The following is a 72,089-nucleotide window of genomic DNA, read 5'->3' on the forward strand; positions in this document are numbered from 1 at the left end:
TAGAGAATATGCTTCTGATTACTACCAGTGTAACAGAGTTGGAGACAGTTGCAAACAGTCTTTTGTAGAGTGAAAAAAAAAATCAGTATCACAAGACATGTCACTGCAAATTCATACCATCTGTCTAATGATGAATGACACCAGTGTGGATGGTATCAAGGCAGCCTACAGACTGGCTATTTTTACTTAGTAACCTGCAAATACATCACATAAAATGGCCCTGCACACACTGTGCATCAAAACAGCACATAATGCTTTGTCACAGGGTAAACTGGTCTATTAAAATGGTCATGTGTTCAGAAATGAAGAAGGCGGTTGCTGATTTCAGCCCATTCCATTTCTTTTTTTGACATTTTTTCTCCTGAAGTCTCATTTCGTGATTCAGGTTCCATTTTGCTGCTATCTGAATGCTACGAATTCTATTATTTTTTTATACCTTTTATTCTCTGATACATGGGAATGCCACGGGGTCCATTTTTATAGTGATTTCAAACAGCACACTCTATACTTCTTCAGCAAAGTGCAGTCTTTTCTTCTTAATACATTTCTAGATACCTTTTAAAATATTTTGCCACAGTTTAATGTTATTGATTTGCAGTTCTTTCCTGAGGTGAAGCTGGCTGGTTGTGCTCCAAACTTAGTGAAATGGAACACCTAGGACAGATTCTCTACTTGTGTAAGCTGTGGAAATTGAAGTATGCATATGTATGATGAACTCTGACTGCAAGATTTACCTATATATTAAAGAAATTACATCAGAGTTTCAAATGAGATTAGTTTCCTTCTATTCTCTTCTGCTCTTTTCCTTCCTGATACTGCTGAAACAGTCTCGCTTGGCATAATGTAATTGCTGCTTTAGCTTAGTTTTTTCATTATAAAAGTATTAAAGGCTTTGCCTCACTTGACCTAATATCAGTGATTTAAGAGGTAAATATTGAGACTAAGTTTATTATCTAGACTTGCCTACTTTGTCATAGATAAAAGATGTGGTGAGTTGCCTCTGCAGGTACATTATTTCATGGAATGTGAATTCTCAGATATCAGTCTCAGGGTAGATGTTTGTCTTTCAGTTTGCCATCAGTCCCCTACTCTTCATCCAGTACTGGTATCTTAGTTCTATGTCAAGACGAAGGATCAGAAATCAACAACTAGCAGAAGCATAATTTTCTTTGTTCCTTTCAACTTAGTGATGTATTGAAAGTGATAAAATCTGTGAATTTTATTGGCAGCCATATTATTTGTCACACCATCAGGTTAATGGGTTGGTCCAGGTCCTTGTGAAATGAAACAAAGTCACATAAAAAGCAAAGGATGAAATAGCCTATTTACAAATGTTTGCTCTTCTCTCTATTCAAGTGAGATCTCTCTAGAGACGCTTTATTTCCTCTGTGCTTTCACTTTACGATTTCTGGACCCTTGGCCTCAAATTAATTAGCGGCAGAACATTAGAACCAAACTAAGCAGAAACAAAAATCTAACAATAGCCAAATGATTAATTAAGAGTAATAATTATGGACAAGAAATATCTCACTACTGCAAATCCCTGCCACATTAGTTTTAGGTAGATACTGCTCATTAAATGAGATAAGCCTTTGAATGAAAAGAAGTGTGTATAAGAAAGATAAATATGATAAGCAGAAATACATGTTGGTAGGGTGCAGAATCAAAATGTACAAATGGACTTAGTTTAAGCATTTAATTCAGTTTTTGTCTACAGGAGGAACAGGGATGTTTAGTCAATTTTTATCCTTTCTGCTGTTGTGGAGAACATGCAGGGAACTCAGGCAGATGGTACAAATATGTGCATCTCAGGTTTTTGAACTCTCAAATTTCTTATGCTGTGAATACAACCTGTTTAGTTCGAGAGGCACACTCCATTTTGCTATTTTTTTTTATTTTTAAATTTTTAAAAATTTATTTTATTTTATTTTCAGAGAAAATTGTGCATACAGTTTCCTACTTGTCATAATCAGACACAAAAATATTTCCCAGTGAATAATGTAAATGCCATAAAACTAAACAATGAACTAATTTCCTACTAACAGAGAACAAGATGTGAACAGTGTTTGCAGGGTTTTTAAAATGTGGTACTGTTTAATTCTGCATTTATTCAACACTACATTAACTTTTTAAGTCACTCAGGTAGCATCAAATTCTTTGCACTCCAGACAGTACAAGCCTCCTCATTGCCTGCAAGAGCAGTAAAATGGTTAATGTTAAGGGATATATAGTGCCAAGTGGAGAAGATAAAAATATTACAAAATTTTTGTGCAAAATATTTCTGTTATAGAAGCTCTGATTTTTTAAAGTGTGGCAATTAATTGAAAAACATTTGGGTTGTATTATTTAAATAAAAATTAATCTGAACAAAGTTAATTACTACAAGTATCCAAGACACTCAAATTACCATGGGAATGCTACGATAGAGTTAACTTTGGCATAGGTAGCAGGCTAAAAAATTTCTCCAGGTATCTTGCAGTCCTGTTTGGATAATTCCATGAAAGATACTTTGTAATATTTGTTCTTCTACAGAATGTTCTTTGTTCTGAGTCATATTTTAGTAATAATGGGCTATATTTCTTGTCAAAACTCTTGTGGGTAAGTAGCTATGACACAATCAGTGTGATTCAGCAGCCTCCTCCTCAAATGAATTTTACAAAGATTCTTATAACTGTATTCAATATTAGTACAGACTTTGATACTAGATGTTTCTCTCCTTTGAAAGATAAGTAACAATGTATTTTAACTCTTGCAACTTATTATTTTTACCTATTTTTCTGCATTGATTATAGTAGTTAATAATACATCAAATCATCTTATTTAGAAAGAAGTGTGGCAAACACTGGTGCTGTGAAATACCACTAATAATTTTGTTTCCATTCTGTGGATGGGAAACAAAATTTGAACCTGCATTTCTGAAATCTTGGCCAGAAAGTCTCAGATGCTTGAAGCTCTGCAGGTGCCTGTGAGTGCAGACATTACCATTCTGGGTTGGCTGAGCATCTAGGGACACATTTCATGTCTGCATCTGTTGGGGGCCACAGCCTTCAGGAAGCAATTCAGTATTCATGAGTCTAGAGAGAAAATGAAGCTGTAGAGAGTGTCTAGGGAATGTTTGCCAGGAAAGAGAGAAGGGGATTGAGTTCTCAATGCTGCATTTTTCTTGAAATGAAGAAAACACAGAAATAGCACTGTAAGTAGGAATCATCATGCAAACTCAGAAGCAGCTTGGGGGTTTAAGGTGCTACTACATGATATTGAGTAGACACAGACAGAAACCTCAAGTGTGGGTTGGATATTTTTATATCTAGAGCTGGGTGTTAAACACTGTGTCAACCACTACTTGTGATTTGCTTGGATAAGGGAATGTGATTCCCTGTGGATGAATCCATGTTACCCTATTTATTGTTTATCCTTGTCGCCTCAATTAATTAGCTTTCTCCTACTCCTTGTTCAGATTCCCAGTCCCTGGAAAAACAGAACATATGCTGTGGTTGTTGTGTGGTACTAGCTACGGCTCAGTTTTATTTAATAACATTGTGTTACTCCGTGCCACAAATTCTGACTAATTGCTTCTCCACTGCTCTGCCAGTCTGTGAAAAGGTCAGCACTGAAAACCATCGAGTCAGAGCTCCCTGCTGAATCTGTGTAAGGCTGTGCAAAATGAAGACTTTGGCAAATGAGGTTTGGCTGGTAGGCAAATTAAGTGTTTTGACGGAAAAAGTGTGCTCATCCTTGATTCAGGTGCTGAAGTTTTTCATTTCCCCCCCAGGTGCAATGAACATAAACAGTTTTGACTTTATACTTTATAGATCTTGTGATAAACTCTTTGTCTTTGCCATTTTTAGCAAATTAAACTGCTTTCATATAAACTTGTGTAATTGCAGTTATTTGGTTTATTACAGAATCGCAAAATCAGAGAATATTATGAGTTGAAAGTGACCTGTAAGGATCATCAAAGTCCAACTCTTGGCCCTGTGTAGGACTCTCCAAAGGTCACACCTTGTGCCTTAGAGCATTTTCAAAATTTTCCTTCCCTTCCCTTCCCTTCCCTTCCCTTCCCTTCCCTTCCCTTCCCTTCCCTTCCCTTCCCTTCCCTTCCCTTCCCTTCCCTTCCCTTCCCTTCCCTTCCCTTCCCTTCCCTTCCCTTCCCTTCCCTTCCCTTCCCTTCCCTTCCCTTCCCTTCCCTTCCCTTCCCTTCCCTTCCCTTTTTTTTTTTTTTTTTAAATCAATGAATATAATTTCTCCCTTTCTTGCTTTCTTCCTTAGTGCTAAAAAGTACACAATGTCTCGTTAATATTTCATGAATGAGATCACTTTTCGGGTTTTAGTTTAAAGGTAACCATAGCACAAACGCATCCATTATTAACTGCAGGAGGGCAGCGGCTTCTCGGGATCCCTCTGTGGCTTGCTATGAGAGCCGGCGCCGGCAGGACCAGCGCTGGCATTGTTGTGGAGTGTGACAAGCTGGCAGATGCCATGGGCAGCACGCTGGAACAATGCAAGCTGCTGCTGTCCATGGAGGAGGCGATGCTCAAGGGCCAGGCCCAGGCGGAGGGCGAGCGGCTGCTCAGGAAGGTTCGGTTCCGCGTGGCGTCGTCGCACAGCGGCCGCGTGCTGAGGGAGGTGTACGCCGACGACTCGCTGGACTCGGAGTGCGCCAGCAGCTCCGAGACCGAGCACACCAGCCGGCTGAGCGAGCTGGACGGGCAGCACAGCGGGCACGGCGGCTCCGAGTGCGACGAGAACGACTGCGAGCAGGACGACCTGCTGGTGTTGGTCAGGGCCGCCAAAGAGAAGGGCTTCGGCACAAAGAGGGTCAACATCCTCAGCAAAAATGGCACAGTCAGGGGAGTCAAGCACAAAGTCAGCGCTGGTCAAGCCCTTTTTGACAATTTCGCAAACGTATTTCAGGTAGGTGGTGCAGATCTGCTGGCTGTAAGCTGTCACTCTATCTTAACACATTATTCTTCTCTTTGCTCAAACTGCTCTCATTTAGGATTTCTTAATATCCTGTCTCATTCCCATTGCTATCCACTTGCACAAGAGAGACTCATTGGCCCTTATAATATAAAACAGTTCCACACTCCATATTGACTGTGAACTTTGCTTTTCAAAATTGGCCTAATGTTTGCTATGTATGTTGTGTTTCCCATATCTGGATTAGGAAAGAAATGTAACAAAGAATTTAATGGGGGCTTTGCTGAAGGTCTATACAGGTCTCCTCTACAGGGATGGGTCATGTTTCCACTCCTATTATAGTAATTCTAATGAGTTTAGGATGTTATCTACTAGTAAATATGTATACTTGCAAATTCCATTCTGTTTAATCTGCAAAGAAGATCAAACTAGATGCAGGGTGGCAGCAATGACGGTTTTCCCACATGAAAATTTCAGGGGAATGAAATCTTAGTCGGAGGTCTCTTTTATTAATGGCTGTTTTCTGTCTATTTTGTAGAAGGAGCAGAATATTTGTATTTGAAACAGTATATGCCACACTAATGCCTTAGTCAGAGAAACACAGGCCTTCAGAAAAATCAAGATAAAAGTTCTAAAATATTTATCTCATATCTATAATTTATATGTAAATGCTATTCAAGCCTTTCAGTCATTAATATTCACACATATAGCAACAAGTATGCAGCCAGACTCTTTCTGAAGTTTTCAGAATCCAGAATTATGCTTTTCAATTAAATGATCCTGTGATGGTTTCAGGGCATTATTTTAAAACTTTTATACAGTTTTAAATCATGGAGAATTTGATATTAATAATGACTCTTTTTAAATTTTGAAATTACTTTGAAATGAGATAATTTCATATTACATTAATAAATGGCAATAGATTAACATTCTCTTGCTGCTGGATATGAATTTATCCTCTATGTTGTACCTTAATTATCAGTCTTTTTGTCAATATGAATGTTCCTGTAGAAGCTGAAGTTTCAGAGAAAAATTTCCTGTTCATATTTGTTCTTTATGTCATATCCCACAGTGCTCAAGTAGTTAGCTTTCTTTCAAGCTGCTCATGGAAGGGTTTGTCCTTAATTCCTTATTTTGATAAAATTTGTAACAAACTTACTTTTTAAAGTAGATCTTTAAAATAGATTATCGAAATTCAATTCCACTGTTCTATGTTATTTCTCTACACAGAGTGCCCAATTTCACCCCATTAGCCCCATTCCTTTCTAAAAGCTGTCTTTTACTACATTAGCAACACTAAACTAAGAAATTTGAACTAGCTAAATAAACAGACCCAATTTAAGATATATGCATCTTAATTAGTGTCTCAGCCTTATTGCTTTGTCTAGCCCCAGTTTTAGGTTAGAAGTTCTTCAGGAAAGGTCCATGGGCTGAAATCAATGTCCTTTTATTGGAAAGCTTCATGTATTCCTAGCAGAATTAGTGGTGGGTCCAGTGCTATTTCCATGAGATGTTTTGCCAGAAGAAAGTATTTTCTTGAAAGAAGGCATATCCATCTTATAACTTCAGAAAATTACATGCCTACCATAGAATTCCTTAATGAAAAACGTAAAATAAAGACTGGTTTAAAAGGTGGTAAGGCTTTTTCTTATCATCAATATTTTACTGTAAAAGAAAGGAGAAAAATTAAATTATCAGATGAAAACAAGCCAAGCAGTTTTTCATACAGCATGTAATTACAATGGAGAACTCTCTTGCAAAGTCCAAAAGAAAAGGCAGGTTTTCAAAGTGGATGAGGAAAATATATGTGTAACTGAGAAGATTCTTCCTAGGCAGGTCTATAAGAGTGGTTTCCAGAAAAACCTATATATTCCTACATTAAGCACCTACTGGATCAAAGACATATATTCAACAATCAGACAAAATAATTATTTGGAGTTTCTACATTTCCCATTTCCCCAGAGATAGATTTCTAAGTCTAGTGAAAAAGAATGATGGTTTGCATATCTTTTATGTCATACTCAGCCAATTCTGTATGGCCCATGGTGAGCACAGAGGAGAGCAAAACACCAAGATTAGCTTTGAGATGGATTTGAAACTGCTGGATCCTAATGAGAAATATGATTGAAATACATCTAATCACAAATGAAATAATGGCCTTTAGAATGTGATTAGAGGATGATTTCTAGTTTTTTGTAAGCATGTCTCAGACAATTAATTGAGCTGTAATACCAATTAGAGAACAAGAGATCTTTGAAAGATTTAGCTTACTAAATAAGATAGAAAGATGTCTTTGTTAGCGGGTACAACACAAAATCTCTTGATCTGGGCATTTTTCTAAGTTACCCCCTTGATTCTGTGAGGTCATCTCCAGTCACACATTTATCTTAGATAAGCAGCAGCAAATGTATAACAACAGTTAAGAGGACAGTGCCCCTACCTGAGGAGAGTCCATATCTGCCCCTTTGATGATTCAGCATCAGGAACTTGAATGGGATGAATTCACAAGTTAGTGTCAAGTTAGTATTTTTGATCTCAGAGTATGCACATGAACTCTTGACTGTATTGTAAGCACTGATAAATTCTTGTATGCAAACGTTTCTTGTTTAGTATTTACTAGATCACTTCCTAACTAAAATGTGAATGTAAAAAAGCCAAATACTGAGTGTGTGTGAGTGTCCTGTGACCCTGAAAGTAGGGGGTATTTTTTACTGCAGCATCAGCATGTAATATCTGCATGTATATCTGCAAACTACTTTAATATGAACTTTTCCCAAATCCCTAAAGGCTCCCTGTGACAGAGATTCTTTAAGCCAAATCACTTTGCTCAGATATTTTAGGGACAAGGAGGGATTCATTAACTGGGCTTCATTATGTTGTGTGGTCAAGACCTTTGATTTTGACTGTTCAAATACCTGTGCTAAAAGCACTTGTGCATTTTAATGTTCTGTGGAAATATTTGGATTTGCAATTATTTTTTTTCACACTTTCTTACTACAGCCTTTCTACAGAATTGGTTCAGACACTTTCTTCCCACAACAAACTTATCTGAAAAAAACATCACACCTCTGGAGCTTTTTTCAATTTTAAGAGAGTGATGTAATGCAGGAAGTACTTCTAGATGAAAAGGTCTTTTTGGTTGCTGTTGATATGATACATGAGAATGTATATCTAGTAGAAGCGTGTCCCCTGCTACCTCTTCCCACAGGCACGCACTCAGCGCTTCCCTCACCTGTTCAGTCCATAACCTCTATTTTCCACTGTTCCCTGGGGAGCTGAGTCCTTCACACCACCCTGTCAGGTCTGTCTGTGTCCCCAGATGGAGCTGTGCTGTGACAGTGGAGGGTCTCCCTTTAGTGGTCCCTGCACCCCCGGTGAAGCTGCTGCCAGCTGAGTGGGAGCAAGGGGCAGCAACACCAACACAGCCATGGGGATGGAATTTGGGATAGAGCAGGACACATCCAGGGAAGAAAGGGGGAAGAAAGGTGGGGAAGGGACCAGCTCTATGGATGCTTCAGGACAGCATGGTTTCCATGGCAACCCCTCCAGCCTTTTCCTCCTTGGGGTGGATGCCACAAAGAGACTGTTCACATGGCAACCAGATCCTGGCAGGGTGAGGGAGTGCGGGGTGGGGTGTGATGGGTGCTGACATAACAACACTCTGGGAGGGGAAGGTGGGAGGGAGCCCACTCTGGTCATCTGTGCAGGGCAGGGACAGTCACAGGTGTCACCAGCCCCCCCAGCACCCAGCCTGGGCCTGGGGGCAGCCTCCCACAGTGCTGGAAATACAGGTGTCAGACAGCTGGGAAGAGTTTATTGTGAGGAACACACACTACTGAAAATCCTGAAAAGCAGGAGGGAGCTGGAGCTCCCAGTCTCCCTGTTCATGAACCTCCTTGGTATAAATTTTCTCCTGCTGAGGTTCCAGAACTGACAGTGTTGGCAGCTCTGAAGCTGAGTACATGACTTGCCAATTGTGTCGGAAGCATAAGCCCCTTCTCTGCATATCTGAAGTAACTGTGGCTTTATTTCAGTATACTACCAGAAATTTTGCATTCTAATGTTAAAATACTATTTAAATTCAAACAGATATGAATATTTCCTGTAACTTTCTGTAAAAACTAGTAGAGAAATAGTTCTTTTTTCCTTGAAGTAAATATAATTCTCTTCACAACCAATTTTTATGACTAAGCCATTCCTATTGCTTGGCCAAGCCATATAGAACAAAAATCCTTGAGTTGTCTAATATATTACTAGGTAGTGCAATGGTCATTTTAGGCCAAACTGGGTTTCCATCCCAATGTGCAATGTAATGGAGCTCAGCCAAAGGTTTTACACAGGTCCCTCCTAATTTTCTATATTTCAGCATAGGTATTTTTCCTCCATTCCCATACTTACACACTCCACTGGCCTTCCAGCCTCCTCTGAAAGGTCAGGTTCTGCTGAATTAGCCACAGAACTCATTCTCAGGCAAAGCTTGCTGACGTCTATTGCAGAAGAGCAGGTCTGGTTAGCAAACCTGATGAATGCCTTTGTGAGCACTGCATCAGAGAGGACATGGGTGAGGAGTCAGCCATAACACACTCAGTCTTTACAGTGTTTCCAAGCACAGTTTCTCAGGTAGAGCTCACATTTAGGGTTGTGAAGTGCAAGTCATTATTTAGCCTGATGAAGAATGAGCTTAATAATGTTTAGAGAGAAAGGTGGGAAAGAATAAAGAATCACGTGCAAGTTTGCTAAGAGGAGAGCTTTTGGGGTGGTCAAGAGCACTTTCTTCTTTCTTTACTTGTAGGTGACCTGGAAAAGTGAATACACAGCAGGACATGCAGAGCTTACAAACTGATAGGGCTAGATAGTACCACAAACAAAATAAAGTGAAATGCATCTCCCAAAGAACTCAGAGGCTGCAAAGTGATGTTAAGGAATGGCTCTTGTGTAGTAGTACAAGCCAAGGTTTTTAGGGTGGGTGCTCTATGTCACTGCAGCCTCTGGAGGATATCACTGCAATCCCCAAAAGTCTTGGACATGAGAAAAAGAGATTTGAACTTTCACTGGAAAAGTCTTGATAAGACTTGAAAACTTGATAAAGAGAAGTCTCTTTCTCAATGATCAGCTGATGATCAGTGCTGACATTCCAGAAATCATTGGACTGATTGAATTCAAAATCATCTTTTAGGACTGGACAAAGATTGTAAAAACTCTCTTGAACTTTGCCTTCATGTTCTCCTCCATTCACATTATTGTGACTCACAAATAGACATAGCTTACAAAAGAAAACAATGGACTGGATTGCTTGTGTAGAACATTTGTTGTAGTAATGTGCCTTATATGGCCAGAGATAAGTACCAGTGAGCTGCAGGTATCCGAGTTACAAATTTCCAGTGTATTTTCCTAATGTTAGCAAGTCTGGAAAATGAATTATTGAACAGTGTTGCACTGAAATCCGTTGGGGAGCAGGAAAAATTGCAATGACATGGAAGATCAAGGGATTATGAAAAGCAGGTTTTTGCTTGTTACAGAAAATTCAGAGTTAGAAGGACAACTGGATCACTACTGGAATGGGCACAGCATTGCTTCACCACTTGCTTTGTACCTTCAGAAGGGCTTTGATCTGTGGCCTCACTGCAAGGGACAGTGATTCAGCTGATGCTGTTGATCACTGTTGTCACAGTTATTAAAAGTGGTTTCCAGAGGGGATGTCTGAAGAGACACACTGAATTAAAAAAAAGAGATGGTCAGGTCTGTGAGCTCTTAACTGGAACCTGGATTTGGTCAGTACTTAGGATATTGGTTTTCTATTGTTCCCATGTTGTAGAAATCAGTTGTAAAGCACTGAGGTCAGACAAGTCTATTACTAGACGATTCAGGACATTTTAGCATTTGCTTCTGTTGGACTTGAAATACCTATTTGACATATACTTGATGGGATCAGTAAATAGATTTTTAACTAGCTAAACCTCTGAAAGTGATTTAAGACTTGGCCGTCTCATGTCCAAAATGTTTAGATATGTGATGTCTTGAGTTCTCAATACACTCAACAAAACTGTGATTAAATGTATCAGATTTTTAAGGCTGAATCAATAACTGAATAAAAAATAAATTATAGGCTTTTATGCTGGCAGCCTGACCAATATGTACCAGACATCTGTCTAATCTTCCAGTACACTGCATGGCCACAAAATTATTCTTGTCCTGATGTGTGTTGGTCGCTGTCAAAAATGATGAAAAAAGGATCCATAAATGAGGTCAGTGTTCTTGAGATGATGGCCTTGTCCCTTGCATGTGAAAGAGCATAGCAAAGAGGGAGTGGTGTTACTGCAGTAAATATGTATATACAGAATATGTAGTACTAGAATGAATCAAGACTGTAGGTTTAGATTCAACAAACTCACAGACCTCTGAGGAAGGACTTAGACATGCAGCTCCAAAACTAAGATTCTCCAAATCTCTCTTGGTGCCACCTTGCCTCAAAGGCACCAAGAGCCTTTCCTTAAAGAAAATTTTCACTAACCCTCTGCCTTGGACACATACCTCAGACATGTCAGCATTGAGAGAACCTGACAGTTACTTCCTACTTGTGTCCTATGGGATCCATAAAATAAGGGTTCCATTGTCTGTCCCACCTGCATGGCTTTGTGCAGTAGGTGTTCATGACCATTCCTGGTGGATCAGCTCCTACACAAACTGCACATAAGCAGATGATGCTTTTTTACAAATTGTGTCTGCAGGAGGCAGCAGTGGGAGATGTACTTTGAAATAGATAGTCACAAGATAGCAAAAAACCCTTCCTTCCTTCCTTCCTTCCTTCCTTCCTGCCTTCCTTCCTTCCTTCCTTCCTTCCTTCCTTCCTTCCTTCCTTCCTTCCTTCCTTCCTTCCTTCCTTCCTTCCTTCCTTCCTTCCTTCCTTCCTTCCTTCCTTCCTTCCTTCCTTCCTTCCTTTCCTTCCTTCCTTCTTCCTTCCTTCCTTCCTTCCTTCCTTCCTTCCTTCCTTCCTTCCTTCCTTTCGCTTCCTTCCTTCCTTCCCTTCCTTGCCCTTCCTTCCTTCCTTTCCTTCCGATCCTTCCTTCCTTCCTTCCTTCCTCTTCCTTCCTTCCTTTCCATTCCTTCTTCTTCCTTCTCGTCTCCTGCCTCTTCCTTCCTTCCTTTCCTTCCTTCCTTCCTTCCTGTGTCCCTTCCTTCATTTCCTTCCCTTTCCTCTCCTTCCTTCCTTACTCCTTCCTCACTTCCTTCCCTTCTTCCTTCCTTCTCCTTCCTCCTTCCTCCTTCCTTCCTTCCTTCCTTCCTTCCTTCCTTCCTTGCCTTCCTTCCTTACGTCTTCCTTCCTTCTCTTCCTTCTTCCTTCCTTCCTTCCTTCCTTCCCTTCCCTTCCTTCCCTTTCCTTCCTTCTTCCTTCCCTTCCTTCCTTCCTTCCTTCTCCGTTCCTTCCTTCCCTTCCTTCCTTCCTTCCTTCCTTCTCCTTCCTTCCTTCCTTCCTTCCATTCCTTCCTTTGCCTTCCTTCCTTCCTTCCTTTCCTTCCTATCCTTCCCTTCCTTCCTTCCTTCCTTCCTTATCCTTCCTTCCTTCCTTCCTTCCTTCCTTCCTTTCTTCCTTCCTTCCTTCCTTTCCTTCCCTCGCTTTCCTTCCTTCTTCCTTCCTCTCCTTCACTTCCTTTCCTTCCTTCGCCGTTCCCTTCCTTACCTTCCTTCCTTCCTTCCTTCTTCCTTCCTTCCCTTCCTTCCTTCCTTCCTTCCTTCCTTCCTTCCTTCCTTCCTTCCTTCCTTCCTTCCTTCCTTCCTTCCTTCCTTCCTTTCCTTCCTTCCTTCCTTCCTTTCCTTCCTTCCTTCCTTCCTTCCTTCCCTTCCTTCCTTCCTTCCCTCTCCTTCCTTCCTTCCTTCCTTCCTTCCTTCCTTCCTTCCTTCCTTCCTTCCCTCCTTCCTTCCCTCCTTCCCTCCTTCCCTCCTTCCTCCCTCCCTTCCTCCCTCCCTCCCTCCCTCCCTCCCTCTCTTTATCTCTTAAGCACTATAATGATCACATGGAGGTATCCTAGAAAAACTTGCAGCATGTGACTTGATTGTTAGGGAAAAGAGTAGAAGGGAAGAGAGGAGATTGAATCAGGTAATCAAGACACGAGAGATTGCAAATAATCATGTTCTGATGCCTTGTTTCTTCCTCTCTATTTAAATCTAAAAATAGGTTTGCTTTCTTTTTGAAAGAATGAGTGCAAATGCCAAATGGAAGAAAATACTGCCTGGTTGTACTAAGGGGGATTCCTAAGTCACACTGGCCTCAGGAAATTCTCTGAGCTGAAAATAGTCATAAAATGAAGTAGTATTAGTAGAAAATGATATATATATATGCTTTCCAGACTCTCACTTTTAATTATCTGTCTGGTAGATGACCTGGAATACAAGATGAGCACTGGTTCTGACTCTGTGTACTGCTCTGGGACTCTTACATAATGTCCCTTTGTGGGACTGCTCAATATGGTGCTCAGCCTTTGAATTAACATGGAAAATGCTTCATCTTACCTCAAACTAACTTGAAAAAAGATCATGTTACACAAGAAGCCTATCAAAAAGCTCTTAGGATGCTAGCAAATAATTTTTTTCCCTGAATAGGCCTCTTAGAACAGAGATGAAAAAGATTAACTGATTAGTCTTAATCATTAATTAGTAGCAGTAACTCTTGTCTTTTGCTATCTCTGAAGCTTAACTTGGTAACTCAGCAGGAAAATAAGGAGAAAATGTGTTTTGAAGTATTTTTTTAACTAGGACTATCAAGAAAATCTATTCACTTTCTGTTTGACATGACAGGATGTCTGCTCATTCATTGACCCTGAATCTTTGCATGCTTTCAATACAGCAAATACAGATTTTGTAGAACACATAACGATGAAATAATTTACCTATGTGCTTAATTCCTAGCATCATACTTGGTCATTGACCCTTGATTTTGTGTACAAACAAATTACTCTGCAACCAAATATTCTGCAGCTCTCACTACACTTGAATGTCTTAGGCTATGTTTTACTTAAAACTTTACAAACACAGAAGCAAATATTTGGCTACATTGGGCCAATTTGTTGCCAGAGTTCACAGCTGTGCAATAGCAAAAATATGGTAATAATGAAGATGAAAACTAGTTTCTTTATAAAATTTAAAAAAAAAAAAATTCTAACAGGTGCATTAAAATCTCATTATTGAGTTTAGAGATCTCAAAACTGTTACAGTTCTGAACTAGGATTGGAAAATACACTAAGCTAGAAAATATAAATTTATATGTGCCACAGGTATTGTGTTGCTAGAGTGCTCCAGTCTGTCAACAGCTTGCTATGATATTTGTCTACAAGGGTTGGCAGTTTAATACATACTGCACCAAAACAAGGTACATGATTAACAGCTTGGCAGAAAGAAATGGTCAAACAGACAATTTTTTCCTTGGCTAAAACTTTAGCCTGTAACTGCCATGTCTGGTGGCATCATAATTTTGTAGCTGTAATATAATAAAACATTCTTTAGAATGGTATTTGCAACCAGAGGGAAAAGGGTATGGCTTTCATTCATGAACACCTTTCTAATTGCTGCAACATCCATTGCAAAGTAGTATAAAACATTAATATCAAACCTCAATGAATTTTTCCAAAGCTTGTAAGAGGAATAATAGATAGGACAGCATCCTCAGCCTGTTGATTTTGAAAAGAATCTGTAAAGTTACAGCTGCCCATCCAAACAGGCAATTTAGTGGTTTTGCTTGATGCAGTGGTTGTATTGTGGAGGAGCTGCCACAGCACGACTCTTTATAGCCTCCATCATAGAAAGCAACAGAAATGGTCACAGATGAGCAGCTGGAGTCTCTGAGCTAGAGACTCATTTCACGCATGGCGAGAAAGAAGACAGAAAAAGCTTCATTCATTGCTAGTATGAATTGTGGAAAGCATTTTAACAACCTTAGTACCATTTTGCTTTGGAACTTTATCTAGAGACATCATCCATCAATGTCAGACGAGCATATCTTCTATATTGCAGTAAAACCACACACAGACTCATTCTTTCTCCATTTCTCAACAAGAAATATAAAAAACCTTGCTGGCCAATATTTGCACACGTTTATAAAACCATGCAGTGTTATGAGCTGCACTGACAAATCAGCCAGTGCTAGTACGAATGCAAAGAACAGTTTCTTTGGAATTCACCCTTGTTTCAAATACTACTGATTGCTAATTATTTAACAAGCTTTAAAGCTATTAGGAATTGTAAGGAGTCATACATTGTTATATAAGAAAAACTAGTTTCTGCTTGAAAATTCTGTAAGACAGAAGGAACTCAGTCTCTAAAGAACTTACAGCTTTTTTAAGAAAACACTATTTTTCTACCCAGCTGCTCATGTCTTGCTATTTGTTTACTACATCTGAATGCAAAGCACTCTCTCTCCTAGCCCTGCAGGCAACTGTGAAACATTTCATTGCTTTTCAAGTGGAGAATGTCCTAAGAGGCAGACTGACAGACACAGTGAAAAATGAGAACTTTAAGCATTATTACTCCTTTCCACCTGTCACAGGTGCACCTTGAGAACTTGCCTTTCCAGGTGTTGGCCAATGAGGTCTCTGGTGAGAACCTGCCTGTGGTGCTGCATCCAGACTGGGGATTCTTAACACCAAGTTGATCAGACTCTCTTATAAAAAAGGTTGAGAAAATAGGGTTTGTTCAGCCCAGAAAAGAGATAGCTTTGGGGCAATCTGATTGTGGACTTCCTGTACTTGAAGGGAACTTCGAGGAAAGATGGGGCAAGGCTCATACAAGAGCATGCAGAGACAGACAGGGGGGAATTCTTCTAATTCAAAGGCAATAGATTAGATATTAGGAAAAGATTCTTTACTGTGGGGGTAGTGAGGCATTAGAAGAGCTTGCCCAGGGGAGTTGTGGATGCCCATCCCCTGGAAGTGCTCAAGACCAGTCTGGATAAGTCTCTGAATAACCTGGTCTAGTTGAGAGCATCCTGCAAATGAATTCTATGATTCTATGATGCTTTCAATCAGATTCACTCACATGCAGTGGGTAAATCTGGTTGGTCTTCCAAATCCCACAATGATCCCGAATATATGCACCTACTCAGACCCTTCAAGTTAAAACTTAAACTGTCATAAGGATTTAAAAAGCTCCATTTCTATAGGACTTGTTCAGGAAATAGATTCTCTTTATCTAACTGGAAAATATTGCTATGGCAGCTGTTGTATCTGCTGTGTGGTCAAGCCTTTGGCAAACTTGTCTGCTGGTGGATGATGCTCTTTCACACTGTGTGGAAGATGTGGGGTGGAAGGACACTTTTACTGGCCAATTTTTAAGCTGAATGCAGATAATTAATACTATAGGGATTTTTTAGCTGCTCCTGTCTGGGAGAAGTCTTGAATCATGCAGTTCCTTGAGAGAGGTAGTTTCATAATGTCAAGAGGTTTCAAAAATGGAGAGCAGTCTAGTGAAGTTTCTGACCTGTTTCTTATGCTGTCTTAAATCTCATTTTGGAAGAAGGTTATGCAGCTGGCAGAAATGTAATCAAGTATGGAGTTTCAGCATTGTTTGAAGACATGATATGAAATTAGAATACATGTTGTTATTGATTTTTCTTGCTGCATGGTATTAAATAATATCTATGCAAAGAAACCATTGAAATGTAATTCCAAAAGAAAAGTAGAAAAATGATTTAATAAACTCAGCTTTTTAATTTGTAGTCTTATTCCTGGAACAGAACACATTCAATTCTATAACACGGTATAGATTCTAGCCCCACTGTAAGAACATTATTATATGAAAAGTATGATTATAAGAACATTTTACTTAAAAAATACACCTCTGACCAAAATCCTGAATCAGACTAGAAGATAAAGTTGCTTACAATGGCCTTGATAAAGCATTAGTCCAGCTGCTGGTGTGATATATACAGAATAACTAACTTGGTAGCTCTTTTCACCAACAGGTTTAGGAGCTTGTATAAAGCATGCAATGTGCTATATTCTGATTTTCAGATATCATACCTATTATGGTTAAAAACCAAAAGAAAACAAAAGCTTACACCTTAGAGTCTTTCCAGCAATGAAGTCTATAATTCTGCTCCATTAAGCTGTCTTGTAATTTGCTCACAAAGAACTGGTGGATGAGTCATCTGTCTTCTTTCATACATCAAGGCCAGCAGCCACAGCATGGGCTATTCTAGGGCAGAGCTGGTTTATGTATGCTGTCTAGGAGTTGTATCTGCATAATAACCTCATGCTGCTTGCCATTTAAAAAATCTATTGCTTAAAAAAGAAACAAAGCACTTTAAGTGTGCAGTGTAGATGGATCTTTAATTTAAAAAATGGATATTGAGTATATAAGTAATAATTAACTGCACAGGGTTTGAAGATGAAGGTACCAAATTTCTAGGTATTATTAAGTAATGAGATAGATGAGAGCATAGTTCCAATTAGGTTAAGTAATATAGAGGGGAAACAAGGTCCTTCATCAGTCAGTGCTAGTGCAGGACAAAGTGGTGCTATAAGTACAAAATACTCCTGCATTTAGTCATAGGGCTTTCTGAGAGGTAAGGATTGCACCAGCACTTTGGTGCACTCATCACACCATAGCTTTGGCCTCACTCAAGGACCCGTGCAGAATTCATGACCAGCAGCAGAGTGCTTTGTAACCCCAGGTGAGATAATGCTCTGTGCCCACCTGACAAATAGTTGTCCTTTTCCTTAACTTCAGTGTAGTGCAAATGACAACTCCAACCTTTATACAATAGCCTCTTGTTATCTCCAAGTTATCTTCAAGTTGTATAAAGTGTCAGGAAAGAAAAATTACATTATATGTGGGGTTTTTGGAACTGAAAACTGAGGGAGAGGTGTGGTTTCCCTGATTTGCTCACCATTCCCTGGGAATTTTAGGATTTTAGTGCATCTCATTTCAGCTTCCATTTGTAGGAATACAATAAAAGATAAAATAACTTTTAACTAAAAGCTTGTTGTTGGCTGAGCTTGAAACTCCAGGGTGTAACCCAAATCAAAACTAGAATTTGATTAACCCTTTCCTCTTGTTTTATTGCTTAGGAAGGTAAATTGTGAAGAATGTTAGCGATTTTAAAATATTCTCTGCTGATGATTGCAGTTGAGAATGATACTTCATTTATGCTATTACCTTCTTTAGTTGTTTTTTGAGTGAATAGTTCTGTTGTATATGACAGACTGACTCTAGGCTGTAATTAATCCATGAAAGTCTGAAACATTTTTCAATGGATTAATTAAATTTTTGACTGAGCTAAGTGTGACTGATTAGGGCTTTCCTTAACAGCAGTTTTCCCCTGCTGATCCTCTCTATCACTAGGAAAAGCACCAGTTGCAGCACTGCTGCAAATATAAAGAAGTAGTGGACTATTGTGTTGTTTCCTATGATATACTGAAAGTATATCTGGCATACTGAAAGTAAGTCTTGGGAAAACAGGCCCACTTACCACACAAAGCATAGCTGACAAAGAAGGAAGAGCCATGTAATATCATGAGCAGGACCTCACCAGCTAACTCTTTTATTGTCCAGTCAGATATGTGATAAATGGCATTTGTAAGAAGCTCAACAGACTAGAATAGTTTTCATAGACCTCTAATGCCTATTAATTAACCAAACTCACTGACATTTGGGAACTATAAAGGGGATCACTGCATGCATTAACTGCACCTGGCAATGTTTAAATGTAGAATGAGCCAAAGATGTATGTGTTATTATGTATGTATGTGTTATTATTATGTTATTGTTAGCATTTATCAGTCTGTACAGCAGTCTAAGGACAACAAGGGAGTATTTTAGAAAGAACAGGGAATTAGTGAAAGAGAAAGAGGGAAGGGATAGAAATCTTCTTTTAAATTTCATCTGCCTGCCAGAAAACACTATACAGAGTATTCCAAAGCTGCTGCCAAGTTAAAAATAAATGGGCCAGAGCAGACATTGTAATTTTCATGAAAGACATTTGCTGCTGGTTGCACAAGTCTGTGTCTCTGCATTCTGAAGTGTTGTATTGAGCAAAGTAGCAGTGCTTACAGACAGATGGGGTCAGGGTTCACAAACCAGGGCTTACTCAGTCATGCTGTTTGCTAACTTTTCCACATGTTCTGAGATATCAAACATTTTCATCTTTATCTATCTATCCTCAGCAAGTCCTGTTCTAGCTCACTTCTGATTAAATCCATCCTTACTTACAGAATATTCTCAATGAGGACTTGAGGTGGCCAATAATTGTCCCCAAAGAGACAATGCAGTTTCAAACACCTAGAACATTGTGATGAATAACAAGCAAAATGAAAATCTTCTCATGACAAAAGAAAATAGGATTTGAGCTCCACGACTGCTGTTTCAGACAAATGCATTTTGTTTCTTTTTTTAGCAATTCATGGTGTCATCATGGGAAATGATACATAAGTAAACAGCAGAATTATTGCCAAAGTCTGAGTATGTAGTAGGATTAAAAATTCTCTTCCAAGAGAAGTAAGAATATTTGAAAAATATTACTTACATTATTAGAGGGAAATCCTCAAATAGCTTAAAATATCAATGGACAGTATGAAAAATAACTATGCCAGAAATCTAGTTAGTAATTTATTCAAATATTTCATACATACATCCAAATATAAGCAAGTCTAGAGATGCTTAAATGTTCATTTTAGTCAAATGACTAAATACTAAGTAATAAACAGAGCACTTTCAAGTGGACCTACATGCTTCCTCCTTTTATTTCCAACTTCCCTTGTTTTGAGGAGAACAAGAAAACAGAAAGACCCAGAAGAAAAAAAGAAAAACAATTGAACAATGTTCTTTAAACTTGAGAAGAAGTTCAATTTTATCAAAGTTCAAATTTCATTTCACTCAGTCTAATAATAATTATTTTCATACTCCTACATATAACTGTTATCACTAAGTGGTAACTCAACTGTTAAGCAGTAGGAAATTAAATGATGCAATCTAGGACAAATCTTCTAAGAATGGAGACTTATTCTCAGATTCCTGGGGACTGTAATTTTTTTAGAATTGTGTAATTAATACTAACATTCTTCTCATGACCCACCTGGGATCCATTGTTTCAATTCTTTGGTCTTCCACACTATTTACAGGCACAGCTTCAGGCAGGCAGATGCTATGCAGCTCAAGCCATACATTTTTAATTTACTGATTTCCTTAGGTGACATGCTGTAGACTTTTCCCCCCTCTTTTACATTAATTAGTTTCTGTTTGCAAGGCACACTGAAATAACAGTGACCTTCCAGTTTGCCTGTCCTCTGTGTTGTCTGTTAGTAGATACAGAAAACATATAGGAATTGTAAAGTGTGAAGGATTTTTACTTTTACATTTAATTTGACTTCCCAATTTCCATCCACTTTAAAATGCCTGTATCTTACTCAATGTCCAGGGCACACTGCATAGACTGTTATGCTGCTGTTCTGTGAGCATGGAAGCAAAGGTCCTCTCCTCTCCTCTCCTCTCCTCTCCTCTCCTCTCCTCTCCTCTCCTCTCCTCTCCTCTCCTCTCCTCTCCTCTCCTCTCCTCTCCTCTCCTCTCCTCTCCTCTCCTCTCCTCTCCTCTCCTCTCCTCTCCTCTCCTCTCCTCTCCTCCTCCTCTCCTCTCCTCTCCTCCTCTCCTCTCCTCTCCTCTCCTCCTCCTCTCCTCTCCTCTCCTCTCCTCTCCTCTCCTCTCCTCTCCCTCCTCTCCTCTCCTCTCCGCTCCTCTCCTCTCCTCCTCCTCCTCCTCTCCTCCTCTCCTCCCTCTCTCCTCTCCTCTCCTCTCCTCTCCTCTCCTCTCCTCTCCTCTCCTCTCCTCTCCTCTCCTCTCCTCTCCTCTCCTCTCCTCTCCTCTCCTCTCCTCTCCTCTCCTCTCCTCTCCTCGTTGGGAGATACTGAGTTAAAGTAATTAGTTTCCAGAAAATCTTGAACAATGAGTACACAAAGTCTGTGACTGTGAATACAGAGGATTGGCAGGAGGGAAATAAAATAGAAACACTGATATTGTAGAGGAGATAAATCAAAGGCTTGTGGAGAAAATGGAATTTGCCTGTGAGATGCTGGAGAAAGCTCTCTCTGGTATCTGAATTCATAGACATATCTTGGAGGGAAATGGAAGACCTGTGATTCCAGTTCTAGAAATATTGTTTTGGAGCCTGAGAAGCTGATGTGTTGGTTGTGGAGAGACCAAAATAATTTTAAGTGCTCTGTATTTTCATTTTTAAGATGATTAGGTAAATGTGTTCACTTGGACTCAGAAAATTCCTCAACAAACCTAACAGAGAGAGAGGCAATACTTTGAATTCAACACATTTTAGACATAAACTGCAGCCAACAGAAAGTCCCAAAAAGGCAGAGTTCACCTGAAATGATGGCATTGCACATGCTCTATGGAAATGCATGGTGATGACATCCATACAAAAGGACAAGATATTTGTGACACTCAGTGAATATAGTTGTCCTGAAGCCAGGAAACTGTTTTCACCACAAATGCCCCTAGCTCTATCTGGGGACATCTATCTGCTTAGTGCTGTGGGACCTATGGTGGGCTGCTGTCCCATTTTGGCTGATTCTTGGTGTGCTCAGCCCTACTGGAACAGAAAAAGAAGGTGCCATCTACTCCTGAGCTGGCACCATGGAATTTGGCTCTCCTGCAGCCCACCTGCAGCACAGGCTTGTAATTTTGACCTTATGCAAGTTTCATGAAAAGGCACTTCAATCAGTCCCTTAACAGTTGTCAGAAAACTAAAGTGTGGAAGTGAAGGACTCTGTCTTGAGAGAATAAAGCCAAAAGTGAGAGGCAGCAGAAAAAACAGCTTCCACATGCTGGCAGTGTTAGAGGAAATATGAACACTCCTGGAGGCCTGGCAAAAAATTGAGTGTTCATTTTAAAACTTATTTTAAAATTAATGACTTTGACATGGAAGAGGGATGAAGAGCAATCAGGATTTTTAGGGGGAAAGGAAAGCTTACTCTGCAATCTGGTCAGATCTTTGAAGTAAAGAAAGAAAAAGGGATGAGGGAAATGAGTTTTCAATTACAACTTGAATTCAGAAGTTTTGGCAAAGACAGTTGAATGGGAGTATGTAGGAATTTTTTAACACTGTACTTCAACCACACTTGTTGGTGACCAACATTGATTTAATCCTTTTGTTCATTCTCCTGATTACAGCTTAAAAATGCCTATATTTTAACCTCATCTTATGGTGAATTTTCTTTGTAACATTTTGTTTTTTAGCTAAAAGAATAAACTGTAGTGTAATTCCACCAGAAATTCAGTTCTGACCACAAGGTAATTTGAAGTTTTGCAAAATTTGTGCAGTTTTACCATTTAATTTTCCTAAATTTTGCTCTTCATCTGTTTCTGACTGGCACGGTCTAGTTTTTAAGAGGTGGTAATAAAATTTAATAAGCACTTCCAATCAGCATTTATTTTATGCAGTCAAAGACCCAAGAAGCAAATCAGAGAGTTAATATATAACACTGTAACACAATTGTGCAGAAGTATGAGTTTCAATTTCCTGATCCAATGATTACATCAAACAAAGGAAAAAATGTTTATATTGCCACTCAGAATGCTCAGCTGAAATCCATTTATCAAACATAGCAGATAATCAAACATCAGGAACACCAGCTTATAAATCTCCTACTAGCACTGCACCTGTGGAAAGCAAATGTTTCCCTGGTTGGATGCCAGGTTACAGCATGGTACAATCAACCTTGCAATACAGAGTAGGCACAGAGGCGAAATATGGCATAACCCCATGCCAAAGAAAGTTCATTTTTGGGACAAGTGCTGACTGCAGTTTGTACATTTACAGAATCATAGAATGGTTTGTGTTGGAAGTGACCTTAAAGATTACCTGGATCCAGCTCCCTTGCCATGGGCAGGGATGCCACTTGCTAGATGAGGTTGCCCAGAGTCTCCATTTAACTCTGACCACTTCCATTGAAGAAGTATTCACAACTTCCCTAGGCAATGTTGTATTCTGTATAGGTTAAAGTAGATATGAAGCAATTTCATATTAAATATACTGTAAAACAGCAATGAAAAGCAAAAACTACTTATCAGAAACAGCAGCATTTTCCTGCTGAAAAACAGACCTTGTTTTGTTGGAAAGAAAAAGTTAGATGGTCTAGTGTTGTTTTCAGTCTCAAAGGAGCCATTTTGAAAACACTGTGTTTCTAAATGAAGTAATCCCAGCAGCTTTTCTCTTGTATAGCAAATCTTGTTACTCTTAAATGAATTGATGAGGGATGAAGAGGTTAATATAAGAACAGGCTGTTTGATTAACTGCATCAGAGCAATAATTAACTTTACTCTCTCCTTTTCCAATGCGCTTGTTTCAGAGATGACAACGTACAGTTACTAAACTAAGAGATGAAAAAATAAGGCTGGAATGTGTCGTGCCCCTGTCACTGAAGGCTGAGAAACACTCAAGCTCTCAGTGAAAATGAAGATCTATGTCAGAAAAAGCAAGTGTACTTCCCACATGGTCTGAGCCCATTTTGCTCACCTGACAAGAAAACATTGTATTTGGTAGAATGCATATTCTACCTTCATTGGAACTTTATGCAGATGAATAATCATTAAGATGTATTACAAGAATTGTGCTCCAAGAGGTAGAAAATAATTTTATGAAGTGTAACTCTTAATGGCAAATACATTTGCCTAGTGTATTCAAGGAAATACTGCTGTTTCATTCACTTTATTTAGTGATGCTTTGTGAATGACAGAGCATTCTCTCTGTCACATTTACTTTTACAGGCCTGAGTCTTGGTTACCAATTAGAATTGGTTAAAGGCCTCAAAACATATGTGTATTGTAAGCCAAACAAATAGATGTAAAATAATCATCCAAGTGTAATTCTTTCCATGGCTTACAATGTTTGATAAACTCAAAGGAAGCAAAGCAATGGGACAACACCAAATTCCTGATTTAAAGTGCTACTTAATCCAGGAAATATTTGGCTACAGAGATATATTTTCTAGGAGAGATCATAATGAGTCTGAAAGGTTGTATATGAGGTTTTAATTGTCTATTTTGGTGTGAGATCCCACAGAACACTTTGAAAATGAAGGGGAATGTAATCATATGCTTTGCAGAAACTTGGCTTAGATATTTTCTGACTGCTGCCTTAATGTTGCACTGGGAGGTTCCTGGTGTAAATGGCAAAGAACTGAACCTCTCTGTCCTCAGAAAATTATTGCATAATATTTTTGCATGGTCATTGTTATGGTTGATGAAAATATTCTGAAATAATTTTCTCTGGTTAATGCTGTTAAGAAAATTGTACTATACTGAATTTTGTATTGGATTTTTCTGATGTGGAAGGAGTCATAAAGATGTAGAGATAGAACTAGGGGGAATAGCTTCCAACAGAAAAATAGTAGATCTAGATTAGATATTAGGAAGAAATTCTTACTTTGGGCATTGTGAACAAGTTGCCCAGGAAAGTTGTGGATGCCCCATTCCTGGAAATGTTCAAGGCCAGGCTGGATGGGGCTTTGAGTGACCTGATTCAGTGGAAGGTGACCCTGCCCATAACATGAGGGCTGCAACTAGGTTGCTTAAAGGTCTTAAAGGTCTGTTTTCAACCCAAACCATTTTATGATTTTCTTTGGTAGTGGAAATTTCAAAGTTATTGGCAGTCCAATTTTTACAGGCAAAAATATTGCCTGTGAGACCTTGTGGCTGGCTCTAATATTATATTGATATTTTTTTTTGTGCTCCATAGTATTGCATTTTACTTTATAAGGCTAATGAGAGGGGAAGAGGACATCAGCAAATTGAATCACACAAATCTCTGCAACAATTGAGGAATATTCAAATAATAGTCTATTATTCAAATAATAGCCTCTCTTAGCCTTTTCCCCAGACAGGAGGCTCTACCTGAAGGGATTTAATATAAATGTCACAGGACAGTCTAGGAACATATTGTCTGGCTTCTGTTGAATACAGGAATGGTTCAAATAACTGCACAATGTGAAAGGAGGTTGTTGGACCCTCCTTGTTTCGGCTTCTAGTGTCTCACGTAAACTTCTGAGAACAAAACTATTTTTAGCAGCTCATGCCTTTCCCCCTTCAATCTTTGTGAGGAGTTTCCTTGCAGAACAAAGAAAAGCCTCTTCTTTCTTATCAACCAGAGGAACAATTCGGAGAGTCTTCCCAGAGACTCTCTCTTTTTTTTTTTTTTTTTTTTTTTTTTTTTTTTTTTTTTTTTTTTTTAATTTCAGAAGAATTTCTTGGAGATGTCAAATTGGTAAATATGGGGTGAGAGACAAAAAAGAACTGAGCAAGCAAAAGAGAAACAAGCATTATATTACAGTGTTTCTTCCCAGGAGAAGTGGACTAGGTTAGAGTTAATCACAGATTTGCTTCTGATTTTAAAATGTTTCATTTTATCCTATCATATGCTGAATGGCATAAATACATTAATAAGAAAATACTGATAGAACTTTCAGCACTTGATAAATAAAATCCAATTAGATGTGGGCAGATAGTGATCTTCTTTTAACTAATTTGAACATATTTTTCATTTATAGGAAAAAAAAATTTTCCTGGCTGACTTGACAGCATTGCTGTGCCGTGTTGAACAGGAGCTGCTTTTACCCCAGAGTCAGAGCTAGATGTGTATGGCACACTTTGTCTCTAGAGGCTACAGAGGCAGAGGAAACAGGGTGTAGCAGAGCCCATGAGCCCTGGGGAGATAACCTGTCTCTTATCAGAGCTCAGGTCACTGTGAGCAGGCTGTACCCTGGTTGTGAGTGTGTGCTGGATGAGCAGCAGTAAGGACACTGGCAGGTGAGCTCTGCTGTGGTCTTTGTACCCTCTGAGCCTGCCCATAGCTGAAACATTCATTATAAAGAGCAGGGAGAGGCCAGGTCATGCCCTGTACTCCTTTGCTGTGGTATTACAAGTAATTTTCTGCTTTGAAGTGAAAACACTTTGCTATCCCTTGAAAAGCCATCTGTGCAGAAGATATGTGGAAAAGCTTGCAGTGGCAGGGAAAGAGACATGATCTTATATTGTAATATTGGAGGAACAGAAAGGGTAGCATCACATACACATGAAGTCAGAGGATAGATGGTTTTTCATATATTAGTATACTGCCAAGTGATTTTAAGATAAAAGGAACAGTATAAATATCACATGCAGTATTATTATTATTACTTTTGTTATTTTTCCTCTGACATCCCTAACATTGATGTACAGTCTGAAAAGTAGAAATGAATTACAGACATATATAAATGTGCTGTAACAATATCTGAGGTATAATTGCATTCTGCATCTATTTCACACTGAGCAATTTTGAGGATGTCAACCTTCAGGAGGTAAAACTGTGCTACTTTACAATCAGCAGTATATGTTATATTGTAGATAAGAAAGACAAGAATAGTGTAGGAGTTAGAAGATCAAAGAATTCAGGTTCTTGCTGGATCACTGCCCCTCTCTGTAACTGTGCCCAGCTCCTAGGAGTTATCCAGCCCTATGAAATACAAATAGGAACAGAAGAGATCTCTCTGTTACAGGCAGAGCAGCCTGGGCTCCTACACAGCTTTTGCAATTTTTTTTTTTTGTTTTTTTTTCAGAAACAAAACTAGAATTTGTTTGGGAGTGTCCCAGGCTCTCTATCTTGTTTAGGAGTGCAGCTCTTGATGGCCTCACTTGTAAATTGGTGTCAGTGGACCTTCTGAGCTTGCTGATGGTCATAGGGTGGCTACTGGTGATATCATTCCACTGCCCTAGGGGGTCAAAGATGACAAGTCCTTCAGTTTATAGTCCCTGCAACTGCCAAAACTGCATAAGAAAAGGTATAGTGTTATTTTAAGAGAAGGCCAGTGCATGCTTTGACTTGAGCGTTCCAGTGAACTAGATTTCAATCTGTTGAGCTTTTCTAATATATATGGCTTCCTCAATTTAATAAAGTTCTGAATTTTACTGAATATTGATGTTGTGCTGGGTCCTTGAAGGCAATGCAAACAAGACTGAAGTCTTAAAGTACTTAAAAGACAGTGTAGATTCAAATTTACATGTGCTCTGTGCTTTGTTGTATGAGAGCCCATGAAGGGTTGGACTGCAAATAGTGAAGTGGATGGGAATGGGATTTCATGTGAAGGATGCACACCAAGGTTGGGGACTGCTTGAAACAGCTCCAGCATGTGTAAACAGATCTTACTTGCCAAAGGAAAATATTTTACTTTGGTAAAGGAAATCTATCAAATCAATTCTTCCTGAAAAGTGGCATTAAAGCTTTGATTTGAAACAGGCAATCAACAAGCAGAGTGGTTCACAGCACCATTGTCATTTTTCTGTGTGGTTATGATGGCAAATATTGTGGGCTTTTCTTGAACATAGACCTTCAATCTGCATCCATCTCATTAAATGTTGCATGTTTTCATATAAACAGCAACTTCATGGAAAGCATGTTTTTCATAAAATACTATTCATTTTTGAAAAAGATGTTCTTATGTTGAATCATGTAGAAAAAAATTGAAATACTTTGGTCATAGCTTTTGACTTTTATCAAAATATCCTCCAGAAAGTATTCACTACATTTATTATATATTTTAGAAGTCTTTTAAAATGCAGAAGCTAGTAAAAGCTTTTGAATCTTGCAGAAATTAAATGCTTAAATTTTTGCACTTTTTTCCTGCAGAACTTCTTTGACAAGAAACTCATAGATATTTTCTTCTTTTCATTTTATGAGTGTAAAATAAAAATAGAAAGTTCGAACCAGATTGTGATCAGATTATTGTTAAATCACAATTCTTCTTGCCACACAGTTATTGATTCAAATTCAAGCTATAAATGATGCAATTCCAATTATGAAATAAGCAGCTTAATTAAAAGTTTTTAGACATGCATACATACAAAATGTATATGTGTGTGTGCATAACTTGTTTTCTTCTGCTCAACATTTTTGTTAGATGATGAGTGTTGCATTTACTCACTGAATCATCTCTGGCACAGGGTTAGTAATGTGCTCTAGATTCCTGCCTCAGCCTAGCAAGTGAAGCAGATACTTCTGCCAGCCTGATAGTATCTAATTACAGAGCCAAGGGGTGCATAATTCAGCAGAACACTCTGAGATGCTGAAAGATGATACTGTGAGACAGAGAAGGGTATATCAGCCCTTGATTTAGGTCACACAAGCAATTCAGTACAGCATGAACAACATGCTGTGTGTTATACCTGAGCATTGTAAAAACCTTTAAAAATATCCTACATGATAAAGAATTTCGCCTTTTATCAAAGTACTATATGAGAAATTTTGTTTTCATTTATTATTTTGTTCTCTAAAACAATCAAATGCAAATTTGTGGGTGATGGTTCCATTGAAATGAATGATCTATGTATATGTATGTTAATAGCTATTCTTTTCAACTGATGGGGTTAAAATACGTGTTTTTACTTTTTTTCTAGGGAGAGGATAAAAAAATGCTATGACTACTTTGATAGTGTTGCTGTCATGGTTTTCATTTGCAGCCAAATAACAATGAGGTTAATGTCATGAGTATAGTATTCCTCTCACTGATGGATTTGTCTGTTTGTTTGCAGACATGGTTGTATACAAAGGTTTTCAAAAAGCAAATTTCACCACTGTTTTAGGAGCAATCACTTTATGCCCCAAGGGATAGCAGTGGTCCTTACACTGCAAGCTGAAAAGCACTGGCTTGGTCTACTAGCTATTAGTAATGCTGCACAAATATCCTTGTTAAGGGTTTTGGTCCAAACATAAAAAGCCACTCAAAGTCAGTGAGGCAGACAAAAATGGAGTAAAATATATTAAAGAAAATCTATAGTGTTTTAGAGAGTGATTCATTGTGAATATGCTGAAGAATTAATTTAGTATTGTTATTCAACAGTTAATTTTATAAATTCCCCACACAAACAGAAGTGAAATATCTGCTTAGACTGGCAGGACTGATCAGGGCCAAGGTAATTATGAGACCAATAGAAAAACATGGACATTTCTACTGCTCTTCAGCTGCAGCTGGGACAAAAAGTCAGGGATAAGATATACTGGGGAAATCTAAACCCAGAGATATTTGTGAGAGATTTGTGGTGTTTATCTGGCTTTCAGAAGAACCATGGAAGCCCCTGACTGTTGTACTGTTTTTTAAGAGCTACTGAGAGGTCTGTTATTATTGTCGAGGCAACTGTTACAAAGAAAAGGTAAATTCCCAAAGACATGTTTTAGGAGTGTGGTTCTCAAATATTTAATATTTTTTAAGCTCTAGTGATATACAACAATTTGTTTTGTTTTTTTTAAAAACTATCCAAAATTTTCAAACAACTTGGATATTCACATATTCTGTAATATATTTGTTGTAGTTATATTGACTACTGGGATTTCTTTAAAAAAAGGCACAAGATGTCTTATTTCAGTGGCCTTCTCTCTGTTTTATCATTTACTTAGTTTTGTTTTACTGACTGTCTCTTTTTTGGGGGGGAGGGGTTCATGTTTTTCATGTTTTTGTTTATAAATTTTGTTTCTACTACTCTTGCTCTCTCAGTATCCTGACATTTTAGGCTTTGATTTATCATCTGGTTTTGGCTAGTTCTGTATTTTCAGCCATTTTTCAGTCCCCAGCATCCTTTCATTTTGTTGCTCATCTGTTTGCTCATCATCTTGCCTTTTCTTTTTCACCAGCAATTTCTTCCTTTCTCTTGTGGTGCCACTTGATAATGAGCTCATAAATTTAGGCTCATGGATGACATCCCTCAAGATTTGCCCAGTAAGGATTATATTTAGTTGCAGCCATGTCAAATGGATGCCAGTGGGATGGCAGAGGGATGGATTTCTCCCAGTTTTACATCAGGACCAGGATGGGCAGAGCTTTGAACAAACTGGTCTAGCAGGAGGTGAACCTGCTCCTGGCTGTTGGAAGCAGGTGATCCTTAAGATCCCTTACAACCCAAACCATTCAATGATTCTATGATTCTACAATTTACAAAAGCCCTGGCTGACCTGATAAAGAAGTCTGGAAAAGACTGAGTCAGGCACAAATTAAGTAACGTTGTGGTTTTTTCATGTTCAGTCATGAACAGGATTGAACTGGTGGAGCAATTGCTCTTTCTCTCTAGCCAGAAAAAAAAAAGACAGCTGTTTCTTAGGCTGGAAGTGGCAGCTCTGCTGTGAAGTGATGAAGGTCATGCTACTGGCTGTTGCTGGCAACTTGACACTCCCAAGAAAAATGCAAGCAGAGTGTGCCCTTAGACTCTTGGGGAGATGGTAACACTGGACTGCTAAAGAGCTGTAAATGATGTAGAGGAGTGTTACTAAAGCAACTTCATTTCCCCCTGGAAACAGAAGTCCCTTTCTTGGCAATCTTTCTACACGGGCACTTTCTCTGAAGCATAACCTTGGCCCATGTGCACAGAATTTCCTGAATATGACACAATAGTTGCCACCTTAGGCCAAATGGTATCCATAAATGTTGCTTATTATCAAAAGAGAAAAAATCTTGCAACAGTATTAGAATAGTAAAGTAAAAAGCAAACCTTTATTTGGAAGGTTCCAGGTGTCCCAGTGGTGATGGGAACACCTGGCTGCATTTCTACAATTTTTATAAGGTTAATTAGTTAGGATATCTAATTAGGAGATTCAGTTGCCCCAATAAAGCAGCCCTGGGTCAACCCCTTGGAGTTGGTCCAAGGGCTTCTTTGCCCCACTTCTTGTTATGACTTCTCAGATTCTGGTTGGAAGACAAAATGTTCTTGTAGCCCATCTTCCTGACAATAAGACTAAACAGTATTTCAGGAAGGTACTACAAGTTTAGCTTATTGTTCTAATATATAGGGGAAAAGGTTAGAAAAAGTACTGGAGCAAAAACAATGCATTAGCTATCTGAAAATATATGAAAAATATATGGAAAGCTTAGGGATCATAACCTTCTTGCTTAAATGAGAATTTCACCTACAAGAAGTGCAAATAAGTGGTTAATGTAAGTTGCTCCATTGGTACATTCATCTGTTCATCTTCCACAGCTTTATTAATGTTTTGCCATGTCCATTAAACAGAGAACAGCCTTCTGTTTAATTTCACCTAGAGTTTTATGGTAAGTTACATGAGGTGATTCCAATTTCAAGTTTGCAAAGCAAAATTGTAAAACTTCATTTTCTAAAGTGTCTTTCTTTTCATTTGTTTACTTTCTTGTGACTTTTGCCACAGTTCCCACCTAGGAGGAAAAAGCACTGTGCTTACTGGTTTAATTCAAGAGTGTAATCTGGTAATTAAATATTACAGTTTTCAGCCTTTATATTGAAAAGTATTTATATTAGAAAAATAAGAATTAACATAGATTCTTACTGTAAACTTCTGGTTGTTCATTACCAATGTGGTTTTCAGACAGGTTACAAGAAGGATTTCTTTCTATGGTAGAAGTCCATGCAAGGAAAAGTTGTATATATTTGCAGCACAGAAAACAAGATTTTTATCATTTTTTTCCTGAAGAATAGTTTAATTAATATCCTTGATATTTTTGGGCAAACAATGGTATTTCTTCACTGCCACATTAGGAAAAAAAGAAAGGAATAAACATAAAAGTGACTCTTTGTACCCCCCTTCCACTTGATATCTTTCCGGATCACTTTACAACTTTCCATTTTTCCATCTCTTCAGCAGCTTATTTATATGCTGTAGGGACACCCACAGTCCTGATGCTTCACTAGATAATGACTGTCTGTACCTATGCTGCCAGCCTCTGGTGTCTGGGAACAAGCAACATTAGAGATTAGAGCTACGGAGGAACAAGAGCTTCCATTCTGTTGAGTAGTTGAGCACTTCAAAAATGTATTAACACTCCAAAGAAGAAGAAATGAGGAATATGTGAAAATTTCTATTTAAGAAATATTTCAAGAACTTCTTTTGGTTACTTATGAAAACAACAAACTCATCTTCCTTCAAGCAAACTGTATGTGGTTACTAAAATATTTTGCAGTATTTATGTAGAGTACTTGTCTTTTAAGGAGAGAATGAGCTAGTTCTTTCACTTGGAACATGTGAACAATATGCTGGAGGAGAGTCAATGCTGCAGTAGCAGTATAACATATTTTCAAGCTAGAAAATGGGCTGCAGAAAAGTAGCCCATTTTTATAAAACTTCTTCCTAAAATTGAGTTGCTAACATCCATTCTAAGACAAAAAATATTGACCTATCACAACACAGATCCTTTCCTGAATGGGAAAGGAAAGCCATGGCTACATATATTGGCAATTACCCTTCCAGCATCCTATAAGTGATCCATGAAATGCAAATATTTTTCCTGAGAACTCTTTACTATATGAAGAATCTTGCAAACACTTCTTTAGGTAGAATATACTTTTTCAAGTACTTTTATTATTGTATAGGTAGTAAGATAAATCATGACAGGTTATATTGCAAAATCTGCAATGGCATCTGCCCAATTTAACACCTATGTTTTTATAGTTAATTCATGAGATAGGTAAAAAATTATCTATTCACCCATCAAGGTTCATTTTCCATGCAGTAGTACACTGGAGTAGAGGTATCCTTGCTTTTACTTTCTAACTTGTGTTTTGCCTCCTGGAATACTGATGAAATAATTAAATATAGTTTGCTGAATATAATGCATAATTTGGAGAGCTTGGAAATGCATTATCATCCCTTTAAAAAGCTGGGATTTCAGTTATATATTTGAACATAATATCTTGGTTTAGAAGAATGATTCTCAGGCTTTTTGAAAATCTATCACACTCTCTTGGGCAAATTAATCCCTGTAGTATTTACACTATCTAATTTTTGTCATCCTAGAAAGGAAAGAAGTAACATAAATTTTGCCTATTGAAAAGTGGAATAAAAAGTCTGAATTGTAGTGTGAAAATTTTTCCAGCTAGCTGCATTAGGTTTTTAACTGGACATTGAATACACACAAAATATACTTTTTTATTGTTTGGATGTTAGAATAATTAGTTGTGGAACTACATGAAAATTAGGGATACATTTGTACCTTCTGCAGTCATAATCTAATTCAGCATGGAGACCTAAAGAGCTCAAAGTTAATGTTTGGTCATGCACACACTCAGGCTTGGATTAGGCTCCTGAAGCAGATTGTCAACAACACACGAGTTTAGTCTTAGTCTGGGTACTATCAGACTCTGTTTGTGCAAACACAAGTGAATATATTAATAGAACCAGACAACAGGGGGACAGTGTCAATTTATTCACATTTGGAAGTACACCAGGATCTAAAATATATCAGTTTCTTGAAAATAAATGTTGATTCACCATATATAAGACTTTCCAAAAAAGCCAAGTTGCATCTTACTTAAACAACTTGAGTTGTCTTAAATTGCCGTTTTCAAGAACTTCCTTCCTCCTGTTTCATCTTCATGTTTGAAAAAAATGTTGAATGGAATGTTGGATCCTATTTTTAAGATGCTGGTTTTTGGGTTTTTTTCCCCTTTTTAAATAATATTTGAAACAAAATTGCTCAATACTTGGAAGATATTAACCCTTTGCTTCAAGTAATGGGAACTATTTTTTTTCCAGGTCTCAGCAGACCCAGAGTTTGGCCGCATAGTCATTTATACTACCAGTCTTCGTGTGGTGAGAACCACTTTTGAAAGATGTGAACTGGTCAGAAAGATATTTCAAAATCACAGAGTTAAGTTTGAAGAAAAAAACATTGCTCTGAACAGTGATTATGGCAAAGAACTAGATGAAAGGTGCAGAAGTGTCTGTGAAGTTCCCTCACTCCCTGTTGTGTTTATTGATGGCCATTATCTTGGGGTAAGTAAAGCATGAACCTGTATTTTATTCTGCAGCTGGGAGGAACACATGAAAATCCTGATGAATGAGAAACAGGATTTTTAGGAAAATGCCTACAATGCTGCAGTGATGGTAACAAGCTGACAGAAATCTTTCTGTAGTATGCTCTGCACAGATCTTCACTGTTAAGATTGATCTGAAGATGCAAAAGATAACCCAGGAGAAACTTCTAGGAGGGGAGTAAGAGGCAATAATACATCTAAGATATGATCTTTTACTTTAAAAATATCTTATTTTGTAGTTGAAACCATGAAAATCTAGAGAAATATATTTTTTTCCTTTTGAGAACCTGTATCTATGATTGATCTAGGAAGATGAACACACAAAGCATAAACCTGTCATTTAGTAATATCTGTGTTGAATAAGAGACTAACTCTTGTGTCAGACTTCAAATATACATTGAATTTTAGATGATGTAGTCTGTATCAGGATCTGTAATCAACTGAACTTATTTTAGATGCAAAATTGGTTAATACTTACTTCTTAAAAAGTCTAGCTGTGAAAGAGTCCAACTCTGCCCTAAAGTAAGACATAAACTCCAAATGCAAAACAAAAATCCCAATTTGTGCAGTAGTATTCTAGATCTAGAAGCCTACTGACACTTCAAATCACCTTTTCATTGAACCTGTACTTTTGGAATGTATTTCTCATAGACAAAAAAAAATAAAATCTGGAAAGTGGCATAAAGAAAACAGGTTGAAAACTCAGAGAAGGTGTTTGTCTTGAGTGGTGAAAAGCTAGCAATTAGAGCTAACTGTGAGACTGTGATTTGTGAAGGCAAACTATATTTAAACACAGTGAGGTTACTGTGTTTGCATCACTTAAAGCTTTCATTTTCACAAAACATTTAAGTAGCAAAATACAGTGTAACCAACAATCAGGGACAATAAATATTGGGCGTGTGTGAACACTTTATCCTTTTTTCCCCGTCTCTTCCAGACTTTCCATGTGTTCTGCATGAATTAGGTTTCACTGAGCATTGTAACAAATGCATTTGCTGTCCTAGGCCCTGCCAGACCCTAGAGCAGCTGTAAAACCACCTGTGTGCAGAATATTAGCAGAGTGATTTTTACTTCATTGTAGAATATGCTTTTATCAAAACTTGATTTGGAGAGTTCTCCAGCCAGCCAGGAGTAGAAGTGCTACATTCAAGAGCAGTTTAAAATTCAACAGGATTCAGATGAAGATTTGCTCATCTAATTATTAAGTTAAAAAAGTAAGTAGTGAGTTATGTTTGACTCCAAGAAAATCTCAGTCCACGTGTGACCAATTTGTCAAAAGAATTCAGATAAGATACTGAAATGGATTAAACAAATTATTTGCTTAACTGTAGGAAGTGCCTGGATACAATCATTTTGGTATGATGGATGGCCCATTATGTCACTGCCAGTTGTTTTTTTTTGTTTTGTTTTGTTTGTTTGTTTTTGAAGATTGTGAGAAACTTGTTTTCTAAAAGAAGTGTGACAGAGTAAAAACCAATGAAATCTCATTAAAACTCTCAAAGTACTGTATGAGATTCTTTGGAGAGGTATAGAAATGAAGGCAATTAGGAAGGTAGCTTTCTATGGAAGAGACAAATCTACCTCCTACAGGTAAAGAAATCTGAAATGATGTAGTGCTCTGATGTAGTGACATTTATTGCAGCAAGGCAACTACACTTACACCGTTTAGCACAAGAAAAATAAAAGCATTGGACTGCTAAAAACCAGGAAGTTCCCCAGATATGGGATGTGTTTTCCTGCTTCTTTTCCTTTCTCTTTTTAAAAAAAATATTTTTCTTAACTTGATGAGGCACACTGTAGTTAGCTGGAACAAACTTTAGTTTAATGAAAGAATTAGAGTTATTCCATGTAAGAGTACCATTAATTGTGGAATAGCAGCTTTGCAGGCAGAGAACTGTGCAAGAGACAGCTCCTGTGCTCACAGGGAGCTGATGGCAGTGTGTGCATCACCTCCAGCACAAGGTTTGTGCCTTCCACACCCTCCACTAACTATCATCTTGGGTGGCACTGCTGCTTGCTGCAACACCCCTCAGGTGTGCTTCAGCTGAGGTGAGATGTGCTTAGTGTGATGAGGAAGCCGAGCTCAGAGTGAGCTGGGCTAACTGGGCTGTGAACAGAGCACCTGTGGCTGGTGGGATGCTGGGGAGGGAGAGCCCAGATGAGCCTCTCACCTACCCTGGAAAGAGACCTGTGTGCACTCCTTCTGTTTAGTAATGTGGCAAGCCCCACTATTTGATAGCATTTATTTCTCTGTCTTATTATAACCTCACAAGAGAATTGAAAATTCATTTATTTAGAGAAATAAGGAGGGGTGCATGTTGAGAAGTCCTGGCAATGACGGATTCCCCCCACTCCCAGCTCTGTCAACTCACCTGCAGAAGACAGTGCATTGTCACCCCAAAGGCAGTATCTTGGCTGGAACCTGTGCTAGGCTTGTGTTTCGTTAAAATGCTATTGAGAACTAATTACAGAATTTGGTCTCATTGGTAACAGTGGATATTTCTATAATGCTTTTTTATAATAACTAACTTCTGATATGCAAATGAAACACAGAAATCCCAAAACCTGGTGTGTCAGTAAATAAACTTCTTTTTCTTTCTGCTCTTTTTTTTTTTCTTTTTTTTTTCTTTTTGCATTTTGAATATTCATTTCCTGAAAAATCCCTCCCTGAAGGAGATTGCATGAAGCAGTACAAAGGAGAATCTGTATTGAGCTATGCAGCTTTCAGTGAGTCATAAGGAGAAAAAAAACCCCAACCCTGAAAAAATATGAACAGTTTTGAGTTTTGAAAGGTGAAAAATTATTATTAATGAAAGTAACAACAGCACCAAAACCCAGCATAAGTGCATCTGATAGAGTATTTTGTTCCCAAGCTATTCAGAAGCATGGACAAAGTTGTTTCAGCACTGCAGGCTGTGGGGATAAATATTCACAGTGCTGTGGAATTTATCATTGCCTGCACAGGGACAATTAAACAAATCCATGACTTGGGCAGAAGCAATAAAGAAAAAAATCATATTTAGCCCCTGTCAGGGAAAGTATTGCATGCTGAAGTACAGCAGGGCTTTTAATCTTCTCATTTTTTTCAGAACTGAACCATTGTATTTCTTGACACATACTGTCTAAATACCAGTCTGTCAGGAAATTGCTGTTTCTTTCTGCTGCATGCTCTTTACTGGGTGATCTAATCCCTTCTTTTCACCTGAGGTTGTCTCCATCTGAAATGGAATTATGCCATCTGCTGGGATACCAATGCAGAATAAAAAAATTACTTCCAGAAAACACAAAGCCACACACAAAAAAATATGGAGCATTCATTTAGTCTTATAAATGCATTCAGAATAGTTAAAGGTTTACGTCCTTCAAAGACCCACTCTCCTGGAAAATGGATGCAAATAAAACAGGCATATAAGTCATTCTTTGTAAATATGATAACTCAAAGCATAATGTTTTTAAAATATCTGTATTTTCTTTTTCTACTTGAAATATATGATTGAATTCCAGCATTCATTTGCCATACAAATCTCCTTGATTTTTTTCAAATATGTGAGTTTAAGACTGTTTTTTCTGAAGAAAATATCTCCTGTTTAGTTTTCCCAGCTGTAATAAATCCAAAACAGAGTGAGATTTATGGTGAAATTATTTTATTTGACATGTTGATCATTATCCTTTCCAAAGGATAATGAAGCTGTTTTTGTAGAAAACACATGTAAAATCTTTTTTGGGAAGCAGTTAATAGGAATTAACAGTTTCCTTTCAGCTGATTTCCAGTGGCCATATATCTTTAGCTGTTCTCCGTGTTTTGTTAAATACATTCTTCTGGTATTCACTTGATAGGAGGATATGAATGGCTTTGTGACAGCAAAACTATTATTTAATTATTGCATTCAGTCACTTAGCCTTTTCCCCCTTGCTTCCTCCATTTTGCAGTTTAACATGCCAGGAAGCACAGGGTTCAATTGCTTTTTACACATCAACCTTCCCCATTCTTTGCATAGCAAATCCAGGATTTCTGGTGCTGGTGCTACACTGCAGAGTCAATGTTCCTAGTTTATGGCAGATTTCCAGGCAGTTATTTGTACCCTCTGAGCATGTGGTGCTGCAGGCTGGAGGGAGTGTGAGCTGTGGGCAAAGGCAGGGCACACACAGGGCACTCACCCTGGAGAGCAGGAGCCTCTGATGGTGAAGTGTGTGAGTGCATTTGTGCTGCCTTGAAAGAGACCTCATGTGCTTAGTAAAGTAGGAAACAGGGCATGCAGTTTATCTGCACTGCAAATGTGTCCACAAGAGGGATGCTGCAGGGCCTGGATGATTTTTCTCAGTGTATAAGGAATGATGAGGAAGAGAGGCTGCTTCCCAAAACCTGCAGGTATTCTAGTAAAGCGGAATGTAGAGCCATATATCTGTGTTCATTCCTTGATGAAGAATGACATTGTGGAGATGGTAATGGTTTACATCCAAGATAGGCAGCAACAGACAGGTTTATTGCCAAGAGACTTGGGGCAGTAGAAAACTTGGTGGAGCTCATCCTAGTTCTACAGTTAATGGAAATTATATACAGGAATTTAATATTTGAAATATGATGTCAATTTCTGGATATTCTCAAGGGATAATTGAGAAAATAATTTTATTAATTAAAAGGGTTTGGAAAAAATGTTGAGTTATTTAGCCAAGTCTGTGGTATTTCCTTGCCAATAGAATATCTGATTACAACCCCTGAACTCCTCCAGCATGATAGAGATTCAGAAAAATTAATAGAGAAAGGATTCAAAGGCTTCTGCTTTGAAATTTAAAAAAAATGGGTAAAACCCCTGAAAACTCACTTCTCCCTGAAGATTATGCCCATTGTCCCTCATATTTCTGATGTTAATCTCTGGAACAGACTGTTTAAGGCTTCTTATAACTTTCTGAATAATTGTGGACTGACCACAACCTAGGAAGAAAAAGAAAGGCATCACTTTCTGGTCAGAAAGCAGCCATTGGACTTAACAGCTGCTTTAATTACTCTATTAATTATGGACTCTGTGTGTTCAGGCTGAAAGATCTAAAATGAAGGTTAACCTCTACAGACTTTTATTTATATTTTACTTGGGGCATCCATTAATCAGAGAAGACTAGAGTGGAACACTTTGATAGCCATTCTGATGTTTGGGTTTTAATTTAGAAAAACATAGATTTCTACTTTGAGAGGAAGACAGCTACTGACTGAATGTCATCAGAAATACAAATCCTTTAAAATATAAATCTATAACGGGAAACCTGTCAAACTTTTAATTACTGTGCTGTAAAAGCCAATTAGCATTATCATACATCATCACAGTAACATGGGGCAGAAGTGACAGAAGCTTTTCCCTATGGCAACAGAGAAGAGATCTTTTCCTAAAAGGGGCAAATTGAGGCTTGCCTGGCTTAAGGAATTTGGAGTGCTGCAATCCATCATCAATAAAGTTACAAATCCTTCATGTTTCTACTTCAGATGAGCACACAGGCTTTGTTTTAAGCTGTTGCAATGTATTCAGACCCTGAGCTAATACTCCACGGGCTGCCTTGGCCAGCCCTCACTGGTGTGCCATAGCTCCCATTGCCTGCTCCCTGTGTAGAAGCAGGGAAAGGTGAGAGGACAGGAGTGAGAGGGTCCAGCAGAGTGCCAAAAGCTGCTCTGCTGGGGACACAGGCAGCCTAATGCATGTGCTGGAGCTGCTGCCCATAATCTGTAATGGATTTCACTAGAGTCAGCACAATAAGGCTAGCTCATCAGTCCCCTATCATATTCTGTGATTAATTAGCTACAACTAATTACCTTGTGTCATACTTCTTTCAAATATCTCTTTGAAAGGATAACACTGTAAGTGTAGTATCCACTGGAAAAGTGGCTTTCCACATCCACTAAAATATTAACATTTTCCTTTTTAACTAAAATGATAATCATCAAACACAGAGTTAGAAGTGCTTCTGTTTTATACAAACCTAGAGCAAAGACTTTCTACAGGGAAAATAACCTTCGTAGGGTGTCATAAAAAGAACTTAGAAAAGTTTGGATGTCTTCAGTTGGCTTTTGGGCTACACTTGTAGCCACAGTAGTCCCCAGCAAGATTCTGTGAGTGGTTGGACACAGTGTTATGAACTCACCATGTGGTGGAGATGTGGCCAATTGCCCCTGGCAGCAAGTAAGCCCTGTGTATCTGTGCCTCAGTTTCCTCACCTTTTGTTAGTTTCTGGTTTACAATATTTAGTATTTAATGAAATTGGTTCCCTAAGTGAAGGATAGGCATTCAAATATGATGCTCTAATTAGAAGAGAAGGGAACAAAAAGTTCCATATGTTCCCTGACACTTCAATTTTGTCTGCAGGTCTCTAAGCATTTACTTTCAGGAAGAAAAAAAATCCCAATACTTCAGAAGAGCTTTGGTTTAGGACACAGCAATCCTAAGAGGCCAAATGTAGTCAGACTAAGTTATTACTTACTGTTGTGTCTGACTTTATTGTTGTTAGAGTATTTTCATTACTCTTTTTCTCCTTGTGTTATACATTAGGCACATTATGTCTTAATTCAATACTCAGCTGCCAGAATATTTGAAATACAATCTCCTCATTTTACTGCATTCTCTGATGTGTTGTATATCTATGAAATGATATTTTTTTTGACATGATAACTAGAAGTATTTCTTATTCTGTCAGGAAACATACCCTGTAAAATAAAGGAAGCACAATCAGAATTTCCAAGCTGTGTCACCATTTACAGAAAAGGCAATGTGATACGTCACCTGTTAACCAACTTTAGGCATTACTATCAGACCTGTGATTATATTCTTCTCTCCTTCTAGCTTTATTAAAGTTGACCTAATTGCAATATAATTAATGTGAGTCAAATTTGTCCTCAGACTATTTAAAATTTCAAGACCAAATCTTCTCATCATCTCTGGTTTTTTTTTTTTTTTTTTATGGTAACATGGCTGACATTTTTTATCTTCTTTTTCCTAATAGGGTGCTGAGAAAATATTACTAATGAATGAATCTGGGGAACTGCAGGATCTCTTAACCAAAATTGAGGTAATTGTATCTCTGCAAATAAATATAGGGACTATACATTTACTACTTGTAATGGAGCAGAGTTTCTTTTTTACAATTTCCTTTTCTTCTATTATAAACTGATGATCCTAAATGCTTTTTTGTTTTACTCTTTTTTGCACCCTCTTTTGGGGTGAAGGCCCTAAAATATTATTACCTAGCCTAATATGTGTCCTAATCTTGAGACAAAAAGTGCATATATAAGACAAACAATGTCAGACTACAGGAAGCTGATAACTGCTCACTGAATACAACCACTGCTTATTTAACTTTTGATGGTTTTTTGGTGTGTTTGGCTGGTTTAGTTTTTTCTTTCCCTCCTTTTTTTTCCTCAGAAATGGGTTTACTGCAATTGCAAGGGGCAGTCTGTTTTCTTCATTGCTGGAGATGTAGAATGGTTCCACAACTGCCATCTGTTCAAGGAGGAAATGGCCATTGTTCAAGAAACTGAACTAAAGCAATTTTGCTTTGTTTTTGAAACTTTTGTTAGTTCCCCTAATTACATGTAAAGGTGTGTGTATATTTATATGCCTAAAAAGCAATAATGAACATACAGATAAAAAATATTCTCTTAAACTTTTGAGATTATTTACAATAATGCTCAATGAAATAAGCAATAATCAAAAATTTTGAAAGATGGGAGCACACCTGAGATAAAAAGAACATTAATTTTACGTAAAATATTTCCAATCTTTGTCCCTGGATGAGCTGATAGTATAGGAGCTGTTTGTCTTGTGAAGAAGAAGAACAAGTTTATGAGCTACAGAAAAAAAAGAAAAAAATACCGTGTTTACATGTTTGTCTGAGTTTTCAATAGATGAATGCCATTATTAATGAGTTTATAGAAATATTTTCCATTTTTCTTGATGGTGCTCCTGTTATAAATTTTCTGTGGGTATTTTACTCTGGAAATAATTTGTGACTAATTTTAATGGTACATAATTTCTCAGACTGACAGTAGCAGGAACTGTATGGATTTTTGTTCTTTTTTTGTGAATAAACCAGCAAAGTCCTTACTCGGCAGTGCAATGCTAAAACGTGGTGGTAAGTACTTGAAGTGGCATACCTTTCCTTTCTCTGATTTGAAGTATAAGGAAATAATTAAATAAACTAGCCACATTTTCAGCAAGTAAATCTTAAAAGTATCTTTCAAATCTCTTCTTCTATGTTCTACCATCTTTAATGCAATAAAAAAATAGAATAAATTTATTGTTTTACTTGGGAATTGGGACAATTGAGAGGCCTCAAGCCTTCCTTGCAGCAACTTTCTCTGGGTGGAACTGTTGGACATTGATGATCTGTGTTAAAGCTTCAGCATTCTACACCCATACATTTGAATACACCACTTATTTCCTTGAGTTCTACTTGTCAGAAGCTATGAATTGCTTTTTGATATCATCAGCTTGAACTGTAATAGTATAATATATTCAGTATGAGCATGCAAATGTTGGAAGTCATAATATCTTAACATAGAACACAGAAAAAACCCCATCAGCATAAACTGCCTGGAGTTTGGATTCAATCATTGCAATACCTCCTAGATTTAATCTAGCCCTAAACAATATCCAAGTGATGTATGCAAGCTAAGTATAGACTCAGGCTACTGAGGTGTAAGGTGCCCAATGACCCTGCAGTGAGCCTCCCTGATGATGCTGGAGTCAGTGAGTCGGGGGATTCCCTGAATCCTTCACGGAGGAATCAGAGTGCAGGGATTGAATTAAAGCCTTTGGATGGATTGAAGTACATTAAGGCACTCACACATAAAGTGAACGTTTAAGTACAAGTAAGTTAGTAAGTTTTAGTAGGAGCTCTAGTGCTTGTAGTTAGTAAAAGGTCTGGATTCCAGATATCAGTATGTTTTCAACCTTCACTCGAAGCTCTCGAGCTAGTGCTGTGGAATCCAGACCTTTTACTTGTGGTGGCCGATGAGGTAACATTTTTGTCCCTCTTTATTCTTTGAGCAGAGAGTCCAGCTCCCCCAGGAGTGCCTCTCCTGCGGGGGCTTTGGTTTCCTGCCGTGCTCAGCGTGCCATGGGAGCAAGATGTCCGTGTTCCGGAACTGCTTTACGGACTCCTTCAAAGCCCTCAAGTGCACCGCCTGCAACGAGAACGGGCTGCAGCGCTGCCGGAGCTGCGCGGGCTGAGAGCACCTCCCCTGCTCCAAGCACTTCATGGTACTGCACCAGTTTGTAATAGGGGTTTTTTAAATTATTCCATTTATTCAAAACGGTCAATAAAAGTCCATTTGTTGTATATGGCTGGTTTGAGCATTTGAGCTTTTTAATCTTCGATTGTCGACCATATCGGGAACTCTGAAATGCATCTTTCTAGTTTTCTTAGAGAGAAATTTGTAGTCTGGAAAACTTACATGAATTCTTTTTTTCCTATATGGGATAATTAGCAATCATATGTGGTTTTGAGTACTGCACTCAAAATTACAGCAAAATTAAGCTTAAACTTCAGGTTATTGAGCAGTGCTTTTCAAAATCAGTGAGAATAAAGATTTAGTAATGTGGACTAGCCCAAGACTGTTCCCCAGCACTTCCCTAAAAATCCACTAGGGCTGAATTCTGTCCTGAATTCTATGTGGCAACAGAAGAACAGAAACATTTCTTGAAAGTCCCATGAATCAGTTTTGTGTTTTAGTACTGCTTTATCTTTGTTACAAAATTCATGTTGTTAGGCAAAGTTACATAAACATTTAATATAGTAGATATTAATAACTGTGGTAGTATCTCAGAGCTTTATGATCCTATATGTCACAGTAGACCTTATAATTCAGTGAGGACACCTGACAGCTTTATAAATTGCATATAGAGTAATTGAGGATGAGATTTCAGCTTTTTCAGCTTAGTAATAGTTGTGGTTTGATGACTAGCCTGATGTGATTGTTTCAGGGCATCTGTTACCCAAATCTATGGCCAGAGAACTTTGGTGGATTTACCCAGTACAAGCACAAGAGAATTAGTCAGAGATCAGTCTCAATGGACTCCACACTGAATATATTCCAGTTTGGCAGTGCATTACCATTCATGCACTTCCACAGAATACTTTTTAACAGGGTACCTTTAGTGAGCCATCACCAACTGCTTGGTTTGACATTGCACATCTGCTTTGTGTTCCTGCTGTCAGTCTGTGCTGGCACAAGTAGTGGAAAGGTAGCAGAACATTTCAGCACCTTGCTGAAATTGGTGTTGGCTAGAAAAGTCTTCCCTGGTAGTCATTTCACCCAGCCCAAAGACCATTAGCAAGTGTTGAACCCTGTCATTTATGCTTCTTGCCCCATTCTTTGTAAAGTTGTGCTGAATGGGGTTTAAGATAAGTGGGGTTTGCTTTACTAGATTTTGTTTACTCTGGTTGGGCACCCCATTTCCCTTTCCTCTTTCCCATATAACCTTCATTAATTTCTCTGTGATGAAAAACTCAGGTATTCTTTCAGTGTTCTGGGCACAGCACAGCTGTGGTATAAAGCATGACAGCCACACCTGCACAAAACATAGCTTGCCAAAAAAACCCCTCTGAAAACCTTTGCTTTTCTAATGCCTTATTCTCCTCACCTGAATAATCAGACAACCTTCCTTCCTTCACCTCTCTTCCACTTGCTGTGTCTAGGGGTGGTAGCTGATGCTGAAGATTTGAACAAGTTGAGCTTACTTATTATTTCAACATTTGAATCTAAGGGACTTATGCATATTCTATTACATATTGAATGTGCAGGCTTGAAAGTGCTTGTACAATCCTACTGCTTCTACAGATTCTACCTTAGGGCTCAGAGGAAGCATCTGGATCTTTGGCATAACATGAGAGAAATTGCATTTTATACAAAAGCCATCCATAATGCTTAGTAGCACCCCAGCTATAAAACTCTGAATTGCAGATGTGCTTGCTTTTTTACTGCATGGGTAAGAAGAAAAGAAAGAAAATACATTACCCTTCTTTTATTTAATAGTTGTGTGCCTTCTATTTCTGGCTAGTATTGCAGCCCAGACTGGCATGATACAGAATGAAAGGCAGCATAAATCAGAATACTGATGATTAGAAAGTCATCATGTCCAAAGCATGAAAACAAACTTTTTTAGTTTTTAAGTTGCTATGGGTCTAGAGAGGGAGAACATTCACAGTAGTGAACACTGAACTCAAGATGACATACTCAAATTCATCCTTGAGGGAAATTACTAGTGAAGAAAATCCCAGTGCATTTGTTATACTGTAGTTCCACAGTCTTCACCCCTGAGAAGACATATTCCTTGATGAGATGTTTCATATCACCATTCACCCAGTGAAGTACCATTTCACTGAATTACTATTTGTGACAAATTATGTTAAACGTTTTCAGTTTCACTGAAAACAAAATTCCTTCATTGACTTGGAAGAAGGGTTTGAAGCTGGTTTTCCTGCCATTCAGCCAAACAGAAAAGGACTTCTCTCTGGAGTGAAACAAATCCACTAAGTCCCATTTCTTTCCTGATTTGTCTCCAGGAGCTGTGAAAGAAACATAGAGAGACTGTCCTAGGCAAGGCTCTGACCCTTCAGAAGCACTTAATGCCAGTGAGCAAAGATAAGGCAAAACCTCCTTAGTTTTCTTTTTAGAAGGAAAAATGATGAAAGCAAAAGGTCAAGTTTAGCAGAATCTTTTTTCCCCCCCGCCAAGGATCTTTATGGGAGCCACAGCACACTTAATGCTGACAAACATAGCATTCTTCAGGCACTGCATATTTTCAGTGTACTAGAAAAAGATCTTTTCTTTCCTCTCTCATCAACTGAATTACTAGCTTTTTCTCTACAGCTATATTTTTCTTATAACAGCCTATGTGAAAAACAACACTTCTTTTTTTTTTTTTTTTTTTTTTTTTCAAGCTATTTTTACTCTATTGTTTACAATCTCTGCTAGAGTTTTGGGTCTGGCTTCTCAGTTCTCCCAGCCATCCTAGAAATACTAAGTGTGACAGAATGACAACATTACAAAGGCAAGCCCAGGAGCCAGTTGAGGGATATGATGGTTTCTAGTATAAGAGATGCATCAGGCAGCCAGCAATATAGCAATATAGCTTTTAAGTCAGTCTGAAATAAAATGAGGTATGCAGCTCTGTTCTACTGATTTACACCAGTAGTGCATCTTTATTTCCAAGGAGTTAGCAGCTATGACAAATAAGGCTCATCCAGCTGCATCCCTGTACAGGAAATTTTCTATTTCTAAATGCATCAAACTCTGCTTCTCTTGTTTCTGCCCTCATGACAAGGCTGAAGCAAGGATCCAGGTAAATGTTCTCTGCCTGACAGCTCACCATATTGACATATATGAGCTAGTATCAGAGAGCAAAGTAATCCTTAGGCTGTTTCTTTGCAAAAGTCATTATGACCTTAAGAATGAGAATGGTTTGGAGTCTTCAGTCCAGTGGCTTGCAGCACTGTTTCCAGTGCACTACATATCTGAGCATAAGACTGTTCTCCATAGAGAATTTTGTTGTCACAGGAGCAGAGTGTAAGAAAATTTCTTGTTCTAATTAGTGAAGACCATATCAAACAGGGTGCTCATGCTCTTCCTGTTTTTTTTTTCTTTGTAATGGCTTATTTCAGAGCAGTTTTCTCACTTGCACTAAAGGACTAAGGATTATAAATTTTATTTAATGCTTCACTATATAGAAACATACTTGGGTTTTTTCTGTTGAGGGGTAGTTTGTTCTTTTAACATACCAATGGGCATTAACTTTCTGAGTAAAAAATCTGGACATTTTCAGTAAGAAATAGTGCATCTGGGACTTGATTTCCATTCAAACTCTTTGTTTCCATGGTATATTCATTCTAAAGAAAACAGACAGGCTGCCTTATGTGTCAACAGCCGACTGTAATAAAATGTTTTATATAAATTTGGAATGGTGAGAGTTTCTGCAGGCAGTGCTGCAAAAAAAAGCTTGGCCTTTTATTTAAAGCTAAAAACTACATCAGACATAGATCTTCCTGACCTCCATACTTAATTCTGAAGTTTTCTGAACTCAGGCATGGTCCTGTCAATGAATGAGAACCATCCTACTGATTTAGTTTCCTGGTCAGCTGGATCTAGCCTATCTTCCTTTTACAAGTGAAGTGCTGTGAAATGCAGAATTATGCAATCAACTCTACACTGTGTATGGCAAAAATACCTCTTTAAAAGAAAGAACGTGGTGTGTCCTAAAGCCCTCCAAGCTGTACATTCACTTTGTGATTTACTTCTCCTATTCCTGTGAACTCATAATAATGAATGAAAAGGATCTGATAGGTCTTGAAATAAGTTAATTCAGCTGTAAGTAAATGTGCATTGCTAGAAAACTTGCTGCTTTTGACTTTAATGCCCTGTGAAAAAAGTTACAAGAATTTCTTGAGAATTTTGGAGTTTCATTAATGAAAATAAGGAATGAACCTCACTTGAGTTTCACAATTTTCATGAGTAAATACCTAATGGAAGACACTTCAGGTACTGTTCCTAGCTATTGGCATTGTATAATTGCATTAAAATGAATTTTATTCTTTTAGCTTGAGATACATTATTTTACTACAAAAGCACTCAACAGGAAGTGTTTATGTCCCAAATAATTCAGTAAGGAGAAAAATTAAGATTGCTTAGCCTACTTTAAATAATTTAGAGATGATAGTAAAGGACATTGTAATCCAACAATAACTTGAAAAGTAAAAGTTATTAGAACTAAATCTTTATGTCTAATCCAATTTCTCTTTCTTCTAGCATTAATTTGCTTAGGAATAGTGAATCAGGAAATAATTGCTTTAGAAAGAAGTGACTGTGAAAAAACACTTGCGGTTTAAGCTTCTAGCTTATCAACTCCACTTTGAAAAATTGGTTTCAAATGAGTCAAAAGATTTATGAAAACCAATGAGTTTTCCATTCAAGAAAAACCACTATGCAATAAGACATATACTGCCATTCTCTCTTTGAGGTCTTATATTTTTGCTACTGATGGAAAAATCACCCTATTGAAAACAAAGGTTTATTTAAAAGACAGAATAATCAGAAATGTATTTCAACAAAAATAATTTTCTTTTAGTGGTCTGAAATTTGGAATTTTATATAAAATAAATATGCTGCAGGGTAATGCTCTTTGGCAGCTGACAGAGTTATATTTTGATCTGGAGAAAAACATGTTGTGACAAGATAAAACAAGCAATAGTTATATGACCAATCAGAGGAGTTGACTACAAGTTGCTATTTTCATTATTGATTGTGGTCTGTTCAAAGTAGGCAAATGATGATCAATAAAAATTAATCAAACATCACCACATAAATGTGAGCACTCATCAGCTTACCACTTAGAAGTGGCTATTTTGCTTTATGAATATTTAATCCAGTGAATGCATTCTTGTCTGTCAGATATGGGCAAAATTCACTCTGATTTCAAGTCAGGTAAATTATAAATGAGTGATGATGACAAATATACAAAACATCATCTAAATGTTAATCCTCTCTGAGCTAACTCCCATTACCAACATTATACTATTTATTTGGGACTCTGCCCCTGATTTGAGCCAATGTGTGAGCTTTGAAGAACATCCAGATAATGTCTTTCTCCCAAATTTCATTTGCAAAATAGTTTTCCCCATCATATCACATGTGGGAATAGGGCACAGTAGGACAGGGATGTTGTACTCCAGCAGAAATCCTCCAGACCTGTGGGATGATGCAGCTAATCCCTGTGCATCAATAGAGCTGCACAGGCAATGAATGGTTTATACTGCCTCAGGGATCTAACCAGACAGAGAGAACATCAGATCAATACTGCAGCTTGCAAAATTAAAGGACTCAGTAAAAACTTTTTTTTATTATGTTTTAAGTATAAGCACAAAGATAATAAACAGTCATCATCATTACTCCTATATTTGAGATATTGCAATCATTGCTGTTAACATTATAAGAAAATCATGCTGCCTCTCATTACAGCTTGATGGTAATAGCTGATGCTAAGTTTTCCTTTGCAGCATAATCACAGAGTAAAATTTACTAGAACCTTATCAACATCAGAACCATACTTTTAAACATAAGTAGAATATTATTATCATCATTATTCCCTCCATCATTTAGGCTCTCTCTCAGAAAAAGCCAGAATAACCAAAGTAAAATTAGCAGACAAACCTATCAGAAAGTTTAGTCTGCAATCCTATTCCTCAGTGTTTTAGAGAGATGCATTAATATGTTTTCTGGGGAATGCTGAGTTTCCCAGTGGAGCTCCTTGCTATTTGATGTACTCTTGTGATATCCCCAACAGTGCACACAGTGCTCTGAGACAGGCAGTGCTGTGCTGCCTTTTTCCACATCACATGTTCTTTTACAAGTTTGGAAAATAATAATCCTAAATTTTCCAGTCTTTTCTTGTGTTCTGAACTAAATGCACACATCCTGTATCAAAGAAAAGGTAACAATTAAGCCATCTCCTTTCTTTATAACCACCAAATATCATCTTCTAAGACTTAATTAATGTGCAATATGGTTTGAAAACCCTGGAATACTTTTTTGAAAACCCTGGAATATTTTTCTGCTTATATTCTCCACTCCTTTAACAGGTCTATGATGGCAATAAGTCTTTCCTATTGCAGCTTATACTTCTTGCAAGGCATCTAATGTTCAATAATGCCTAATTTGTCATGCCACACTTTATCCTTACCTTCAGACAACTAGGTGTATCTGCTTACTGTATGACTTATAGCCTTAGGCCCTACTCAAAAATCCTGTTGTCTTCTCTTGGACATTTCCTATCTTCTGTCTTTGCTGTACTATGAATTATTTTCCACAAGATCTTGCTTAGTTTTAGAATTTGATCCCAGATCACTTGCTGCATCTCCTCTCCTTCAAACTATTTATCTGTCCTGCTTAATAGAGGTGGTTTTCCCCACCCTTCTCTCCTAAATCCTCAGCTGTGTCACCTTTGCCCTTCAGATCTCCTGACAGCCACCCCAGGGGCACTATTAACCTGCTGTAGCCAGCTGTCTTCATCCAATACAGCTACAGAGAAACAGCACAAAGCCAAAGCAGACAGAATCTTTTCAGCTTAACTTCAGAGTGAGCTTTGTTTTTTTCAAGTTGTTCTAAATCCCCGAAGCACTTTTTTCTTAACACAACACTTCATATTGATAATGACAGTAATAATTACAAACTGATAAAGGGCTAGTTGGCTGTGAATCTGAAAGTGTTTCATAAGCAGAGAAGATCAGCACACAATTCTGAATGGTAAATCAGATTTAACATCCCTGTTTTAACATCCCAGCTTGCCTCAGAGGCATAGAATCTAAATCTCCAGACAAAAACAATTTTTATTGATGCCCAGATTCATGTAGATGCTATCAGGCAGAAATTGGAATGCACTAAGTCTTCTACCCCTAAAAAAAGTTTCTTTGAAGTATTTCTCTTTCTTCAGTATGAAGTTTTCCCAAAAGCTTTATACCTGTAAAGCTAAGCCTCTAACTTTCCTTCTTTCCTTCCTCTATTGATGTTATTAATAGCTACAAATAATTAAATGTTAAACATAGATATAACATCTGCTTTAACACTTAAAATCTAATTGTATATAAAATTCAAATGTGTTACAAAGTGCATAAAAAATTTATCTGTTTGTTGCAAATTTATTCCTAACATGAAGTAGCAGGTTCTCCATGCCATCTGATTATTAGGGATAGATGTCAACAGTGACATGCTAGTAGGAAGTCTGGTAAATTTTTATCTTTATCAGAATTTGATTCTATGACATGAAATAACTATTAATATCTCCAGCAGCCATTATATCCTGAGTGTTTTTATGAGACAGTACAAAAGGATCAAACTTACTCAGATTTACATTTGATGAAAATAGAGACTGCCACAATTTTTTTGAATTTTTTTTTTTTAATTTTGAGCACTGCATTTGTGATGGATTTTCTTCTCCTGTAAGTTGCAATTGAAGCTGACTGCCAATATTTTGTCATTTCACACAGAACTGTGAGAATTTTTCAGTGCTTTTTGCATTGACCAAATACTAGAAAATGCATCTTATCCATGAAGGACAGCTATTATCTTGATTGCAAGAGAAAGAACTGAACACATGCATTAGCTGGGAAGAAAAATATCTACCACACTTCAGGGATGAAATGGTTTATGTGTTTTGCTATTAAATGAAATAAACCAAATGAAGATTTATTACCTAACTACATTTTAGCTTCCTACTCCAATCCACTTTTGTTCTAGAACTTGTTATATGTGCAATCTTCTCATAACATTTGCTTTCATTTGAAGGAAGATTATGGAAAACTGTAAGCATTATATTTGCCACAACTGACATCAGAATATGGCCTAAGCCCTCACATAGTTAAACCCAAAACTTAGAAAAGTAAAGCCTCATTTTAATACCTTTGTTTCTGAAGAAAATAACTCAAACCTTTGTGTCATTGTACTCAACAATTTGTTTTGCTACTCTCACAATGCCACATGCCATTCTCATTTTTATGGCAAAATTCTCAGAAGAGGGCCCAAAGTGGAAAAACCTTTTTCTGCACAATGAGTTGCTTATGAGCTGCTCTAGACTGTACTGGAGCAGACTAATTCACAGTCTCCATTAGCACTTTTAATCCTGTATGAGACTGCAGCACTTCAGCAGAGGTTTTGGGTGTTGTGTCATGTCTTATGTGCAGCCATGCCTTTGCAGCCCACTGTGAGTGAGTTTTGGGTGCTGGAGCCATACTGGCACCTCTCCTAATAAGACTCTGTGAATTGGCCAAAATCTGTGCCATAACTAGGAACACATGATAGATCTTAGGTAAGGTTTCTGTGTTTCACAAAGTAAACTAAGCTACCTGTCGTGTTACCCAGCCCAAACATGATCTCCCTGATTTTTTGCTCCAGTTTTGAAGTACCTTCTTTTAGCATTTTGCTATTTAAGCTTAGAAATTCTACTAGTAAGTGTGTATAGACCTTAAAGATAAAAAGGTCATAAAAGAACTTCAAGTAAGAAACAAACACTTCCATTCACATCTGAAAATAAGAACTAAATAAAGAACAATCTGAAGTATTCAGATGTTTAAAATGAAAACTTGCGTATCTTCAGTTCCCTTTTCTCAGTAACCACTTAATTTCAGAAAAAAATGTGCAGAGGGACATTTTTATCTATACAAAAGATATATTTAGTCAACAGCAGTGTTTATACTTACTAAGTACAAGATGTCTAGTAATTACTTTATATGCTGCAAGAACAGTCAGAGTGATTTATCCTGGACCATATGCATTCATGGACACTACAGGACAATCCTTCTCACAAAGTCCCATGTTCAGCCATGTAACTCTAGTGCTCTCCAATAATATTCCACCCAGAAATGTTTAGATGCCAGTTTTTACAGATGAAAGAGATTATACCAACTAAGCTCCTAAATTAGTGAAATTTAGCCTGTTAAGTAAAATTAAAAAAAAACAAAAGCTTTCCCAGAACAAGCATAAGCTGTGTATTCAATTATTTTTCTCATATATCTTTAAAATAACCACAAACAAAAGTCCCCCTACAAATGCATAAATTCACACCAGTCATTTAACAGTAATAAAAATCATGCCATTGCAAGCATTTCCCATATATTTATCTAGTAGTTTTTCAGCTTTTCAGTCACTTCACAAAGGACAGGCTCTTCCCAACCTTTCCTTCCTCTTACCCATATGTATTTCATCTCAGTGACACTTTCACTATATTCCCAGTGGCACAACCTAACAGTGTCTTACACAGGCCTCACACCTTCCTCTCTAAAGCTCTGGGAGGCTCCTTACTACATTTTACTGTGTCTGCTAACTTCTTAGGTTTTCTTCCTATTATGGACATTCTTCATTAATTTTCTTTCTTTTAAGCCAAAGAACCTTGAGTTTTCCACAGGGACCTGGGTTTGCCCTTTTCGAGAAAAAATGCAAAGAAGTGATAACCTTTCTGGTCTGGGCTAGGGCAGGATAACTTCAGACTCATTACTCCTTGGATAGGGAATTATATGAAATTATGAGGTCTTGCTAATTGGTTGTTTGCTGGACTATTTTTTCTTTTGGAAGGCAGCTATGAGATAATCCAAGTTCATTTCATTACTCTAAATAATGTCCCTCTGAAGTACATGGTGAAAGTTGGCTTTGACATTGGCCTCTTAGCCAGTTTCCTTTAGGTAATTTTGGTTTGTTTCTAATTTCCATGGTATCAGTAATCCACCTAATATAATTAAATAACCAAAACTTTTGTGTCCTGTATCAAAGTTATATTATGCAACAATTAAATTCCTAATAATTTGAATAGTGAAAAAGTTCCTTTGGTGCAAAGCATTGCTGGCATCACATACTCCTTGTGTAAATGAGGACAATTTTTTTCTTTCCATTAGAAAGAATTAATTTTTTTAATAAGAGGGAAAATTAACCTGGATAACTTTATCACAACCTTATAACTCATTGAAATTGCTGCCTCAGTCCAGTATCAGTGATCATGATAAATGCTTATTGAAACTAAGAGCTTTCTCCAAATTGGCATTTAAGTAGCTTTGATGTGCAACTGCACTAAAAAATGTGTCACATCTCTGGTGACACAATGGTCTCATGTTGCCTATATGAAAAACAATGAAGTTAAATTGCATTATAATATTAACTGCAAATGTTCCTGCTGTGAAATTGTAATGTTACTGTTTGGTTAGTTTTTTTCTTTCTGTCCTGTAATATTGGAACAAATCACCATCCAGTACAAAGAAATTCATAATAGCTACACTAGAAATCATGTCCTTTCTCCTCAATAAAACTTTATGCATATTTTTTTATTTCTGGAGAGGAAAAGGATTGAGTAGAGTAGCCCTAGATTAGAAGCAGTCTATTAGGCAAACCAGAATAGACAGACTCTTGTAATGAGGAAAAAATACGATACATCTTTAAGTTATGCCATGCAGCCTTTTATTGAGTTTCTAGCAAGCTTAGAATTTTCAGCACTGTACCTTCTGCTGCAAACTTTGTATTACTGTAGGAGATTTACAGCAATTGAACTTGGAATTGCAGTTTTAGAATAGATTTTTGGTGGCACTGAGTTCTTTAACAAGAGAAAGGATTTGACTCTGTGCACAGTAATAGCTGTAGATAAAACAGATTGGACAGAAATGTTGCCCAGATGCTTTCAAAGTTATTTGATCTGGAGGTAGTAATTTGTTGGTCTATTTTTACTTCATGGGGAAAGGTCATGGAATCCTGAAAAATATTGCTGGAAAGGGACAGCCTGCACACAGTAATCATGCAAAGATCACATGTCTCCTGGATTGAATGCAATAGAAATTCTGGCACAGCACAAGTGATGTTGAAAGACTTCTAAAGCAATCCTAAAGTAATTGGCATTACAACCAAAGGTTGAAGTGTTATTTAATATTTAATTCTAGAGAAAGTAGAGATATCTTTGAGGAAGAATGATTAGCTAAAAGTTGTCACTGCATGTGTCTAATCATGCTAAATGATGTAACTATATCCATAATGCAAGCAAGATGGAGATTGCTGCAAAGGAGAAGTATGATGAGCAGGACTGAACAGGCAGTGAAACCATTCCTGCTTTATAATGATGATGATGATTTCCTTTGGATTTTAAGTTTCTGATGAAAAGTAGATACTGGTTCCAGCTCTTAATCTAGGGGGTTGCTCTCTAATTTTGGCTGCTCTAATCTCATGATTTAAGTTCTTATCATGTATCACTAGAGATCACAAGTTGAGTGAACTGGTTGAATTTTAATGGTGTGGGGGAAGAAATTCCCCTTTGAGAGGGTTCCTGGTGATCCAGTGCCATAGCTAAGATGCCAAAGCCATGCAAATAATCATAGCATCACTTGTCCCCAAATATTTGTATGTATTTTCTTGGAAGAAAATACTTTCTGCTGAAATCTTCACACCTCTTGTCTTACATGGCCATAGCACCTGAATTTACAGCAGGCCCTGGCCTATGACATTACCCAATATATCAATCTGAAATTTGACACAGGGGAACTATGTAGCCTCTGCAATATGACACACATTGGAGCCATTATGTCAGCAAGTCATGATGTCTGTGGAAGGCAAATAAAATATTGACTGTCAAAAACTCCAAAACTAATGCTGGTCTCAATTTTCAAAGTACCTTGTCAGCTTTGGCACACATTTTTTACAGACCTAGAAATCAAAAATAATGTTTCATAGTATATCAAGGATTTGGCTGGTTTTCCATCTTCAGAGATAACATAGTAAGAATCAGGGAATGAAAATAAATAACTTTTAAATTAATTATTTGTTTATTGCTAAGTTCTTGGTACATAGTGAAGTAAGTAGGTATTACAAGCAAAGTCTGCTTTTTCTCATCTTGTACTAAAAAAGAATATCAATTAGACAGTATTTTACTAATAGGGCAGTACAAGGGATTGATTTTTCACAGTAAAAAGGAGACCATATCCTAATTCCAAAAGATGAGATTTCATTTTAGAATGAAAATGATTATTTGGAATGTGTCACGTAAGTTTAGAGGCTTGAAGAAAGTGAAAAATAATACTCCCCCCCACTAAATAAAATCTAAAGCTGAGGCTGCCCTCCCTACTCCTTTAGTCTTTTGGCAATCCAGGCCTATTAACAGAGCTGTGGAGAGCCTTTAGCTTGAAGGATTTCGTGAAGCACCTTTCAGAGAGGTCCAGTGTGAAGATGTAAGAGATCTGAAGTGCTCCCCCTTGCTTGTCGTCACTGCTCTGAATTCTTAAGGTGGACAAAAGGCAGGAAAGAACCTGTCTTTGGCAGGATGGAGATTAATGCCTCTTTTAAATCTGCACCATTTCTTATGAGTGCTTCCTGTTTGATTTTCCTCACTTGGAAAACACAAATTTGTGTGTAGGTGGAGATACAGACAAAACTTCCTTTGTATGGTTTGTGCTAGGAACTTTCAAATCACGATGGCTGTTTCTGGAAGTATGAAATACATGGCTTGTAGTGCTGGCAGTGAACTACAGGGACTGGAAGAAATATTGCCAACAATACACAAGAAAACAATGGTAGCACAACTCTCATGGAAACAGCACCTGGAGGACAGCAGAGGAAAATGTTCTTCCTAATATTGCTGTAAATGAGAGCCCAGCAGAGTAGGTAGATGTCCATATGGGAAATGTTGTATATTATCAGTGAACTTCTTTCCTGAAAGCATTTTATTGTCAGGAGTTTTACAGAAACCAGAAGCAATTCAAAATGGTTAGAAAGCTCCTTAATTACTATATTGTTCACATGTTGGGCAAAATTTGTGGTCACACTGAGATATCTAGTGATACCATGGCCATGTTCTTGCACAGTGTTTCAGTACACTTTTGTCATATTTTTGTCTTTTCTGACAATGAAAAATGCACAAGAGAAAAAAAAACCTGCAAGAAATGGTTTCCTGGTTGTTCAAGAGTGTTTTCTGCAGTCCCAGTTGTTTCTGTCCCAGGCAATTCAGCTCTGTAAGCTTATGTTCAAGCTCTCTTTTATTGTGATGGCAAAATTGTCATTGCTTTTCCCAAAGCTGCTCTTGCTTCTTGAGGGCTAAATCTGTGTACCATGATGTAAAAGGGAAAGATCTGTTTACTTGTCTGCTGCTTTCTCCACTGGCAGCACAATTCCCTGCTTCCCTATTCTGCTATTCAGAAAGCTTGTGTCACTTTGATAAAGAATGAATCACAAAAAAAAAAAAAAAAAAAAAAAAAAAAAAGGCACAGTAATATATGAGAAACAATTTCTGTTTGAATAAGAAAGAAAATCTGCTGTTCCCAAAAATCTTCAGGACACCGTAAGGTTAAAAGTGGAGGACAGAGTGTCCAGCTCTGGAACAGTGGTTTTATGTTGCCTCAAGAGTAATTAGCTGCCTGTGGAAAAGGGCTGCTCTTTTTCACAGGAAATATATTACATTGACACAATCCAAACAGCATTACCACTGGGCAAGGAGAAGTCTGGTGAGCATCAGCAGTAGCTGAGGACCTTCAGTCACAAGCAGTTACACAGAAAGAGAGGCACCCTTGGCTGAGATTAAAGGGATTAATACTGAACAAACTCAAAAGGGAACTACTTATTTTGCTCTAATGTCTTCATAGCTTAAAAGAGTCTGCTTCAAAGAAATAGTCTTCTTCAATGAGTCAACCTTTTCCAACCCAGAGAAACAAGCAACTAAATTGTTGTGCTGTTTTCTCTTCTGGCCCATGAAAATATTACTGCATTTAGGCTAGCAAAAATACACTAATATAAATTTTTAGATGTTCATGATTATTTAGGTGATGTAAACAGTTTTGAAAATGCAAAAGTGAATCTATAAACAGTTTTGAAAATGCAAAAGTGAATCTATAATGTTTGGACAACTTTAAATATATCTGCATAAGTTTTTTTCCAAAATTAAACCATGTCTCAAGATAGCTTAAGTAGGACATGGGTATGTTAATTATAGACAAATACATAAATATATATATATATATATATATATATATATATATATATATATATATATATATAATAGATATACTATTGGTATAGCATCTATAAATACAGATATAAACAAAAAGATTTACACTATGAGCAACCATATGGATCTCTTTAAATCTTCTCTTTAATGCTTTGATATGCATCATCATTCTCATATTTAGAGTGCATGCTCTATAGGGCACTGAATCATCCCTTACAATTTATGTTAAATATATTTACTGGAGAAAGTGCAATAAATAACTAGAATATTTTAAAATAGCAATTTATTTATATGAGCTTATAATTTTTTTTGAGGTGTTACACCATCTCAAAGAGTTCAATAAACAAGACTGATCATGACATGGTAAGACAGAGATTATTTTGCCTCCAGAATTTGTTCTGAAACAGAATCACACTAAAACACTATCCATACAGAGCATTTCTGTATTCTGGGAAAATGTGGTAGATTATAAAGAATGTGATGAATTCATGTAGGAAGTTATCAAGGTAGAACTGTCTCTCTATAAAAACAATAATTATTGTAAACAGAGAAAGTATGAAAATATATTGATCACTGATGATCAATATTATGAGCTACAGATGAAAAAGTAAAATAAAATGTGCTCGTATGGAATAATATATTTATGATAATTTTTATTCCCCCCTGTAAAAACAAATCCTGTTATTGCAGTTTTCATTTGGCAATGAAGATAAATTTATATCATAAAAATGTTTTAATAGTAATTACTCAGCTTAGAGCATACAAAGAATTTAGTCTTGCTTATATGGAGGAAAAAAACTCTTTCTGTTCCTAAATTCAAACCAGTGTTGTTACTCATGCTCTTTTTTTCCTCCCCTGCTCTGACCAGGTACAGCCCTTCAAAGACAAAATGTACTGTATGGCATACCAGGCTCCTGTAGTTCCCACTGAAATATCACTGAGTAAGGGTGTAAAACCTGCTGATCCTTAGGGATGACATGGAGGACATTTGCCTTTAACAGCTGCATCCCTTGCCAGACTATAATTCACTTGCATTTTTGTTAACAACTTCATCAGTGTATGACTGTAACCTTATTGAATATTACCATCCTATAAGACTTTCTGTGCTGTGTGATGATCTTCATTGATTGATACATGGGAGCAGAAAGACAACAGAGCCATTATACTGATTGTTTTGCTGTCTACTAGGAAATAAAATGACCAGAAGCACCTTTGCAAATGATTTTTAAATGCCTTTCCAAAGACAGAGAGTCAAAGGACAAGTGATCTTAACCAGCCGAAATCCACAAAAAAAAACCACAGAAAGGCACCTGAAGTGAAAAATTGTGTTTAGGTGGAGATTGGTCAGCCCTTGGTTTTTTGAGTAGGAGGGTGCATGTGCCAGGGACTGATTTTAAAATCAAGGCCTTGCTGACATGGAGCACTGGGAAAACACTTCCTTGTCTATCATTTTCTTGGGGACACTGACAGCAATATGATCACCAATACTCAACACAGGAAGAACCCGGTGCTTTTGGCTGTGTAGAGTAAGTTATCAGGATCACATAGTAAAGCACAGAGGAAAACTGAAGCTTTGGTGTTGCACTGGAGGCAGTGTCATTTCCATGAAGGAAGCCCACGTGAGCAAGACTGATATTGCTGTGCAGTTGTGCAAGAGGTATGGAAATGAAAACTGCCTTGCCCCAGCACAAAAAGGTCAGCACACATTGACTGAGTCAGTGTGTGGCCACATTGGGACCAGCTGGTTATGAGGGAATTTAATTGGCTTCGGCAAAATTTGGGAAGAAACAGATGTTTCAGAGCTGGCTGTGTTCCTGCAGCATGATTGTCACAGTGTAATTTCCCACTGGTGTGTTTCACATCCTCGGAAGCCCAATTAGCCAATGAAGCTTTGCTTGCAGCAGGCAGAACTGAGAATGCACTGGTTTTCCCCCAGCAGCTACTTTCTTGTTTTATGCATGCAAGGAATAATAAAAAGTTTTGTTTTTTTTCCAGTTAACTGAGCCATAGCACCAGCACTTCATACTAGCAAACCTTTAAAAAGAGGCTGTTCTGTATATTCACAATGTCTCCTATCTCCAGAGTACTCTAATGTTTTCCTTTCAAAATTACACACTCAGGATTCTTTGTCCCTTTTTCTGGGAAGCACATAGCTTTATACCTGACTCAATCTCCCTTTCTGCAAGCCATTTCCAAAATACATGTTTTCTTTAGCTGTACAGCTTTATGACCACTACTTTCAGGGCCATAATCCTCTCATCCAGATGAGTCCACTTACTTTTCTTCCCTGGACTCTCCTGTTCCCCTTATCTCAACCAAATGTACTGCAGCCCAGTCCACATACAGAACATTTTTGTTAGTTATTCACAGAGTTCAGGGAAGATATCAGAATTGCTCTGCCCTTAGCAAGCTGGTCTAGATATTCTACCTCTTTCACATGGGTGGAAATGGGTTGAACACTGCATCAATTAACGAACAAATGTGTCAGTAGAAGGTTTATATTCTTCCTCTGATTGTCAGAGAAACAATCTTCTAGTTTTTCTTATTCCTTTCTCCAAACCATGTGCTTGCCTTTTTTTCTAGTGGTGCTCTGAAGGAAGTTGACTGTTTTTATTGGTATCAATTACCTGATATTGAGTTCAACCACCAGCATATCTTGTCTGTGTGAGCTTGTGCATTGCAAAGATGCTGTGAATATACTTCTCATGAAACTCACTGGAGTATTTTAGAGAACGTTGTCCATTGACACAGAATCCATGAAGGAAATGAATTTTGTTACCCTTATTCCTGGTAACAGGATGTGAAGATCAGCATTTAAAGACTGATTATATACCCACAATCGATCAAGAGTATCTAGTGCCACTCCAGATGACTTGAAAATGGAAATGCATAGTGCTAAATTCTTCATCTTCAGAATCCAAAGGTCTTGAGGGAGAATGTTCTTGGTCTTTGCAGCAATCCTAGAGCAGGCCTCCACTGTGAAACAAGAGGCACACACACACAAGAGGTGCACATGTAATAATGACTGTTATAAGGGAGAGTTCCTAACTCTTCATAGAATTCATGTAACTAGCTATGAAGATCTTTAATTTTTTATGATCTTTCTCCATCTGTTGAGACTCAAGACTTATTAAAACTCCAAACGGAAAGTTTGTGATATAATAACTTACAAAACTTGTCCTGTTATGATATGCAGAAAGAGTCAGAGAATCACAAATGAAAAGGGGGGCTTCACCCTAACTCAAAATGTTACATGGTGCTAATGTGAGCTGTTATCATCACTGGGTGTTCTTGGACTTCCCCAAAAAAGGATGAGCATAGCCAAATACATCCTTCCATGTAGGTTAATTGTTTCAGGATAGAAAAGTTACAATTACAATACAGAAAGAACTCTGTGCCTTAGAGACATTGCACAGGTCTTGTCCTATAGTGTATAGATCTCTAGGATTTATAGATATTACAGAATCTTGAATAATTTTCTTTCACCTACTTGACACCAAACAGGTTGCTTTTAACAAATTTATATCTTCAGGAGAGACATTTAATCTTCATACAAAGACATGAAACAATTAAAAATTCACCATTTCCCTTAAGATTCCCTATAATGATTAATCATCTTCATTGCTGGAAAAGTACCATGCCAGAAGTGTCTGGCATTACTTTCTCTCCATATGTTCTTATTATGGCCCTACCATACTAAATATCTTCTTAATACATAATTTATTACTGTGAAGGTACTTGCAAGCTATAATCAAGCCACTTCTCAAGCCCCTCTTCTTAGGCTGAACAGATTGGGCTCTCAAACTCTCACTGCAAGGCAATTTCTCCAGCCTTTAAATCATTTATGTTTCTTTTATCTAGAGATTTCCTAGCTACCTTTTTACTATGCAGACATTTAAACTATACAGTTTCGTAATATTAATGTCAGTCTTGGCATAGCTAAAAATAAATTCATCTCTCATACACTATTGCTAATTTAAGTATCAAGTGACTGCCAGATCTTTTTAATGCTGCATCACATGAGTGCTTATGTGGAGTTGTTTTTTTATTAGGGGTGTGTACCAGGTCCTTAATTCTTTTGAAGCCTGCTCTTGGTTTCTAATACTAAAATCTTGCTCAGATGTTTATTTTCATATTTATTAAAATACTAATTTAGTTCACTTACCCTGCTAATCTACTCAGTTTTTTTTTTTTTTTTTTTTTTTAATTTTTTTTTTTTTATTTTTTTTTTTCTTTTGCCATGGTTTTTCTTATCTATTTATTATGGGTAAATATTTTGGTTGTTAATGGAAAAAAATTATATGATGCTTCAAGTAGAAGCACAAAATACTACCACAAGAAAAATTAGAAATATTAAAGAAGAAACCCCAACAGATTACTTGCAAATACATTTGCATTTCCATGTCCTGACTGACTATGCTGTCTTTTCCCTAAGTTTCTAGCTTTTTTTCCCTTGCCATTATTTTAAACTCCTTTTTACAAAACTTAGTTCTCCTTAGTATAGATATGAATCTTCTTTTTTATCAAGATCTTTAGCTTTGATTATTAATTCACAGCAAATTGATTGCCCATAAGCTTTATTGATTCCATGGATTTTTACCCCTTCCATATGCATTTGCCTGATAATGATTTCCCACACTATGTGGACTATTGTCCTGACTTCAGAGTTGATCCAAGTAGTCTTCTAAATACAACTTTCCTCCCGTTTGAAAATGTAAATCTTAAAACAGACCCATTTTTATGTGGATTTTAAAAACAATATTTTAGAAAAAGGGTCATGATTTTTATTTCCAGCAGAATTCTTATTTTTATGTATTAGTCATGATTTTAATGAGGTTGGGGACACAGAGGCAGACTGGCTACAGTTTGCCTGCCCTACCCTAAAAAGCTGTGCCTTTAAATATTACTGAAGAAAATCTACCAGTAATGCAGAAAACTTCAAGTACATAAAGGTCACACAAATGCCTGGTAAGGCCTAGGATATAAATGTGCACAACAGAGAAACATAAAAGAACGTTCAAGGTAAAATGTAAAATGAACAACTAGACCACACTGCTTGGATAGGTTTATTTTTATCTGACAAAAAGCTTGTTCTACTTAAATAAGCAGACCAAACAAACCTGTTATACCCTGGTAACCTACATATAGCTTGAACACTGGGAAAAACAAGCAGAGGTAGAAACAAAATAAATCATCCTCTTAACAGAGGAAAATCATGGAAGATGGGAGATACTTTGGATGTCACATGTGAACCTTGGAAAGGTCTAGTTGTAAAAGGAATATTTAAAGCACTTACTGTGGATTTTTTTCCACATCTTGTTGATAATATTTTTCATTTCCTTTTGTTTTATGTCCCTTTTCGTTCACTGCAGCCTAAGGGACCTGTATTGGGTTTTCAAGAGTGGCTGTCTCTCCCACTGTGTGGAATGTTGTTCTGTCTTAAATAGGAGATATTCATGAAAGGAAACACCCAGAGGTTACTGAGAAGCTTCACTACCACCCTAGATGCAGCTTGCTTGGTTTTAGAATTAGCAGAGTGGCTAAGTAAAATATGCTAAGTAAGTGTGTAACTGAATGCCCTAGATTTTCCACCAGATTAGCAGTGGGGGTGTGACAAGTATGCATCCAGACCCAGAGAAAGTAAAGTCAACATCTGTAAAAAGTTTCTTCTGGACTTTTCTTCCCAGAATAGCAAACACTTCACAAGAACACACTTCAAAAAAAACAAAGTTACAAACAGCTACTTAAAACTTGGTCGAGAATATCAAGCACAGGAAGAAGTTTCTCATCACCTCTTGTGGGACACAACCCTCCCAGATAACAGAAAAGACACTAAGCACAGATCTTGATAATTAGAAGGCTGAGTAAGTACAGCAGGAGCTAATAAGCCAATCGTACATGTGGAGTGTGTTTAATATTAATAACCTCTGTGAGTCCATTGATACACTAGTGAAATTATGCCAGAACAAAGCCCTTCATGTACCTCAGCAAGGCTGAAGCTTTGGAAATCTGCATCAAAAGAGTCTGTGATTAAGGATGTGCTGCTCAGAAGTAATACTAAACTTTACCATTCAGTTTTTGTGTAGATGCTATTTCCTTTGCCTTTGTGGTTGTCACTTTTTTTTTCCCACTGAGGTTCTATAGTCCTTTTCATCCTTCCTGCTGCCCTTGTGGGCAGAAGTCAGCCAGGACCTGGGTACAGAGCACCCACACCATAGAACTGATTTTCACTGTCCAGTAATCTGGTCTTGACAAATCTAAGTTTTTCCACAGTTGAACTGTGTCTTGGGCCCTTAAAGACTATCAGAGATTGTCTTATTAATAATTGCATGTGAAAACAGTATATCAGTAGGGTTGTTCTACCTGACTGAGATATCTTCCAGTTGATTCATGCTGTGATTTAGAGAACTTGGAAGCCTTTCTTTAAGATGTAAACTATCCTGGGTTTTTGTCTGGTCATTTAAAGTTTACTTTAAAGTGGGGAATAATTATTTAGAATTTCTGCAAAATGTAAGGACTTACCAGTAAGAAAAATACTTGTGTCATCTCTGGTGCTCTAGCTCTTGAACTGGATTCAGTGTCACATGAATTAATGGCTACATACCAATCTGAGGTCTCCTATGAAGGATTTTTTTACTGTTTACAATTTATATTTTTCTTAATTTTCTTGTGGTTGCCCCCAATTTTTCTTGATATTAGCTGCAAAAATAGAGGTTTCAGTTATTTCTATGCAGAATTCCCACCCTAACAGTACTTCAGATCATTTTCTCTGGTGGGGGTAGGAGGTGAAATATTATCACTTACTTTTCCTTTACATTCGATTTACAGTTTTTTCATGAATAACAAGAAAATATTAATTTTGACATGAAATCTCTTACAGAGAAAAGACACAATTTTCTGATTCAAAGTTTAATTCAGCCTGCCATGACAGGATCCCAATATAAAGGTTACTTTGGTGATTAAAATCTTTTAAATCTAGTTTAAAATTGCATAGTAATCATAGGAGTGTTGATATAAATGGAGGAGAGCAAAATCAGGGAATTGAAAGACTAGTGATTCATTTTTGTAGTGAAGCTGTTTATTCTTACTGTGAAAGACTGCATTTCTAAAAAAGTAGATTTTGAAACAATTAATATACTATGTTTTTATTGCCCCAACTTTGACACAGGAACTTTTAATTGCAATCTCCTCTCAGCACTCATCTCTCTACATCAGCTGGATGAGGAGAATAAATCTCTTATTTAACCTGGCTATCTGCGTAAAGCTCTGCAGAAGGATTTTCAGCAGATGGAGCTAGTGTGCTTCCAATCTTTGACACCTGTGCTCAACGTGGAAAAAGATGAGCAGAATCCTTTGCAGAATTGTGGCTGGGGATATGTCAGGGTCAGGGGTGAAGACTTTCTTTTGGCTTAGTGGAAAAGTAGCAAGCATAAGGGGGAATTACCTATCATTTATCAAGTGCTGGTAGATAAGAGGAGGGAAGCTTAGTGATTCAGAAACCAGTGATGTGCCATAATAGGAAAATAACTTGAGAAGAATAATAATTATTGCATTTCCCTCCAAATTCTTTTATATCTTCCTATTTTTATGCTGTTACTCTCACAGAGCAATAGACTGCAGTCAGAAAATGCCACAAAATAAAGTATTCAGAAAACCTGTGGCAAATTGTTTAGGTGTTATGGGATGTGTTGCTCATATTGAGCCACAGTAAGAAAGATGTGTCTGTGGAGCTGCAATCCCTTAATTCAAGCTTGTACTGACCTGTAGAATGCAGTTCAGTTGTTTACTCTGACAAGAGCCTCATGCAGTCACTAACATTTACTGAGATTTTAAAGTAGTGAGGTGCTGAAAACACCCCTTTTCCCAGCAGAGTGTTCATAAGATGCCTGACAATCAGTAAAATTAAGCCTGTTTTCCATTTTTTAAACCATTAATTTCCAGTCTATGCCTCTTGGCTCCAGAGGAACTCCCAACCTTCCCGGCTGTCAGGGTACTGATTGCAGTGGGACCTGGTAACAGCTCCCATTCAGAACAAGGTTTTCTCCTTTCTGCCTTCAGGATTATTTAACAGGTCATCTCCTGCAGAGTTCTTGCAACAGGAGATTTTATCATGTGAAGGCCTGTAACTAAAGGTGACAAGGAAGGAAAGGAGAGGCTCTTGGATATAATGTGCAGGTGTGTAGTGCCTTTGGTCCATGTAGAACTGTGTCTGGCACATACAGAAGGCCATAACCTACACTGAGGGGTGCATGTGAGGGACACAAAGAGGTTCAAAGAGATCAGCAGAGCTACCTGTCCTGTGACAATTCAGCTGGGTTCACTTTTCAAGGTCAGTGGTTTTTATTTGATGTACTAGCAAGCACAGAGGGTGGGAGCTTCTCACAAACCCCTCTTCAATGCAGTGCTGGGGGCTAACAACAGGGAAAAGAAAATGCTCAGAGTTCTTTGCCAATTTTTGGAGTAGTCCTGCCATGAGAAGAGCACCTGGGAGACTTGGCATTCAACATGCATATCCACACATCCAGTCTGGGAAAGGGAAGGAAGGCAAGAAAGAAAATCAGTCCAGGAAAGTTTCCAGGATTTTCAATTTGCGACATTAGCTTTCCAACAGGAGAATATGCAAATGCTAGTGGCATCCTGATAAGAGGAGAGCTATATGCTATTCCAGAAGTTAATATATGGTGTCACAGTGTACCTGCTCTGCAGTTCTTCACTTCCTGCATTGTGATTTAGGCTAGCACATTATAAGAGCAGTGTGTGAAAGTTTCAAAGCCATCATTGGTCATTGTTACAGCAGCATAACACTGACAAGCAACTGATGGAAAGAAAGGTTTTATTGCTGCCCTGTTCTCTCCTTCTTGCCTATTTAGGCCTTCAGCTTCATCACTTTAGTGACTCCATATGCTACTAAATTCTTGAACAAGGTTTCAGTGGGTATGAAGTAAGGCATTATTTTGTTATATGCATGTCTGATACCAAAAGGACACTTTTATTTTACTGTAAATTGCCTCCTGCAGCAACCAAATGGGCCATGGTTTTTGCATACATATGTATAAATTTTTTTGTTTGGGTTTTAAATTCACATTGGTTAGATTCTGAAAATCTAATTGGAATTTAGATATCTTTAAGATATTGCCTCGTGCAAATTTTAATCTAGTTTTAGTATTTTGAAACTTTTTTCCATAAGTTGCCCAGTCCTGAATCTGGTGATTGCTGCTTTCAGATAGCAGGAATGTAGTGTAAAAATATAGGCAAAGAAATTCATCATATATCAGAATCTCCTCTGGGTTTTCATGTGGTCAGTAGTAGTTACATAGAGCATACATCCATCCCCAATTATAATTGTTATGTAATTTCCTCAAAAGGATTCCATGCTGTAAAGTGATGCTTAGTTTTCCTTGTTACCAGAAGTCAGCTGAATAATGACAATGAATCTTGGCTGGAAATCCAGAGATTTGTGGGTTGTACCAGGTCTCCAACAGAATTTCGGATTGACTAGTGTTTCTTTCACTTGTTGTCTTGGTTTCTAAAACAGTACTTGTGTCCATCTGTTTTTGTGAATTCCTTGAAATTAAGGAATGGATGGTCAGTGGATGAAAAGTGTAATATAAACCTTTAGTTTAACATTGCAGCATTGTCTACAAAAGATCACGTGCACAGTTTCCTTTTTGGCCATGGATGACCTGTCCTCTGAAAAGCTGGTTCACAATAAATTAGAGACTGAATTTACAGCATGTGATTTACTCTGCACTGGCCCCAGGTGAGGACATTCTCACTATAACTACCCATCTCACCCAGCTGCAGCTGTCCCCAGGCTGATGCTCTGCCAAAGGAGAGCCTCCTGAACAGTCTCAGAGCATCCAGTTAGACATGTTGTGATCTCCACTCTACAGGAGTTTCTCTCTCCCCTCCTAACTACAGAATCTGGGGAGATCAGCTTACACTTCAAGGGATGTGATACCTTCCCCTCTCGCCTGCTCTGACTCTTATCACTCTCTGTGAGACCAATTCTTCCATAATTTATTTTGGAATTTATTGTACATGTTCTAGGGGGAATACTCATGTGGCCCAGACTCCCTCTACAACTTAGAGGATGAAAAGGTAAATTTATTTAGAAGAGTGAAAAAATAGGAGACTGCCATAGGTATAACAGAGGTGTTTCTGCTTCTGCCTTTCTTACTGTCCATCTGAGTGTAAAGTTAAACTTTGGGATGGCAGATAAGAAGGTGGAATGAAGAAGCTCACAATTCATACCTCCCTAATTCACAGCACTCACTAACTTTTCTGGTTTTTTAAGCCAAAATTATACACAGCTTAATAACAAAAACACTATCTTTATAGAAACTCTCAAAAAGTGATTCAGAGTCATGGGGACAAAGACTCCACATTTACTCTTGGGACTTGCCAGTATCCCAGGTATTACCAGTGGAACACTTAAATAAGCAACTTACAGTTTTATTTTCCCAGCAGTAATGCTTAATGAAACTAAAAGTACTTTTGGGTCTTTACTACTGTGAAACTAAGTACTGATGAGGCTATTGTAATAAAATATCATTTTCTTACTGATGCCACAATTTTAAATCCATGTGACCCACCAAAATTGTTGCATGCAGAAAAACAGTTTTAAAAGGGGTCATATATATGGCTAACAACAGCACTTGGGAGGCAGAGCTGTGCAAGGACTAGTGTAGGAATTGCAGAATTTGCTAATAAATTATTTCTGTCAGGATCTTGGCAGCAATCAGATAAAAAAAACCTGTAAATCTACTGCAAAGGGAAGAAGAAATGTTTTTTGGAACAACTGATAAAGTCTGACTACCTAGAGAGGAGAGCTGAATTCTATGCTGGCAAGGAAATCTTATCTTCTTGACAGTATTGGTGAAGCACTCATCAAGGATTGGAGGCTGAAGTGGGTGCATGAAAGGAAAGGGCTTCTACACTGCATTGGCTATGGCTAAACAACACCAATTTATTATTGAACAAAACTTAGAACATCATACCTTTGAACTATTCCTGCTCACAAATTCGTGAACAATCACAGTGATGAATGAGATCTTAAATAGTTCTGTAAAATACCAGGAAAAGATTCACAGTAACTGGCGAAGTCTTTCTAAAAGCTGTGTATTGGAGGTGTGGGACAGGATAGAGGAAGCAAAATTTTATCTGCTGAAATAGTTTAGGTTCTTCTTTAATGAGGAATGCACTCTTATTTAGGTATTCTAATGGTATAATGCCCCAAAAGTTGTAAATTAAAGAAATTGACTTTTACAATGTAAATGTTTCTTTGTCTTGTGTATTCTAGCTGTTACAATCCACGCTAATCCTAGAAGAGCAAAGTGAGCTGTCAGTGGATTACAATTCCTGAGGTTCAAAATATTTCCCCAAAACATTACTAAAACCAAGTGAGGTTAAATGTAGGTATCAAAAAATCAATATATTTCATTTAACAGTAAAAAGACAAAGAGAATGAAAGAAAAAAGTAGAAAAAGGGGTGTGTGTGAGGGAGAGTGTCAGTCAGATTAAGTAGAAACATATCATATCTCCATGGGTCCAAACGACGTCTTGTTGCTTCTCTCCATCTGGTCTTCTTGGTAGTGAGGGTTTCCTTTTGAAAAGTATAGAATCCCATGGATAATATCAGTTTGTGCTAGGTGGGAATGCCCAGGTAGCTCTCCTGCAGGGGCTGTTTGACACATCCCTTGCAAGGCTGTGGATCTGCTGCAGCACATTCTGCACCACGTGCAGAGCTCTGCTGCAGGACCTGGGGAGCCATTTGGGGAGCCTCTGATGGACCATGGCACCCCCTCACCTGCCTGTCCTGTGGATGAGGCTCTCCTGTGCTGGGGGCCCTGCAGCTGGGCAGGACTGCACAGCAGAGGACGGTGTTCACTGCCTCCAACCAGAGGTTTTTCCCATAGACCCAACCCCATCCTCCTCCTCCCTTGGTGGAGGGGTCTGTGCAAACCTGGCAGCTGGTAAGTCTGAGGTTGTGGCCTCCACTCCAAAGCTGCTGGGTTTGTCTCTCCTGTAAATGCTTATCCATTACTTCCCAGACCTAAAATGCTTAAAACAACAGTGTCACTTTCTCTAATCCCTTAGGTGTTTTAACTCACAGTTCAGGGTTTTAGCCAGGAGGACCATTCAGGGTGAGCTTTGGTGGTGCAGGTTCATTATAGTTTTGTTGTAATAGGCAAAAGTCCTTTATAAAAATGTATACGCCATAAACCATAATATTTCAGTCTCTGATGCTGTCGTAGTAGAATTTGGTATTATTAGCTATATTAATATAAACAATTATTAATAATGGAACTAATAAATCCCCTCAGCCAAATATACACTGATTTTATGGATTGTTTTATATGAAGTTAGCTGAAAACTATGCTGCAGTAATTTTTAAATATTTTCTCCTCCAGTATGGATATTTTTCTTGATTTTATCCCTTTACATATATGATTTCACTTACCACTTTCTGTTTATTTTCACTGATGTGAAAGCAGGCAAGAGAAATGCTTTTTAACGTTTTAGTTTTGTACATAACTCAGCAAATACACGTGGAGAAGATTATTACATCTGAATGACTATTTCATCTGAATGACTATTCATGGGGAGTGTATTTTGCTTAGAACTTTTTTTAAAATTAGTATTCACTTACATACAATTTTCTCTGGAGATTAACACATGCACAGACACATTCTTTTTCTTAGATGAAGACTCACCAAAATGCAGATAACAAGACATTTATGACTCATTAAACCTTTCTTTGTGGTTCACAAATTACATATGTCCTTTTGTCCACATCAACAGAACAAAGACAAAAAAAATCACAAAAAGGTTGGAGCTGAAGCTTGCTGAAAATATGTTGGCTGCATTTGAATGTGCTGCTTTGCACCCTCCCTTGAGTAATTTATATACATTGGTAAGATCACTCTTACACCTCTTTGCTAAGCTGTAGAGTCAGTTCTTTTGGTCTATGTTTGAAAGACAGGGTGCATGTCATTAAATAAGCCAAAGCTGAGCAAATGGTTTTGACCATTACTCTATAACCATACACAATTCAGCTGCTAACATGGTTCATGACTTTCCTGTGGTTTACTAGATGGTCTGGACAGTGTCTGATCAAGGTTTCAGACACCTTGTATCAAGGACAGTCCTCACAAAGCAGGATAGATGGGACTACACCAATTTTGTCTCTCTTTCCTCTCTGTAGTCCCCCAGGTCTGTGTCAGAAGCTTTGTACCCTCACATATCCTTCCTGTTCTGCTTTAGGGCTATTGCACATTCCTTCAGACTCATATGGGGGAAGTCCCTTTTTAGCTGTAAAGGCTGACATAACATACAGAAATCCAACATCCTTTCTCCTCTGGGCAGCTTTACAGAACAGGAAAGAGATTATGGCACTGCATAAGTAGAAAATAAAATTCTTTTTATGTAGAAATTTAAGTCCGTCCTTGCTGCCTTACATTTTGGGCAGTCAAGCTTACAAAAATATCATTCTGGTTAAAAAGCATCAGCAATAATGTTGAAAAACATGTTCAGCAGGAGAAAAGAAACCATGTTAAACTTGACATAGCACAGAAGAGGGAGTACCATAACAGGAATGCTGTTTTCATCTGTGGAGTGATAGAAAAAAGTCTCAGAGGGCCTTGCTGCTCTTAGAGCCTCAAAGATCACTTTGGTTCAAAAAATAGCTATTCTGAGTGCCACACTATTGATAAAAACAACACATGGAAAGTTCATTTCTCACTGGTGTCATAACAGATGGTGCCTCCTTTATGATGGTGAGATATAAGGGTGTTGCTGCACTTAAGAACAAAAACTGTTGTAGAGTATGGAGATGAAGACACTGTTTTATTCATTAGCAAACTCTTATTGCAAACCTCCTTAAAATAGAGCATGTCATACACATTGGTGTTGAATGTATGGAAGTCTCCATACCCAAAAAGTCTAGTCCTCTGTGGAAGCCCATGAGGCTGAAGATAGAGATGATTTATATTCACATTTCTGTGGTTTTGTTTTGTTGGAGGACATAGACTCCTGCAAAAGAGAAGTAAGGATAACAACATCTGCAAGACTGGGACTGCACAAGTCATTTCACCTTTTTTCTTATCTCAGTGAAGTGAATCAGATTTGCTGCGGCAGAAGTTCCCATCTGCCCTAATTGACTGCATGAAAACTTTGAAGGGAAACCTCAAAGCAGTGCAGAGGCAAACATCAGAAGCATAGACACTTCTAGGTTGCAGCAAAGAAGAATTAGTGGAGAAAAAGTTTTGTCCTTCACAATATGAGTACCAGTAGTGACCCAAGAAATGCTCCAGAATATGTGCAGGTACATCTTTTTGATTTGAAGTGGTCTGTGAAGATAAAAATAATTTTTCTGAAGTTTTCTATTGAAGATGGGACATTTTTCTATGACTCAGATCCTGCTACCCTGTCAGCATATCTGTCCTGAATAAACTTGTGGGGGGAACACCTGAAATAGATGCTTTCAGCAGCCAGATTTTATGATTCTGGATTCTTCCTCTTTTTGAGTACTTCAGATAAGAATAATAACAAAAGAAAAGGATCTGATTAACAGAGAGTCATCATCAGGAATTCACCTCATCTTCCCCTGGAACCGATTTCTGCCAGCAGTGATTGTCCAACCAGTGAGGACAAAGTAATGTGTATCAAAATAGGAAAAAGCTTTCAGAATGTCCCTAACAACATCCTGGATGCCAGCCCTATGATTTCTAGCACACAGAGTTACTGCCTCTCTGGAAAGACTCTAGTTTTTATTAAGGGCAAAAATTAATAACTGCTACAAAAAAATGCCAATTTTAGACACAAATGAATCCAGCTGGTCCTACAAAAGCTGTAGTACATGTTATTCAGTACTGCCAACACTGT

The 72,089-nt window shown here is 37.7% G+C and overlaps 1 protein-coding gene across 1 annotated transcript; it reads left to right on the plus strand.

Annotated features, from left to right (window-relative positions):
* The first annotated feature begins 4,461 nt into the window (after positions 1-4,461).
* On the plus strand, positions 4,462-42,967 carry GRXCR1 (glutaredoxin and cysteine rich domain containing 1). The gene is made up of 4 exons (XM_079306719.1): positions 4,462-4,914; positions 33,431-33,670; positions 40,696-40,761; positions 42,744-42,967. Exons 1-4 carry the CDS (start codon positions 4,480-4,482, stop codon positions 42,921-42,923), a joined length of 921 nt encoding a protein of 306 aa, XP_079162845.1. The 5' UTR covers positions 4,462-4,479; the 3' UTR covers positions 42,924-42,967.
* Positions 42,968-72,089: the final 29,122 nt, after the last annotated feature.

The sequence above is a fragment of the Erithacus rubecula genome (assembly GCF_903797595.1).
Source record: "Erithacus rubecula genome assembly, chromosome: 5".
In the NCBI taxonomy this organism is placed as follows: domain Eukaryota; kingdom Metazoa; phylum Chordata; class Aves; order Passeriformes; family Muscicapidae; genus Erithacus; species Erithacus rubecula.

Coding starts and splice junctions, on each gene's coding strand:
- GRXCR1 (XM_079306719.1), top strand. CDS start 4,480: ATGGGCAGCACGCTGGAACAATGCAAGCTGCTGCTGTCCATGGAGGAG. Junction 4,915..33,430: donor ATTTCGCAAACGTATTTCAG/GTAGGTGGTGCA, acceptor TTTTTTTTCCAG/GTCTCAGCAGACCCAGAGTT. Junction 40,762..42,743: donor ATCTCTTAACCAAAATTGAG/GTAATTGTATCT, acceptor TTCTTTGAGCAG/AGAGTCCAGCTCCCCCAGGA.